Source organism: Coregonus clupeaformis, unplaced genomic scaffold (assembly GCF_020615455.1).
Source record: "Coregonus clupeaformis isolate EN_2021a unplaced genomic scaffold, ASM2061545v1 scaf2698, whole genome shotgun sequence".
Classification (NCBI taxonomy): Eukaryota; Metazoa; Chordata; class Actinopteri; order Salmoniformes; family Salmonidae; genus Coregonus; species Coregonus clupeaformis.
Window position 1 is genome coordinate 5583 of NW_025536152.1, and position 61223 is coordinate 66805.

At 44.9% G+C, this 61223-nt stretch overlaps 3 protein-coding genes, 1 long non-coding RNA gene and 1 pseudogene across 7 annotated transcripts; 3 read left to right on the forward strand and 2 right to left on the reverse strand.

Annotated features, from left to right (window-relative positions):
- Positions 1-4421: 4421 nt before the first annotated feature.
- On the forward strand, positions 4422-7821 carry LOC123489040. 2 transcript variants are annotated; one of them, XR_006660388.1, is made up of 5 exons: positions 4422-4596; positions 4997-5034; positions 5182-5235; positions 5464-5565; positions 5702-7821. It is a non-coding gene; the product is annotated as an uncharacterized LOC123489040 (long non-coding RNA). The 2 variants fall into 2 exon arrangements; XR_006660387.1 differs by having other exon boundaries at positions 4422-5034.
- A 947-nt stretch (positions 7822-8768) lies between these two features.
- Positions 8769-12092, forward strand: LOC121558994 (tubulin alpha-1A chain-like). Its single transcript, XM_041872292.2, has 4 exons — positions 8769-9019; positions 9337-9559; positions 9667-9815; positions 10852-12092. The coding sequence occupies exons 1-4, from the start codon at positions 9017-9019 to the stop codon at positions 11830-11832; spliced, it is 1356 nt and encodes a 451-aa protein (XP_041728226.2). The 5' UTR covers positions 8769-9016; the 3' UTR covers positions 11833-12092.
- Positions 12093-16117: 4025 nt separating this feature from the next.
- On the forward strand, positions 16118-19690 carry LOC123489039 (annotated as a pseudogene).
- A 1820-nt stretch (positions 19691-21510) lies between these two features.
- LOC121558992 (receptor-type tyrosine-protein phosphatase-like N) lies at positions 21511-49871 on the reverse strand. Of its 3 annotated transcripts, none has more exons than XM_041872290.2 (23): positions 49634-49871; positions 42796-42846; positions 39344-39454; positions 38844-38949; positions 38005-38194; positions 37385-37736; positions 36897-37043; positions 36463-36497; positions 34280-34536; positions 33471-33557; positions 31983-32062; positions 31671-31735; positions 28735-28944; positions 27908-28219; positions 27321-27468; positions 26833-26906; positions 26091-26168; positions 25650-25769; positions 25401-25567; positions 23839-23892; positions 22717-22781; positions 22524-22597; positions 21511-22344 (listed from the first exon to the last, which is right to left on the reverse strand). In XM_041872290.2, the coding sequence occupies exons 1-23, from the start codon at positions 49707-49709 to the stop codon at positions 22273-22275; spliced, it is 2931 nt and encodes a 976-aa protein (XP_041728224.1). In that variant the 5' UTR covers positions 49710-49871; the 3' UTR covers positions 21511-22272. The 3 variants fall into 3 exon arrangements, with proteins under 3 accessions (XP_041728224.1, XP_041728223.1, XP_041728225.1); XM_041872289.2 differs by having other exon boundaries at positions 37385-37739; positions 49634-49870; XM_041872291.2 differs by lacking the exon at positions 33471-33557 and having other exon boundaries at positions 37385-37739; positions 49634-49870.
- Positions 49872-51284: 1413 nt separating this feature from the next.
- On the reverse strand, positions 51285-59867 carry LOC121558980 (aspartyl aminopeptidase). The gene is given in 17 exon segments (XM_041872267.2): positions 51285-51553; positions 52142-52309; positions 53970-54071; positions 54330-54369; positions 55015-55175; positions 56278-56361; positions 57022-57099; positions 57190-57297; positions 57463-57547; positions 57829-57953; positions 58127-58191; positions 58194-58251; positions 58521-58534; positions 58537-58633; positions 58787-58875; positions 59298-59388; positions 59758-59867. Coding segments are annotated over 17 exon segments (1422 nt in total). The 5' UTR covers positions 59764-59867; the 3' UTR covers positions 51285-51502.
- Between the last annotated feature and the right edge of the window lie 1356 nt (positions 59868-61223).

Below are 61223 nucleotides of genomic sequence, written 5' to 3' on the forward strand. Positions count from 1 at the left end.
TCTTCCTTTTTTTTTTTTTTTTTTTTTTGTGTTTTATCTTATTTATGTACTTAATGTCTATTTTTTCTTTCATGTCTGTCTCTCCATGTTTTGCTGTATCGTTGTCTTCAAATTGTTGTTCCATATTCATACCAAATAACTTTCAAGTGCAATTATTTACTAAATGCTGGTACTGAAAATTCAATAAACAAAGTATATAAAAAAAAAATATATTATACCGTCAAAATTGCAAATACATTCATCAAAAGAACACGACTGCCTGCAAAAAGATTAACACAACTATACTTACCTCTTGAGCGCAAGCAGACAAAACAAAACATTAGTCGGTCTTTTAAAAATCCCATGTTCTTTGCAGTCACTAAATCCCGATGATCAAAACTGGATGTACAAAGGTGCAGAATTATGGGTAATTACTCTCCTTTTATCATTAGAAACACAATCCACAATAGAAATAAGGAAAGCTGAATACAATGGAGGAACACAATTGATATGAACGTATAGGCCTCAATCCACAGCAAAGCAAAGCTCTATATTGGAAGGTCACATGTTGGAGATGATGATTTAGGAGTAAGCCAAAGTTACTGAGAAGTAACCCAACTTAATTCTCTGCATCTCTGAATGTCCGCAATATTAAATTAGACAGTCCCTGTTTCCTAGATCTTTCCCTATATTGTACATGGTATGACACTGATGGGGTGATTTTAGAATTTTGTGCAGTACTATTTACAGATTGCTGAAAAGTGATTTATTCTCGGGAGAAAAGTGATTTATTCTCGGGATGGAACATTAGTAAAATACCGGAAAATATTCCATCCCAGTCTGGTGGTTAAAAGGTGTTTAGCTGAAACCTTTTATATAATGTTTATGAAGGTCTTCCCTAGTGTAGTTCCTACTTTTGACAATTGCCATGGTAACACATCAGCATTTTCTTATCTCATCTGGTCTCTCGTCTCTTATTGCCTCACGAGAAGGCGGTTTCCTGGGACTCATGGGAGGTAAGCACTTCCTATATTTACTTCCTGTGTTTTTCCTCCAGCCCTCCTGATTGCGCTCCATTTCATCTGTTTGGGAAAAGTATTTTATTTTCTTGATAATATGCTTTGGATTACCATAAATATCCAGTTTTTGATCTGATTGACACGATGAGGTGAAAGTCTGTTCAAAAGTTTGCCACACTCCGATTTCCATGGTATATGGAGCTGGTATGGGGTATACTTTTGATCATGTTTGTCTTCTGTGCCTTGTAAACCAATGGGCATAAAAAGTTGTATGTCACCGAAATAAAATGATCAAATTATATTTTGCTGCAAATGGCATCAACTAGAACTGATCGTCCTCCCTGTTAGGGAGTCCACTGCATCACAAGTATGGAACTATTGTGCATGAGTCAGTGGGCAGAGTACAGGTTAGAGTCAAATTAAAAAAGGCCTTACGGGTGGTAGGTTGGAGGTGGATGGAGGGCGTTACGCAAGGGCTGCGACCTGCAGGTGGCCAGTTGCAACTTTTGTTTTGCAACCTTACCCAACATTCTTAAATAATCACATAATAAACTGACTGAACAAAAGCTTTAAATAATGTGACAAAACAATTGTGGTGCTTTCCTCCCTAGTGGAGTAGTAGACATAGGCACTGGGATATAAAGCCAGAAGGTCACAGGTTCTAATCTGGCCAATACCCTTTCCTCAAAAAAGACAGCCATTTTGGCAACTTCTTATAACAACCATAACGTTGTGTTTTACAGGATTGTTCCACGTTTGTTTTTAAAATCGCCAACATTAGTAGAAACACTACCACCATATTACAATGTAATTGTATGAGAGTGGAGCGGGAATGTTCCTTCATATGTTTTTATAGGTGTTCTGAATAACAGCGTCAAATTAGCAGAACCCTCAGGGGTTCTATTTAATCTGGATCGCTGAGCGTTACAGATTGCCGCTATAGAAATGTAAAATGTCATTTCCTACTGAGCCGACATCTGCAGCGTTTACCGTGAATGCAGTCTCTGTTTACGCTGGAACGTTGCCTTTAAATTTCAAATCATGCTGTAACGTTGAATTTCCACGATACGGATTGAATAGAGGCCTCAGCACCACTTCTATTGCTTCCACACTTTATTGCTGCAGTACGTTCTGAGAATGTTACTGGGATATTGTGTCATTCCATTCCATGGTTACCATATAAGAACATTAGGAGAATGCTTTGTGGGAGATCTACAGATGTTGTGCGCAACCTTGGAAATCATTTATGGGTGGATTGGCCAAGAAAAACACTGGAGAACAGAATGCCTTTGACCATTTATTATACTGAAGGTTGGTTGGATGGTACAATAATGTACAATGCATGGTTTTGATCTGAAACCACACAAAGGAATACACGGTAAATAACGAAATCAAAGGGATTGTATATCAAAACGAATCAAATCAAAACAATTAGCACCAACATGTCAAACTGTAAAGCTCATGTCAAACAAATATATAACAAAGCTATGTCCTGAAATTAGAAAACACTGTTTAATTCAAAGGAAAAGGGGGGTAAAACATACTCATGAAGTCATCCAGAATAACACTTTGTATGATTTAATATAAAAACAAATATGGATAGGAGTGGGAATAAAGGTGCTTGTGCATTGATCACACCAAAGACAGCATTAATGATAAGTAATATAGCCTATTTCACACCATAGCTTGCTGAATTTGCAAGATAACATCTTAAATTTTTTTCGAGGCAAGCCGAAGTTCAAAGGCGAAGTCTACACCCCTTCGTCGGTCATTGGTCAAGAGTAGGGATTCTTCAATTTAGAAAACATCATTCATGAGATGGAAGGTCATGAGAGGGTCGGAAAGTTCATGGCTTGAGTGATCAAAGGGGGAGAGCAAGCAAAGCTGGTCTCTGGAGAAAGTACCAGACGGGCAGCACGGTGTCAAGGTGTCTCGCTCGTTTGTGTGGCTTCTCTAGTTCATGGACTTCACTACTACCACCAAGATGACACACCCACTTGGGTGAAGCTATGGCAGTCACGTGGCGCCAGAAAGCACACCACATTTCAATGATAATACAAGAGTAGCCTCGTAACTTTGTCCTCCTTACGATCCTCATCACTGCACACCTCAGCCGTCTTGCTTTCGCGCTTCTCTCAATCCTCAACATCCGGACACACGGCTGGCATTCAAATCAAAACAATTACCAGCTAGCCAGCTGACATTAGCTAGCTTGCCAAGCAAACAAATTACTTGCCAGCTTCAGTCTTGAAACTCTGTGGTGGATTCTAATGATATTAATTAGCTATATTAATTGTTAAAACAAAAAAGTTTGCAGGGAAAAATGCCATAAATGTATTAATTATACAAATATTTACAACATGTACAGTAGCCCTCTGCCTAGGCGACCTCACTGCACCATGGAAACCACGGAATGTGAAGCTAACTGAAGCTGGCTAGCTTTAGAAAACCCTGAGTAGGTCTAGCTTGGGATATAAAGATTAGATGAAAATAGCTATTTCTCTACAAAGGAAAGTCTCTGAAAAGAGTCTCGAACACCAAACTTGTCTTAGACTGCCTCTGCCCAGGTTGATACACTGATTGGGATCAGGTGTGACTGCAGTGAGGGTGAAAGTCCCGCCTTTGGGGTCAAGGGAAGTTAGGTCTGATTGGCTACTTAGGTGGATCAATCTAGGAGGAGTGACCTGGGGGCGCGTTCACAAGGACGCAACGTTTTGGGACGTTAAGATAGAAATATGCTATGTAGAACAAACATGCCTCTCCGACATGTAGAATAAAGGAATCACGTCTGCTCCATTCGTTGCATTTCTATCTACAACGTTCAAATACAGAACGTGGCCCTGGGCATTTGGGATAATTGTTTAGAATTTGTACTTTTACTCAATGTTCTAGGATATTTCCTTTCAAGCATTTTCTTTGAAACATTTTAGTAGCAATAGGAATGTTCTTAGTTTGCTGGGTACCATAATGGCGAGCTGGTCTCAGTCAGTCAGCACTCACGATCTCGCTCTCTCTCTCTCATATCCTCTTCTCTTGGTCTGTTATCCCTTATCCTACAATTCCTACTTTTGACCCTCGACTCCTTTTTATGTCCTGTGGCTTTAATGTCATTGAACCGTCGGTCCCATTCCAAATCCTGTGTTGCCCCACCCATGTGCACCGTCGCCATACTGCCTCGCCCCCTTCCCTCCTCAGCCTGAACCCCAGCAGCCCCCTGCAGCGGAGGAGCCCCGGCAGAACGACGACAAGGAGCCCCCAGGAGGCCAAGGCCGGCGGGGAGGAAGACGAGCCTGCAGCCAACCAGGGTGGCTGGGGCGACGATGGGACTGCGCCCGCCCGAGCTGGGATACTGAATGGACACCGCAGGCTTCTCAGGCAGGCTGGGACCAGGATGTGACCCAGACTGGGCAGTCTGAGGGGTGGCTGGGGCGATAACGGGGCCCAGGTAGGGGAAGAGGCTGCAGATGCTGCCACTGATGGACAGGCAGGCTGGGGTGATGCGGGTGCCCAGGCTGGGTGGGCAGAGGAGCAGGCTGCAGACGGGCAGGCGGGCTGGGCTGACTCTGGGCAGACTGGCTGGGCTGACTCAGAGCAGAGCGTGAGTGGGCTGGGAACTAGGAAGTACCGTAGGGGAGTGCTGTAGATGTGCTATAGGTAGCACTGGTAGATGGACAGGAGGTTCAGTACAGTAGTGATGGGAGACCAAGGCTTCAGAAACACGATGGACAGCGGTGTGTTGATCGTTGACTGGGACAAACAAACACCCTGTGAGCACCTTCGACACCGAGGAGTACCCCATCTCACAGGACGTTGATCAAGTTTCAGTCTCCCATCTTTAGGATCCGTAGATAGATGGTATGGCTGTTGTGGATGTCTGGTAGCACATGGCGACAGATTGCACCCATGGAGAGAGTCTGTGTGTCTATCTGTGTATTCTTGTGAAGTCTTCATACCTGTATGTGTATGCTGATCTCACCTCCCCTTTCTCTCCCTTCCAGACTGACACCGCAGTGGCGGCCGCTGCAGGGCTGCACCCGTAAGTACTGCAGTAAATGGGCAACGAATATGCAGTACAAACATTGGGTCCCCTGGCATATCACGCCCTCTTACAGGTGTGATGTAGACTTGATTGACCACTTAATACATCAGATTAAGCCTTTCCTCTGCTTATTTCTGAATCCAGACTGCGGTGACCAATGGGTCTTCTGAGGAGTTACCGGCTGGAGTCATCTACAAGGTGAGCCCTTTGCTTGTCTTGTTTCTAGAGGACCATTGAGACAGGTACTGAAAAGGGGTTGTTTGCACACCTAGTTCCAGGTCCATTGAGGAAGAAGAAACTCCAGCACACTAGTATTTTTTTTGTTGAATATTCCGCCAACAATGGATCTTGGTTGTTGCGGTCAGTAGATCTTAAAATCAGGTAGCGATATCGCTGTGTGTGTGATGTCTATTGTTTTTTCCCCAGGTCAAAGCCATGCATGACTACGCTGCCACCGATGGAGACGAGCTGGAGATGAAAGCAGGAGATGTTGTGCTGGTCCTGGCCTGGGAGAATCCTGATGAGCAGGTCAGTAGCCAGACGCATGCTACCCCATTGAGAACTATAATACGTTTTTTACACACAGAACTCTCATGATTACAGGGTTACATCCTCTGAAAACCATGCTGTTTGTGTGTGTGTGTGTGTGTGTGTGTGTGCGCAGGATGATGGCTGGCTCATGGGCGTGAAGGAATCTCATTGGCTGGAGAACAAAGACCTCTTGGCAAAAGGCGTCTTCCCTGAGAACTTTACCCAGAAGTTGTGAGGCGGACGTCCAATCCTCTTTCTCCTCTTCCGTCCATTGGACCACAGGCCTCACAAGACTGGTCTGAAGGTCCCCCCGGTACCAGTTGGAAATCTGCCAGGATAGAAACAATATGAAACCCACATCTCAATCCTTGACCCATGTATCAAATGTGCAGATCAGCACGATTTGTTGTTTTTGATTTGTTACATTTGACTACGTAATGTATGTGTTTTTGCTATGCTAATGTGGTCAGTCATGTATTTATGCTATGCTAATGTGGCTAGTAGAAACAAAAGTATGCTAGTTTCGATGAAAAGGTAATGGACTCTTAGGTGCATTGTATGAATGTCAGACTGCTTGAACAAGTTTTAAGAGTTGCATGATAATTTTACTGTACGGTCATTGACTTTGTAACAACATCTCACACCCCTAGACAGAGACTGGGACTGCTCTGGTATCAGCTCTCAGTCCTTCAGTTCTGGCTGTGATGAGACTAAACATTTACTGGTACTGGACCAGAACCTTGGGGCACACCACACCAGATGAATCAATGTGACCTGGGTCATGTTTGGTAGGGTACTCTACAGCAAAACAAAAATCAGTGTTGTTATTGGACAGTTCAGGTAGTATACCTCCACATTCACCCTACTGGCTCTGTTGTCGTTAACTCTTAAGTCTATGCTTTGTCTGTATCAAACTTTAAGTCACTATTATTCTATTTTGCCCAATGAAATGCAAAAAGACTGGGTAGCTGTTCTGAAACCATGTGACCTTATATCTGTGACCCGTTTAATGTCCCATTGGCCCCTGAGAAGGGGGCTCCCTAGGCTGTTGCTCTGCTAAGATGAATGTTTTTCTCTCCCTGGCTTTAATTATTTTATTGTCCCTCTCTCCACCTTTATGTATTGTACCGTCCCTCTCTCCACCTTTATGTATTGTACCGTCCCCCTCTCCACCTTTATGTATTGTACCGTCCCGCTCTCCACCTTTATGTATTGTACCGTCCCTCTCTCCACCTTTATGTATTGTACCGTCCCCCTCTCCACCTTTATGTATTGTACCGTCCCCCTCTCCGCCTTTATGTATTGTACCGTCCCCCTCTCCACCTTTATGTATTGTACCGTCCCTCTCTCCTAAGCAGTAGTTGAGGGGAAACAAAGGAAACCCAGCCTTTGCTCTCTCCCTTAGACAGAAATCCCTCAGAGATTGGGTCAGAGGTCAGGACACACATCAGAAACAGGCTCCCTAGATCTGTATATGTTTCTATCAGTCTCTACTGTGAAAGAGATTCCTGGGACATGTCATTGGGAATGGTGTGCAGAAGCCCTGCAGGGTTGCAACCATATACATGGAATCCATAGAAAGGGCTTTGAAGTTGAAACCTCTAGCCCTGGCAATTTGACTGGTAAACTCATATGTGCAATGGCTGCCAGTCCACCCATTATGCCATCATTGACTTGAATGAGGAAGCCTGTCATATGGATTGTATTTCTATGGTTGCGACAGCCTTTGTGAAACACTGGATAACTAAAGCATGAGCATAGTATGCTCTCAACTCTGTGGTATTGGTTTCATTAGAACTCAGGTTATGGCCCTGAGAGGAGTGAAGCCTGTAGATGACGGCTCAAATCATAAAATCTAACTATCTGTACTAGAATGTGTTGATAACGGCTAGAGGCAAGGGGTAATTAACAAACCGCATGTTCAGAAGAGTTTTAGAACTGTGGTCAATGTTCTGATCAAAATTATGGCAACTATTTATGGGTGTCATACAATTTTAATGTAACAATCCATACAAGTATCCAAAGAGCCCTGAAACAAATCATCTCAATGTCCACGATGTGTCCTGCTGAAAATCAAAGTTAAACTCAGTCAAATGAAGCCTATGGATGTACTGTGTTCAACTCCTAGATGTAGCTGAAAACCAACACCTGTGTGAACACACTGCGACTGTATGTTAATGTCTCTCAGTGGAAAGTGATCAAGCCTGTCACCGACAAGTCTTCTCTACAACATTAAACATGGATTCAACACCAGACACTGTGGCCTTCATTGTTTCTCCTGCTTTACACATGGGGGTTTGAACACACCTGAATGCAGGCCTGTTTGGTGATAGCTCAAACAACCTGTTCACACTACTGATCACACATCAGAAGACCAATCAGACAGCCGCCCCTCACTCGGGGACTACACCCACATAGGTCTGTGCTCCCTTATTCTAACACCAGGTGGCAGTGTGACTTGCCAGGCCTTTACGGCAAAGCATTGTAATGGCGGCCAATAGCAGGACTTGCTTAGTCACATTCCTCTCATGACATCATTGATGCTTCTGTGGTGAATATACAGTATATTCTGTTAGCAGGTGCATGCAATGGAGTTGCTTCCAGGACTCAGACTGGCTCCCTTTCAAAGCCATGCCTCAAACAATCACTGGATTCAGTGACATAAGCAATGTTTTTTTTAAACTCCCAAATAAGTATAGGAGCATCCCCATGCATTCATTAATTTATAATAAGAAATGGATAAACAAGTCAAATGTTTTAAAACTTGATCACTTTGTAAATAAACTAATTATCAATTCTTCCTTTTGTCAATGAAGGAGTTTGAGTTAAAAGGTCACCTTGGTGTAGCCGTTACCTATGGTGCTGTTGTTACCATAGGATACAGTCAACAAAGCATGAAACACAACAGAACCCTGCCAGGCCACAGGGAGGGAGGGAGGGAGGGAGGGAGGCAGCTCCTTTGAATAACAAATGCCTCCAAACAGCAGGGGCTATGGGGGAGGGGATCAACCTTCTTAAAGTGACTAATTCCTCAATTCCTTCTTTAACGGACTGCCGCTAACGTAGCATGTGTATTTCTCAAACATTTGGTTGTTCTTTAATGTTTAGGGATGAAACTACAGTCCCCTTAGGAACCTTTTGTCCTACGTAAGGTGGGGCTGGTCGGTCGGTCGGTCAGTTACACGTTATCATCCTGGGTAGATGGGGAGGAGTTACTGATGTGCGGCAGGGTTTGTATGCAGTGTGTCCTCTCGAGCTGAATGATTGGCTTTCCTCTTCCCAGCCCAGAACGCAGATCGACCAAACACATTTAACCCCTTTGTTACCAACAACAAAGCTGGTTACCAAGGTGTTCGTTAGTCCTATAAATACAGACGAACCGCCACCAAGACACACAAGCGAGATTTCTGACGCAGATCCTTAACGTCGGCCTGAAGAAACTGCAATAATGGTAAGTCTGAATGTTATGCCTCCTGCTCCTTCATGCAGAGATCCTGTCTTTTGTTTCTCCATTAGGCCTCACGTCTTAAACCAGATCTGCTTCTTCTTTCATTGCCTTGATAGATCAAATATATGGATAGAAATAGAATTGCATTGGCAATCTTGACACTGATAATGTTACTGAGCAAATTCAGAGGTATTTAGCTGTAACATTAGAAATAATGTTATTTAATTGTTTGACCTAAATCCTCCCCCCAAAAAAACGTAACCTGAAGTTGTGAATATTTTATTATGGCTAATGGTTTCAATTCTGTCCTTTCTCTGCAGCGTGAATGCATCTCTGTCCACGTCGGCCAGGCAGGTGTCCAGATGGGCAATGCATGCTGGGAACTGTACTGCCTGGAACATGGGATCCAGCCTGATGGACAGATGCCCAGTGATAAGACTATTGGTGGGGGAGATGACTCCTTCAACACCTTCTTCAGTGAGACTGGGGCTGGCAAACATGTTCCTCGTGCAGTCTTTGTGGACCTGGAGCCAACCGTCATCGGTAATGAATCTATCCTCAATCACAAAATGTAAAACATGCCTAGTCATTTTTTTGTGTCCAGTATCTGTAGTTTGATTCTAACTTGCTTCTATCCTGTCATTCCACAGATGAAGTACGCACAGGTACCTACCGCCAGCTGTTCCACCCTGAGCAGCTGATCACAGGCAAGGAGGATGCTGCCAACAACTATGCCCGTGGTCACTACACCATTGGCAAGGAGATCATCGACCTTGTACTTGACAGGACGCGCAAACTGGTAAGACCCAACCTAGTCATCTTTCTAGGTGGATGTACCTTCCATCTTCGATACAAATATACACGGTTTGTGACACATTCCTTCCTGTTTCTTTCAGGTAAGACAGAACTGGTAAGACTCATACCATTTTAAAGCAAGGGCTTGTGTTGACACCAAATGTAGAAATGCTAATAAATACTAGTGGTGTGGACCAATATCAATACTTCTATATGATATAGATATGAGCAAGGCATATGGTGATATGGGTTTATCCATGCTGTAAACCTAGATTATTATGGGAAAAAAGCACACGACTGTTGCTGCAGACAAAACCCTCTCACAGGCTCCATTTAGCATACTTAGACGCACTCCAGCTATTTTAGAACTTTCTGTGTTGTAAAACAACATCCCACGTATAAATACGGCAATGTACACACACTTAAGGGAAAAACGTTTTTTAGAGCAACAATATTTTTTTTTTAAACAAGTGCAAACTTCATGGAGCAGGTCATTCAAGGACTTGGTCTGATGGTGCCCTCTGATGTCCTCCCCCCTTGCTAGCGGGAACAATAGAGAACAAACGAGGAAAGGCCCACCCCTCCAGCATAGAAATAGCGCACATAAAAACAGATCTACCGCTTCTTAGACTTGCTGTCAATGCAAATGACAGATCTATAACTCATATTTCTATGTGAATTTGGTCTGGTCGCCCAAAAAGTGACATATTGCAGCTTTAAGTCAATCACGTAATAAGTGGAGAGGAGACTTCAACGGGCTGCTGATGGGCCCTCAACGGGCTGCCCATTGTATTCAAAACAGGTTGTGTAGGTTGGTTAGGCCTCCTGGACATTCACACCTGGCCCAATAGGCAACCAGAAAGCAGTTGTCTGAACTTCACAGAACCGTGGAAATGAATTCCACACAGTTGCAATGTTATTCATTCAAACTAATATGATATTGGTTCAAAAAAGTGCAACTGATGTCGATATTGATTTCCCATGTCAACGCCCATCACTAATAAATACATTTCATAATTTTCTTCCTTTGTTTCTTCCAGGCTGACCAGTGCACTGGTCTCCAGGGCTTCCTGATCTTCCACAGCTTTGGAGGCGGCACCGGCTCTGGTTTCACCTCCCTGCTGATGGAACGTCTCTCTGTCGATTATGGGAAGAAGTCCAAGCTTGAATTTGCTGTTTACCCAGCTCCCCAGGTGTCCACTGCTGTGGTGGAGCCTTACAACTCCATCCTGACCACCCACACCACCCTGGAGCACTCCGACTGTGCCTTCATGGTGGACAATGAGGCCATCTATGACATCTGCCGCAGGAACCTAGACATTGAGCGCCCCACCCACACCAACCTCAACAGGCTGATTGGTCAGATCGTCTCCTCCATCACCGCCTCCCTGCGTTTCGATGGAGCCCTCAATGTGGATCTGACAGAGTTCCAGACCAACTTGGTGCCCTACCCCCGTATCCACTTCCCTCTGGCCACCTACGCTCCAGTCATCTCTGCTGAGAAAGCCTATCACGAGATGCTATCAGTGGCTGAGATCACCAACGCCTGCTTTGAGCCAGCCAATCAGATGGTGAAATGTGACCCACGTCACGGCAAGTACATGGCCTGCTGTTTGCTGTATCGTGGTGACGTTGTGCCCAAAGATGTCAACTCTGCCATCGCCACCATCAAGACCAAGCGCACCATCCAGTTTGTGGACTGGTGTCCCACTGGCTTCAAGGTTGGTATCAACTACCAGCCACCCACAGTGGTCCCTGGAGGAGATCTGGCCAAGGTCCAGAGAGCTGTGTGCATGCTGAGCAACACCACTGCCATCGCTGAGGCCTGGGCCAGGCTTGACCACAAGTTTGACCTGATGTACGCCAAGAGGGCCTTTGTGCACTGGTATGTGGGAGAGGGCATGGAAGAGGGAGAGTTCTCAGAGGCCAGAGAAGACATGGCAGCCCTGGAGAAGGATTATGAAGAGGTGGGCACTGACAGTGTAGGGGACGAGGGGGAGGAGGAGGGAGAAGAATATTAAAAAGTAGTCAACTGGTAAAGACCAACATCTGTGAAGAACAACAGGGAATGAAGAGGAGGATGCAGGGGAGGAAGAGTAGAATGTTAAGATCTATAGTCTCAGCTTTACAACATGAATGTTGAAACCACACAGGTCTATGATTTTTTAGCCAGACACAGTTTGGATCAAATCGAGAATAGTAACAATTTTAACCATCTATTTCTTTGGGCATGAATACTTTCTGTGAAAAAATAAAGCATTCATTGTCAATGCCCAAAATATTTCTCTGTGCCATGCTTGCTCAAAACCAATTATTCTGTAATGTCCATGTATAAACCCTCTCCCTAGTCTCATTCCACAGCTGTTGCTATGGCAAGAGGTTCTGCCTTGAGGCAAGTCAGTCATACTCTATCACACGATCAGCAATTTGAGGAGATAGTGCACCATCAACCGCCACACACTGGTGTTAACTAAATGGTGTCCTCTGTCTTTCCTGAACTTCTGCTAAACTTCCCGATCCTGTCCTGCTCCAGCTGTGGGAGAGTGTTTGGTTAAGGCTGTTTGGTACTGTGTAAACACCACTTTTGGTGATAGGTAGTCAGCTCACACTGAAGCCATCTAACTCCCAGGTCTCTTTTCTCATGAAACAAACCACCAAGCTCAGCTGACACCCAGCTGTAAAACACTGACTCCGGAGAAAAACTATTGGTAACTAAGGAAACCAAAACGAGAACTACAGTATCTGAAAATCCTTAAGATACTCATTGATGAAAAAGTCAGCAGTGGCTACCTGTGGTTATACATTGACCAACTACTTACTTACATCCAGTGTATTTAACAGATAACAAAACCTCAGTGGTAGAACCAGAATCATTTTCACCACACTAAAAAGGAAAACAAATACTGCTGCAGTAATGAATGCCTTGGAGCTGTGAATTTGACGGCATGAATTGTAAAATTACAAAATATTGAGGGCAAGAATAAACAATACAGTTGATATATAATATGCTATTTTAATAGACAAGCATTTCTATACATATAACATATGGTTAGCCCATCCTTTGAAAGTAAAGACTGCTTCCCTTGCAAACAATGAAGAAGACTGACCACACACACACACACACACACACACACACACACACACACACACACACTAAGAACAAAAGCACTAGGTTTCAAAGAGAACAACTTGTGTGAAGCCTGCTGTTGACGTTCTGTTCCAGACAATATGACTATAGACAGAGCTCTCAAATGACACCTGTTTTACGGAAGACAGACGCTGAGGTTTTCCCTAGGCTCCGCTCACCTGTGGTCATTTGCATTGTAAATGAATCTCTACTACTATGCTGACAATAATTATCTCCTGTAACAATAGCCTATTCAGATCACCCTGGGGAGATGGGGCGGTATCCATTTTATTTCATCAGGGCAATGGGACAACATGACCTTTACAAAATGGATCCTCTTTAGTTGGAAAGAGTTTGAGCAGTAAATGTGTACAGTGTCCTCTAAGTTAAATGAAACAGGAACAAGAAATATCTTGAGAAACAGGCTTTGTTCAGGGTGCAAAATACATGTAATACATTTGGAAAACGTTTTTTTCCCCTTCATATAACTGAACAGGCTACATTTTACTTGTGAAATTGAACTAATATATGAGGGGGGTAAGGCTTATAAATGTAATAAATATGGGTCGTATTTCACAAGTATTGGACGGGTCTTGGATATTGTTTACCAATCTAACAGCCGGCATCATTCCTAGACTCAGGCTAGCAATTAATATTATTTTTGTCTTTGTCCCCGTTTCATTTAAGAATCCAAGATGGTATCAGCTTATCAGAGTTCTCCAGTTACTACAACATGCACTGTTGCCTAGCAATCCGGCACGGTTAAAAAGCTGCTCCATGAGCAACACAACATAAAAGATTCCCGAGTAGGCAACTGCTTCAAGTCCCTTTCCTGTCCCACTGGCTTCAAGGTTGGTATCAACTACCAGCCAGCCACAGTGGTCCCTGGAGGAGATCTGGCCAAGGTCCAGAGAGCTGTGTGCATGCTGAGCAACGCCACCGCCATCACTGAGGCCTGGGCCAGGCTTGACCTGATGTATACCAAGAGGGCCTTTGTGCACTGACAGTATTGGGGATGAGGAAGAGGAATATTAAAGAGTTGAGACATGGACTGTATATGTGTGCCATTCAGAGGGTGAATGGACAAGACAACATATTTAAGTGCCTTTGAACGGGGTATGGTAGTAGGTGCCAGGTGAACCAGATTGAGTATGTCAAGAATTGCAACGGTGCTGTGTTTTTCACGCTCAACAGTTCCCTGTGTGTAATAAGAATGGTCCACCACCCAAAGGACATCCAGCCAACTTGACACAACTGTGGGAGGCATTGAAGTCAACATGTGCCAGCATCCCTGTGGAACACTTGACACCTTGTAGAGTCCATGCCCCAACTAATTGAGGCTGTTCTGAGGGCGAAAAGGGGTGCAACTCAATATTAGGAAGGTGTTCCTAATGTTTTGTACAATCAGTGTATGTGAATGAGTTTAAATGTACACTATATATGAACAAAGGTGTGTGGACACCCTTCAAATTAGTGGAGTCGGCTATTTCAGCCACCCGTTGGCACGTGTATAAAATCGAGCACACAGCCATGCAATCACCATAGACAAACATTGGCATTACTGAAGAGTTCAGTGACTTTCAACGTGGCACCGCCATAGGATGCCACCTTTCCAACAAGTCAGTTCTTCAAATGTCTGCCCTGCTAGAGCTGCCCCGGTTCGTTGGGGAGCTTCATGAAATGGGTTTCCATGGCCGAGCAGCCGCAGACAAGCCTAAGATCCACAATGCACAATGCCAAGCGTCGGCTGGAGTGGTGTAAAGCTCACCGCCATTGGACTTTGGAGCAGTGGAAACACGTTCTCTGGAGTTATGAATCACGCTTCACCATCTGGTAGTCCGACGGACAAATCTGGGTTTGGCGGATGCCAGGGAGAACACTACCTGCCAGAATGCATAGTGCCAACTGTAAAGTTTGGTGGAGGAGGAATAATGGTCTGGGGCTGTTTTTCATGGTCAGGCCCCTTAGTTTCAGTGAAGGGAAATTGTAACGCTACAGCATACATTTACATTCTAGACGATTATGTGCTTCCAACTTTGTGGCAACAGTTTCAGGAAGTCCCTTTTCTGTTTCATCATGACAATGCCCCGAGCACAAAGCGAGGTCCATACAGAAATGGTTTGTCGAGATCGGTGTGGAAGAACTTGACTGGCCTGCACAGAGCCCTGACCTCAACCCCATCGAACACCTTTGGGATGAATTGGAACGCCGACTGTGAGCCAGGCCTAATCGTCCAACATCAGTTCCCGACCTCACTAATGCTCGTGGCTGAATGGAACCAAGTACCCGCAGAAATGTTCCAACATCTAGTGGAAAGCCTTCCCAGAAGAGTGGAGGCTGTTATAGCAGCAAAGGGGAGACCAACTCCATATTAATGGCCATGATTTTGGAATGAGATGTTCGACGAGCAGGTGTCCACATACTTTTGGTAATGTAGTGTAATTAGGCTCGTCTTCCAGATGTTTAGTTGGGGTCAACAACAAATAGCTAATTCCACAGCAGTTCAGTCTTTGTAAAGCTGACCTCAAATTGTATACAATAATACAATTGTGTTCTCTACAAAACATATTGTACTAGGTTAATAGGGTACTTAAAATAAAGGTTAAATAAAAAAGGTTAACAGGGGTACTTAAAAGGTGCAATCGCCAATATCTACTATCATTTCAATGAATGATATAGGTCTACACATTGATTCTTAAGAAAGTGTTACCAATATAACTTATAAATGTCCCTTGAGCATGAATAAAAAAAGACATTTAGGATTGTGAAATTAAATATTTCTTACTTTTAAAAGGTTACTTTCGGTTTAGGCTACTTTTTCTCAGTAGCAGGTATTATGTGCAAAGTTACAAGCCCCTCCCCTGTGCTTGCAGTAGTTTATTTCCCTTCCAGTAGAGCCGACATCCATTCCCTGTTCTCTTCATTAAATATATTAGTGATTATGAAAGATATTAGTCATCCCAATATGTAACATCTGCTTGTCAACCTTTCTTTGCATGAGGAGCATTTCTTTGGAGTAAAGAGTGTTCTTTTTGTGTGGACTGTGTCTTGAAAGCAGAACTACAGCTCTGACTCAGTCCCTGAGATAGATTAGCAGGTTGCAGAGGGGCCGCCCCTTTTTTTGTGCTAACAGACGCTCCCGCCCAGAGAAAAAAAAAAAGACAGCTTCCTGCACCCCCTCCCCAGACAGTATAAAACCCTGCCTTGGCCCCCTCCCCCATTACAGCCTTCATTCTCCGAATCCTCAACGTCGGCCGAAGGAAAGAAATCTGTCAAAATGGTGAGTACTGAGTACTGCAGTTGATTCTTTAAAAAAAAGAAAAAAAAGTGATTAGATAAACAGTGAGAGAAGTTAAAATGTCCTTGGATTGAACATTTGTACATTTTTCTGTCAAATATATACCAGTATGTCTATTTATAGTTTGTTAGAGTTTGATCATCATACACTATCATTGGCTAATGTTAAGAGGTTTTATTTGATTTGTATCTTATAGATAGCATTAACAGCCACGCTGCCGTTGTTGGATAGGATCTGGGTTTGGGTGCAGTGGAGGAAACGGACTCAGCACTGTGACGAAGGGGATTGAGAGCATGTGGGGCTGACGCCAGAGAACTGGTACAGTTTCCTCCACCAGCGGGAGGAAAGCACATTACAGTCAGAAGCACTTGCCTCAATTCAATGTATAAATGAGATTTTCAAGAACAATTATTCAGTTTGTTTGGGTGGAGGGGGTATTTAGAAAATGGTTTACTTGACAATTTGTTCTGGCTAAATGCTATTTTTTTGTACTTTCACTCTTTAGTAATAACGGCAGAGGGGATATTTGTATCTGGGCAGCGCAGTTATGAGAAAGAAAAGTCAGTTTGTGTATCTGTTCTAGAAGACACAGATATCCTGTCTGTGCGTTAAACAAAGCAGCGCGCTTTGGCACTGAGGGCAGGGTGGGGGTTGGGAGTGGCCTGCCGGGCTATGGATTTTTCCTCTAGCACTGGGAGTTTATAACTGCACTGCTGCGGTGCCGGTTTCATTGGAGAACGACTGCCCCCTTTCATTGAAGACAGTTAGTTCAAGACCGACCGCGGTACTGCAGGCATTGTTAGCAGAAAACAGGACCCCCCCCCCATTATAATGAATGGAACAAATTGCAATCATCGTGGTCAAACTTCCTGTAAATAAAAACATTTTGGGAAATGACAATCACGGTACCAATAATTGGGGTTCACAGAGCTCTGTATCTGTGGAGGTGGGGCTGCAGTAATAACCCGCATATGACTCAGCATTCAGCTGCCCAAAGCTCCACCCCCTACGGAGAAGCAACCCCACCCTTTAAAACAGCTGTAGTTGGGGTAATATAAGACGTAGAGATGGGACAGGTGTTACAAACAGTAAAATGACTACTTTCACTATTGATTTATAATAATTTGTATCCTAATGATAGGACTACTGATTTGCAGTTGGTAAGGATGGTGCTTGTTGCCAAGTAGCAATGACATTGAATCCCTGGCCTATGATCGATTCAGATATCTAAACTGGGACAATGAGAGTATCGTTGGAAACTGTGGGCTCGGCATGTGACCAGTCTGCAGCCGGAAATCTAAAACGGAAACCAATGTAAATGTAAATGAAACAACAAGAAATAGAAGGCCCTACCTTCATCTTGAATAGGATTCACAGATGTCAGGACTGATTTAATTGCATGGATCATTTTCAGATTTTCTTCCACAGCCAGTTCCATGAATAACACTCGCTCTTATTCATCCAACGGAGCTCTTCAGAGTTCATGGAGGTGTCAGCGGTTTCTTAGCCAAACAGTTTGGCCTGTACCTAGAGCCATTCACAAAATGTAGTCTCATTTGTCTTTTGCTTTTGATTGAATAACACTAACAGATAGGATATCCATGAACATTCATCAGTTGAGGGATGACGTTTTCATGACCTTGAACTTCATGAAAGCCATAAGTTGACATCTCTGTTTCTCTGCAGCGTGAGTGTATTTCTATGCACGTCGGCCAGGCCGGAGCCCAGATGGGCAATGCATGCTGGGAATTGTACTGCCTAGAGCATGGGATCCAGCCTGATGGACAGATGCCCAGTGATAAGACTATTGGTGGGGGAGATGACTCCTTCAACACCTTCTTCAGTGAGACTGGGGCTGGCAAACATGTTCCTCGTGCAGTCTTTGTGGACCTGGAGCCAACCGTCATCGGTAATGAATCTATCCTCAATCACAAAATGTAAAACATGCCTAGTCATTTTTTGTGTCCAGTATCTGTAGTTTTATTCTAACTTGCTTCTATCCTGTCATTCCACAGATGAAGTACGCACAGGTACCTACCGCCAGCTTTTCCACCCTGAGCAGCTGATCACAGGCAAGGAGGATGCTGCCAACAACTATGCCCGTGGTCACTACACCATTGGCAAGGAGATCATCGACCTGGTACTCGATAGGACGCGCAAACTGGTAAGATCCATTTAAAAGCTAGGCCTTGTGTTAACCTTTGTACTGAAACCAAAAGGTATACATTTAAATGAACGGTACATTTCTTAATGTTCTTCCCTTGGTTTCTTCCAGGCTGACCAGTGCACTGGTCTCCAGGGATTCCTGATCTTCCACAGCTTTGGAGGCGGCACCGGCTCTGGTTTCACCTCCCTGCTGATGGAACGTCTCTCTGTAGACTATGGGAAGAAGTCCAAGCTTGAATTTGCTGTTTACCCTGCTCCCCAAGTTTCTACTGCTGTGGTGGAGCCTTACAACTCCATCCTGACCACCCACACCACCCTGGAGCACTCCGACTGTGCCTTCATGGTGGACAATGAGGCCATCTATGACATCTGCCGCAGGAACCTAGACATTGAGCGCCCCACCTACACCAACCTCAACAGGCTGATTGGTCAGATCGTCTCCTCCATCACCGCCTCCTGCGTTTCGATGGAGCCCTCAATGTGGATCTGACAGAGTTCCAGACCAACTTGGTGCCCTACCCCCGTATCCACTTCCCTCTGGCCACCTATGCTCCAGTCATCTCCGCTGAGAAGGCCTATCATGAGCAGCTGTCTGTTGCTGACATCACCAACGCCTGCTTTGAGCCAGCCAATCAGATGGTGAAATGTGACCCACGTCACGGCAAGTACATGGCCTGCTGTTTGCTGTACCGTGGTGATGTTGTGCCCAAAGACGTCAACTCTGCCATCGCCACAATCAAGACCAAGCGCACCATCCAGTTTGTGGACTGGTGTCCCACTGGCTTCAAGGTTGGTATCAACTATCAGCCACCCACAGTGGTCCCTGGAGGAGATCTGGCCAAGGTCCAGAGAGCTGTGTGCATGCTGAGCAACACCACTGCCATCGCTGAGGCCTGGGCCAGGCTTGACCACAAGTTTGACCTGATGTACGCCAAGAGGGCCTTTGTGCACTGGTATGTGGGAGAGGGCATGGAAGAGGGAGAGTTCTCAGAGGCCAGAGAAGACATGGCAGCCCTGGAGAAGGATTATGAAGAAGTGGGTACTGACAGTGTAGGGGACGAGGAGGAAGAAGGAGAGGAGTACTAAAGGATGTAACTTCCGATCTGCTGATGTTCCATTCATATAGTCTACCAGTCCCAGATAGTGCAAGTAGTAAGAAAACAACAAAAATGGTTAAATGGACTAATATTGGAAATCATTCCATAGAGTAAGCACATTCCACCGCGCTACAAGAAGAACCTTCCTGCCTCACATCAGCCATTTTGAATAAAATATGAAAATAAAATAATTAGTGTATTGTGTTTATTGGATGAAACCTATTGGTATGTCAACATGAAGTAGCAGATATATCTGACGCCTTGATCACACCAACAGTGTAATTTTGCAAAGTAGTATGCAGCATCATCTAGATATGTGTGCAACAAAAGTTCAACATTCACCTTCTGCTACCATTTCTGTCAAGCCGTCTACGCATACAGTTTGACTCATACATTCGATAAATCCAACGTATGCACCACACAGAACACACTGAACTGCCCCTGCAACGCAATGCTGCAAGGCAAACGTAGCATTCCATTGGGAATTAATGTACTTCTGGTGTACCAAAATGCAATGATCCTGTTGGTGTGATCGAGGCGTGAGGTGATGTGCCAAGCTGAGAAAAGGATTCAGCATACAACTGTAGGACATTTTCAAGTGAGCATTTTCAAAGGTACGTGGTAGGCTAAGCTATACGGAGCTGCAAAACGTACAAGTCAGACATTTAGAAAGGTTTACTGAGACATTTAGAAAGGTTTACTGAACCAGATTTGATCAAACAATAACCCTCTCGCTCTCCACAATCTCCAGATGTTTTCTGACCATACAGCTTTATGCTATTGCATGCCATAGTACACAGACTGTACATCAGAATGTACTCCAGTTATAATACTGTATGCTTGAAATAAATGGAATTCACTTTCATTAGTAAACAATCTCCACTTTGAAAAACAACCCAATCCTTTTACTGAGTTATTCACTGTTTTACTAGCAATAAGGATATTAAACAGCCTTTCCCTTCTATGGTTGATTGTAGTGATGGTTATCCTACATCCTGTTGTGAAATCCCACTTTGTTTGACCCTCGAAGTCAAAATATTGCTGTGTACCAAACTGAGTATGAGAGTACATAAATTATAGGCCTATATCAGAGAAAACAATAACTGTTTTCGCGGGCTCAGCCCTGTGACTATCTACCTTATGACATCAACTCTTCACATTTTCTAATGGCGCTTTCATGACAACTGTTGCCGCGTTCAAAACAACTGGGAACTATGAAAAAAACGAGCTACGACTTGGGAAAAATCGATTTGAACGGACATCCAACTCGGAATTCTAACTCTAGGAAGATGCCTTGAGTGTCCGAGTTGGAATTCCGAGTTGGATGACCACTCAAAACGGTTTTCCCAGCCGGAGCTAGTTTCCCCACTCTTGCTATCAGATTATAGTCGAACGTAAACTAGACGGGCCAATAAAACAGTGAGTTGCAGTGAGAATGACTACCATGAAATGCGTCAGCAGAAAAATAATCTTAAAAATTCACAATTTCGCTAATTCTTTCTGTATGAAGGGATGCTATGCATGAAGTTAGCTAGCTCTTCTAGCTAACTGCATAGGTGTGGCCTCTCTGGCGGGCGATATGCCTTCATGGCTGGCCAAAACATTTGTTATTTTCTGTTGTTTAAAAGGACTTCGTGGTTGAAAGCAAATGTATATTACTGTAACGTTATTAATGTTCATAACACTTCGATTGGATGACTGTCAGCATATCGGGACAAAACCTCACCTCACACGAGATCTCTTTGGCAGGTGCCACCCCTCGTGATAGGAGACGTCAGTCTGTTTGCGTGGCAAATACGCCACGACACGTGCGTGTTTATAACCAATTTGACCCCTTGAACGATTGTGATTGGTAGGATTTGTATGCCCAAAGGACAAAAAATACATTTACATTACATTACATTTTAGTCATTTAGCAGACGCTCTTATCCAGAGCGACTTACAGTTAGATACCTGCACAATCAATAAATAAACATTGAAAAAAAATATCAGAGAAACAGCACTCAGCCTATTAAGCATTTGCAACACACACACGTTTATTAGTTACCACATAAAGTTACAAAATAGTCATTTTAATATTTTAACATTTTTTGTTTATTTTTTTTTCTGCTTGACTTGAGGTAAACAACAATAATTGAACAAATAATTTACAACATTCTATATGGCACAGAAAGAGAAGAGGGAAGTAAAGGTTAGTCATCTTTCCCAGAGGGTTAGTAAAACAAGAGAACATGGAATGTGAATGAGCAGGACTTGAGATTTGGGTAAATCGTAAACAAATACACTGAGGAGCAGGGAGAATCAGAGAGACAGCTGGCAACCCTTACTCACATCCATCCTCAATCACCAACCACAGCCGAAACCTTTGTGATGACACTCTGAAAAGGACATAGTTCTTTGATGTAAAACGTTAAAATATTATGATTTTATCTACCTTTGAGAGAGAAAACAATAAGCCATCTCAGCTCACCCCAATAACCTGGAACCCGTTCACAGGGGGACTCTGTCAGAGGACACGTATAGAAGATGACAGAAAAAAAACACCCACTTCGTCGTCACCAACACCACAGAGAATAGCAAGGAATCGAAGGCATCATTCAAACGGGAGAGAACGCACAAAGAACAGCTTGGTCATTCTACACCATATTGTAAAGAAAAGGTGAGGTAAGACACAGTTGATGATTGAAGATACAATTCCATGGCGCAAGGTGAAGGATCATCGAGTGAGGGGTCTGTGGTACAGGCAGGTAGGCAGGTCTGGATCGAGTTGGTTTCACTGGGGCAGGGCTTTCAGGATGGCATTCACCTCCTCCGCCACAGCGGTCAGGGCAAACTCAAACTGGTCCTGTAGAGAAAATGATCATTATGTGATTTAAATTGAACAGTGGAAAATATAGGTTATAGTCCAACCTTCAATTGGGCATGTTGCATTATGGTCTGATGACGCAATGCATGTCATGTTTGGGAATGTATCCACCATAGATTATATACTGTAGATATACAAGGTTGTGTTTATGACAGTACCTTGGTGCGCACCATCCCTGGTCTCTGGTCACGGACGTGCTCCAGGGTAGCAGCAATGTCAATCTCCTTCACTCCTGAAATAAATAAAAAACTGGCAACTTCAATTTCAAGCCAAAAATGCATGCAAAAAACACTCATACACCACAATCAGACTTACAGTTACATACAGAAATGGACAGTCTAATATGCTCACCTTTGGCCATGCGGTTCAGAACCATGTCAATCAGGATGTAGGTGCCAGTCCGGCCTGTACCATCACTGTATAGGAGAACATTAACATCTTAACATTAATAATAGACCAAACAACTGACTGAACAATTAACATTTTATGTACCATATCAACTTACAACTGTCGTTTGCAGAGGAGGCTGGTGGGATGAGCTATAGGAGTACGGCTCATTGTAATGGCTGGAATGGCATCAATGGAACGGAGTCAAACACGTTGATCCATGTGTTTGGTACCATTCCATTGATTCCATTCCAGCCATTACAATGAGCCAGTCCTCCTATAGCTCCTCCCACCAGCCCCCTCTGGTTGTTTGTTTCCTGCTGTGTTGTGTGTATGTAATGTGTAAGCTGTGAAAATAATTATCTTGTAGGACAATAAACGTAAATCTAGTCTAATCTATACAGCATGCATTATTTAGTCATAACACCACCAGAGATAATGATTAAGTTCAAGTGAGAAGAATAAAACGGCCCAAAATCTGTCTTCTCCAGCAGGTGGCGTTTTTTCTTTATCCTTTTCTCGCTCACCAAGCAAGGAGTTTTTGTATGGCGGTCAATGAGTGTCGAATTTTCATCAACCAAAAATGTAATGGCTTATTTGCTACGTGAGGTTTATTTGATCAAATATACGTTTTGTAAGGCTTAGGTTGTTACGCGTGTACTGATATAAGTAGGACACGTGACATCCCGGCAACTTTGAGAAAAAACACTTTATATCGGAGTTCTGCCTGCGCAGACACTCTTATCCAGAGCGATTTCCAGCAATGAGTGCATACTTTTTAGTTTTTGTCTCCTGTGGGAATCGAACCCACAACCCTGGTGTTGCAAGCGCCACACACTACCAACTGAGCCACACGGGACAGAAGGGTCCCACCTGATCTTGCCTTCTCCGGACTGCCTTCCATTTTTTGAATACATTTATTTTAATTGTTAGAGCGGCCAATGGAGCATCTTGGTCAGTATAGTGGAACATCAGTGGTACATTTCCACTGTCTCTGACAACACCTTGAGCCAAGCAGCATCTGAAAGAGAATGGCGAGGTTCTGCTACCATGTGGAGAAAAGTGGTATTGCAAACGTTGGTTTACCTGCAGTGTACAATGATCGGACAAGATCTGCCTCTGTAGCACTTATTAACCTTCCTGTGGAGATGCAGAGAGAGAGGGAGATCAAATATAAGTGAATACTGAATGAAGTGAACACTGATCGAGAACATAGATATTGATCATGCTTGACAAATGGCAAGTCATACAAACGTCAGACAACCTAAAATGAGGACACTACACAAATCCTAACTCGATTGTCGTCTCCTAATTAATAAAAAAAAAAAAAAAAATCTGTTTACATTGCAGACGTTGCATTGCATCAACCAATGGTTGCGTGCCACGTCATCAACTGTGCAGTCGGGCATCAGAATGCAATATCATACTATGTGGTTCCCCGATAAAAAATAAAATAAAACCACCTATCTAGGCATTGGGAGATCTGGCAGCAATATAGTCACACTGGAACGCAGCCTAAAGGCTCTAAAAGAGCAGTCAGTGTGTATTCAACATGGAGGAAAAACAGCCCTATTCGAAGCGCCACTTGTTTTATATATCTCATCACGGGAGGAGTTTAACAATCATTATAGGATGAAAATTACTTCTAGAGATCGAGAAAGAGGAGCGTTCGCAGCACAGTGATGAGGAGGAGAGTCAAAAGGATGAGAGAGAAAGATAAGAGACAGAGAGAGAGTGTAAAAAAGGGTAGAGAGAGGAGTCAGAGAAAGGGAGAGAGGAGATGGGGGAGCTAAGGGGGTTAGGCGATGGACCTCCTGCTGCAGCCACACCTGTCCATGATCATTTTTGTGACTATGCAACTGGACCCAGACTACTAGCTGCAAATCACAAAGATGACACGGACAGATATGTAAAATATCATGAGCCCGCTGACCTCCATCGCAAGACAGACGTGTGAGAGCAAAGAGGAGGGACAGAGGGAGTGTCCAAGGGAGAGATGGGACGAGGGAAGAGAGGGATTGAAAAGGGAAAGTGAAAGGCAAATTAAGTAAACACAACACAGACAGAAAGAGAGAGAGACAGAGAGAGAGAAAGAGAGAGAGACAGAGAGAGAGAGAGACAGAGAGACAGAGACAGCGACAGAGAGAGACAGAGACAGACAGAGACAGAGAAGGATGGAATTGAATTGAAAAGGGAAAGACTGGATGGAAATGAGATAAGAGAGGGAGAAGGTAAAAGGAAAGAGAGAAGGGTGGATGAGTGAAATTAGATACGTTTTGGTCATCCCATCATCTAGTAGGGATTAGATGAGAAAGATAGATTGAGGATTATAAGGAGTTGTGGACAGAGAAAGATGTGAGACTGACACTGTTGACGAGTGACACAGGAATTAGAGACCAAACAAGATAGGAGCATGGGCTGGGGAAACCATAGGATGTATCATATAATAAAATCAATTCCAAACCTCAAAATGTCAAACACTCTGTTGTCCTGTAAATCTGGGTTGTGTTCATTATGACATGCAATATTTTAAAAATGTTTTTCAAATGGAAAACAACAAAAATTAGCATTAGTCACTCCCTGTTTCAGTCCCCCCCCCCATTTCGTGCCTAATAAACACGACCCTGCGTTCAATGTCCATGCGTTACCTGCGGAAGTCCAGCAGGGTACGTGTGGAGGTTGGGATGCCCTGGGCAGGCCAGCTGAGGAAGTGGAACTGGGTGAGTGTGCGGGTCTCCTGGGTATGAACGTTCTTCAGGTAGAAACTACGAACCAGGAAGTCATTGCACCAGATGTGCTCCGACACCAGGTTCACCTGATGGACACACAGACCATTGTTACAGATCAGGACAGACACACCGAGTCAGAAACACAAAGGCTCACACGTCTGTACTCACCTCATAGATGTGGTAGAGGGAGGATCCCTCGTCAGGCCAGTAGCGATCACACTGTTTCTCTCCGTCCTCAACCAGGGCAGTCATCATCACTATCACCGTGCAGCCATTCTCCCAAACCATCTATAGAGGAACACCATTACACACACACACACACACTAGAACATGTAAACATAGAGCTTGGAGACCAATAACATTACCATGTACTCCATAGTGTATTATTCTTTCATCATTACATTGGCATGTGTTTGAGTGATTATTGTACACATTATATGGTTAAACTTAGGGTACATTCTTAGAACATTTGCATAACGCGGCAGCAACAAACTGCCATTTCCCTAAAGGGCAGCAACAAACTGGCATTTCCCTAAAGGGACAATAGAGTTTTGCATTTGAATTTTATTCATATTACACACATATGAATACTCATCCAGAGTGACTGACCTGCCAGAAGTCAGAGATGGTGTGAGACAGGGGTCCTTGCGTGGCGATGTACGTTGGCATCCGGGGGTCATGCTCGATCTAGGGGTCACAGAGGGTGAAAGGTCATCACGGGTCGCCTCTTGACGTCCACAATAGAGGACACTATGGACACTGGTGGTCACCGTGGCGACGGCTCCATTCACTGACAAGTGGCATTTACGGGGTGGGTGACTGGATCTGCGTCCCAAACGGCACCCTATTCCCTATATAGTGCACTACTTTTGGCCAGGGCTCATAGGGCTCTGGTCAAAAGTAGTGCACTAGGTAGGGGACAGGGTGCCATTTGGGAAGCATCATGGGAGAGATTCCACAACTAGTGTCCCAGTTTGATCAATGGAGGGTTGGTGTCGGAGACGGCTATAGGGCCATAGGTGGGACCAGGGCCCGTATTCACAAAGAGTCTCAGAGTAGGAGTGCTGATATAAGAACAGTTTTGCCTTTTAGATCCTAGATCAGCACTTCTACCCTGAGGCCCTTTTTTAATATAGGGCAGACCAGAGTGATATACAGAGAAGGCTTTGGGTGGGGAGGGATCTATCCCTATGAGCACAAGACGTTGAAAATATGTATTTTTGGTTGCAAAGACATTAAAAATATGTCTTTCAACCAATTTTGCTCACTGGGATGATCTGGGTTGGATAACTAAACAGGTACCATGGCGACAGCGGGCATGGTGACAGCGGGAATCAGGATGACTTCTTACTATGGTGCTGGCGTTGATGTAGTCGGTCCTGGAGGGGTTGTTCTCCGCCTTCATCTTCACCCTGGAGTGATCATCTGCAGAGACACAAAACACAAGTGGTTTAACCTAGGATCATGGAGGCCAGGCTGCCTGGGTGTTCTAGCTGGTAGTGCCGCCTGCCACCCTCAGCACACATGTATACCACAGTCTGTGTGTGTTTAATCTGACCCGCTGTCATCTTGACTGGATCTCCTCCTAACTTCCCTGTCCGTCCTTCACTTTCCTAGCCTGGTCTCAGATCTGTTGACGTGATATGTTTGGCGAGAGAGTGACAAGGAGCATGGCAGCACAAACAGATCTTGGACCAGGCTATCACCTTCTGTTCAACAAAAATACCCCCGAAAAAAAAATACAAAGAAAAAAATAAATCAAGGAGGAGGAGAGGTGGAAGAAAGGAGGGAAGAAGAAAGAGAAGGATGAGGAGGAGAAGAAGGAGGAGAAGAACTTACAGGGCACAGAGTCAGGGCAGCGGTTCTTCTTCAGGTTGGTGTCACTCTGGGCCACAGACATGGTGCTGGGTTCAGCCTGGTAGGAACACAGGGCCTCCCACTCCTTCAGCAGACGGTCCTTGTTCTTCAGGTGGTCCTCCATGTAGGCCTGTGGGTTAGGAGGACTCTCAGTACCAGGGTGACTCTTACTTATAATAACATTACTATCACATTACACTATACTTTTCCTCTGTCAATGACTTCAACTGGACGATTCTGTCTTTTAGAGTCTGACGGTTAATGTGTATTTAATTGTCAGTACCAGACCTGGGTTCAAATAGTATTCGTATTATTTAAGATATTTTGAGGGTTTGATTGAGCCTGCCTGCAGTGCCAGATGGGTAAGATTTGTACTTTTGGGACTAGTCCATTGGTTCCATTGCGCAAAGCAGCTAGACATGTTCAATCAAGTGCAGCAAAGGTATTTGATGGAAAACAAATACTATTTGAACCCAGGTTTTGTCAGAACAGCGGTAGAGAGATCTGAGGCAGGGTAGGAATAAATGAATTAATGAATGAATGGAGTAAATGTTCAGAGTGACAGTGACCAGGATCATGTGACCGGTAGAGATGTCCATGTTGGTCTGCGCTGGCTCCTCGCACCAGGAAGAGGTGCTGCTGTGGGAGCTGGGGCTGGGCTGGGGCGCATCGCTGGGCTGGGGCGCGTCGCTGAACTGGGACGACACACTGCTCACCCTGGATGTGTCCGTACCTCCTCCTCCTCCACCACCTGCACCTCCTCCACCACCTCCTCCTCCTACACCTGCGCCTCCGGTAGCACCCCCACTGCCCCCCGCTGCTCCTGCCCCCTCCTGACGCCCAAAGGCTCCCCTGGATCCCATGTGCTGACGACACAGGTCCTAACAGAAGGTGAAGGTGATGATGACAGTCAATGTGCTTTCTATGGACACAATGTATTATTCAATCAGGGATCAATATCCCATGAATACATTCATACTGGTACAGTCCTCAGACGTTGGGGTCTGCAGCATGCACAGACCTCTTTCAATACATCTGAAGTGATGTCTCAGACTAGTGAATGCGTGTGCAGGTTGAAAACTAAAGAGTGAATGTGTTCATGTTGAACTGTTTGTGAGGTGTCTATTTAGGGAGTATTACACTGTTTTGACAGTGGTGAAGAGAGGGAGACTGATCAGATAACTGAAAGATATAGTGTGATAGATCTAAGGCTGGACAAACCCATGTAAGATAAGATAAGAAATACTTTATTGATCCCAGAGGGGAAAATGGTTTGTCATATCTCATCGAGCAATGTGCTTTCTGTCTATAGTCTACAGTACTACCACTTGACTTGATCCTGCATGACTGTGAGGTGTCCGTAGACTTACCCCTGTGTGTGTGTGTGTGTACATACCTGGTACTCCTGGTGTGTAACGCTGCCTCCCTCCGGCCCCAGGCCCAGCTTCTCAGACGCCAGGCGGTTGCTGTGGCGACGCAGGCAGACGATGGTCATTGTCGCCACCAGGATTCCGCCAACACAGGCCACGCCCACCATGGTCATGAACACCCAACGGGAGCCATCTCGGACCCGGGTGGCCTGAGGTAAGCCCCGCCCATCAGCTCTCTGTCGAGAGGGGAGGTGACAGAGACCGAAAGAGAGAGAGAGACAGGGAAAACAAAATTGTTGGTTGAATATCTCACTGATGAGACAATAAAATAGCTTTTGAAAGAGTGTTTATCAGTTAGTGGAAGGATGAGACTCTGGTTCTTTAGTGCCTCACTAATTCTGCAACAGAATAATTGATCAAAGAATATTGTTGTTGAGGAAGTGGACGAGAGAAAACCAGGGTGGTGTTCATTAGGGAGATTGTTTTTTAAAACAGAGTGAAACGTCCAATGAGAACAGAGATATTTGATTTACGTTGCGAAATGTTTTTCTACATTGTACCGCAACACAAGTACTGTAGCAGCCTGACCACCCAATACATTTTTTTGTCTTTCATCTCTCCTCCTCCTCCCTGGTTGCCACGGTTGCCTCTTGCCCTCCCGACCTCTTTTTCCTCTTCAGAGGCCCCAGGAATGTGCTGAAGTATTTTGGGGGTTGGGGGTGGAGCTATAGTCTGAGACATTGGGGTGGGGGGTGGAGCTATAGTCTGAGACATTAGGGTGGGGGGTGGAGCTATAGTCTGAGACATTGGATTGGGGGGTGGAGCTATAGTCTAATAGTCTAAAGAGGCCTGAAAGGAAGAGATGGGAGAGGAAAGGGGGAAGGGGGAAGGTGAAGAAAAGAGAAAGGTGAAGAACAGAATGACCCGTTTCTGGAGACGAGTATTACGATTTCTCTCTGGACATGAGGTGGATTTACCAAACTGACATCAGGGGATGCAGGGTGAGGGGTAGGTGTAGGAGGGGAGAGACAGAGGAAGGGATGGGTGGTGTAGGAGGGGAGAGAGGGAGGAAGAGGGATGGGTGTAGGAGGGGAGAAACAGAGGAAGAGAGGGATGGGTGTAGGAGGGAGGGGAGAGGGGGGAGGGGGGAGGGGTAATATCAGGGATAATGTGACTTGGAAGTGGTGAAGACATGAGGTAAGAGGGAGAGTTGAGTAAAAGAAGGCCTGAACTATCCACATTGCTCTGTCTATCTACTGCTCTGTCTATCTACTGCTCTGTCTATCTACTGCTCTGTCTATCTACTGCTCTGTCTATCTACTGCACTCATCACACCACTCTTCTATGGAATCACACTCTTGGCCTCCCATCTGAGCTGCAACCTCTTGGTCTCTCTGTTGCCTCCTATCTGAGCTGCAGCCTCCTGGTCTCTCTGTTGCCTCCTATCTGAGCTGCAGCCTCCTGGTCTCTCTGTTGCCTCCTATCTGAGCTGCAGCCTCTTGGTCTCTCTGTTGCCTCCTATCTGAGCTGCAGCCTCTTGGTCTCTCTGTTGCCTCCTATCTGAGCTGCAAACTCCAGATCATTCCATTACTGCAGACATTGACTTCTGTCACTGTGGCAAGTGTCTTAACTCTCACTGTTTGTTGTTGCCAAAAGTGATATGCAACTTCATTCATCACTTGTATTGTGAGTGATGCAAACAGCAAACAGTTAGCAAACATAAAGGCCTAACTTTTTTCTTCTTCTCACTAAATAAAAATGGAATTGACAACTTAGATTCAAAGGGTTTTAAACTTAGATTCCACACATTGGTACATTTGTATGTGTCTTATTATGCCCAGTTTCAGACTTCCAAGTGAAATCTAATGGACATTATTGTAGTATTCTTATAATTCAATAGAGGAGAGGTTACAAATGTGAAATTATACAAAATGCAAACAAGATACAGTTGCAATGTGGACCAACACTAATTACTCTAACCCCAATATAGGTCCCCTTAAAATTTTAATGTATTAATATTGATAGACGTGTCCTCAAACAGCTTGAATTCTATAAATGTGTTATTTGCAGTACGTTCTTGAATATGTTCTTAAAATCTTCATTATGATTAAATACCAAATCATAATCTTTGACAACGAATCATACGACAATCCCACAAACACCACGCTGGCTGAGCATCTCATAGAAGTGATTAGTCTATGCAGACAGCATCTGATGAAAAAGTCTATCAATAAAATGTCGTTAGGCTAACCTAAAAGATAACATTAATGCGTAATCAATTTACAAATGGCAACTAAATAGTAGACATATTTGAACTGGAAATAAATAGGACTATTAGAGAATCAAATTAGGCCTATAAGAAATACAATTCGAGACTAGGTCCCATAATAAGGAATAACTCTAGACAAATCGAAATGTTGGTAGCCATTCAAAAGTATGAATAGCCTATTATTAGGCTAAATATCAGTGACACTCACCCAACATCCACCGTCCGTGAAAGAAAGACGACTTGACTGTGATAACGCACAAGAGAAATGATGATCTGTCTCTTGTTTCCATAATGCGTTTATAAAGTGGAGGATAGCGCATCATTTGATTGAATTTTGGCGGCAGCGTTACCTCCTAGCTCAGGCCCAGGGACGATATGAGACGACCAAGAGAGGAGTGGTGCGCGTGACCAATGTGAATTAAAGAGACAGGCGTGTCTTTCGGGAGCGCGCGCGGTTCGTCCGACCGCAAAATACGTCGTCATATCAAAGGATTTTAGCCATGAAGGCATTCCAGGCAGGGAGAAAAAGTTTGGTTGTGAAAGTACACAGAAGGACGCACAGAATATTGATGATGAATGCCAATAGATTTTAACGCAAAGAGATCTCTCTCTCTCTCTCTCTCTCTCTCTCTCTCTCTCTCTCTCTCTCTCTCTCTCTCTCTTTCACACACACGCAGCACAACATGTTCTTACCTCACCAACACCTGTCTGCAGGATCTTCAGATCAGTTTCAGACTCCAGAAAGGTCTTCTCTGCAACTGAGTAAATTACAAACCAAAAGAAAATAGTTGCCATCTTGCGAAAAAGTAATATTCTTGCTATTATATATTAAACAGAGTGGCTCAAAAATCCCCTTTACACCCCTCTCTCACTTTCTGTCCCAAGTTGTGTGTGTGCGTGTGTGTGTGTGCGTGTGTGTGTAGATATTGGCTTGGTGGTTTACACAGAGCAGGGGGACATTGGGTCAATCTGACCCCGTCTGACCCCAGAAACAGGTCCACATACCGGCTTTCTCTGCCACGTCTTCAGCACTCAGGTTCTGGCTGTTGGGCCGGACACGGAAGGTCAGGGCAGGCCCCACCACACTGTAGAGAGACAGACAGGAACATTCCATCAAACTATTGATTGATATAACTGGGGCCGGGAGAGGGAGAGAGAGAGGGGTGGTGGTATGGAGGTAGGAGCAGGAGGACTGGGGGGTGGGGGAAGCCTGAAGGTGTATCCCTAAATTTCGGGTGTGAATAAGCCCCAACAACGACTACACCTACCACCTTGCTCTGTCCTCACTCTGACCACCACTGCAATGCATTGTGGGAAAAGGTCGCACAGAGGGACACTCAGGCCTTTTCTCAATTGGATTTCCTCAACTCCTGCGTCCTCTCACCTCCGTTCTGCCTCACCTCCTTTTGAAAAAGGTCAAAGGTAATCGAGGAGAGGCGGCGAGGAGAGGGAAAGTGGACGAAAATGCGCTTGTATGAAATGAGACTCTCCTTCTCCACTCAGGCTACTGACGTTTACAGGGTGGATCCCCAAATAAATGTGTAAAGTGATAAAAACAAACTAAGTTAGTTGTGCAATACATTTGATAAAACGATAAGTAGCATATTGTTTTTAAACGTGTGCATGGTTTTCTCCTCCACCAAAACAAAAGCTGATTCAGAAGGGTTGTGGCAGATTTCTCAGGCAGGATCCAAATGATTATCCTCGATGAAAGGTGGCTATCGAGGAGGGGAGGACACTCTTCCGTTCGCCTACTAACTAATTTACATTTCCTTGACCACTCGACCACTTATCAGTTTCCGGGTCACGCAGGAGAGAGGACGGAGGAGAGAGGACGGAGGAGAGAGGACGGAGGAGAGAGGGTGTAGGACGGACTTTTTCCCAAATGAGAAAAGGCCAGAGGGAGCTCCACCTCCCCGCCACACCCGATTTTGAGGTCAGGGGTCAAGCAGTAGAGGAATGGAGCACGTTGACGTTGATCATAGAAGTATACATTCTATTTCTATGACGTGGAGCAGGGGGCAGGGTCTCTAAAGGTCAGGAGGTCGATCTGCTGGGATGTTGTGAATCTGGGGGTGCATCCCAATAATATTTCCTTTTTCCTGAAGTGTGCACTCATTCAATACTTCACAGAAATCTAAAAGCATTGGATTGGTGAAGGTATGTGCTAGTGGGAATTTCCACAATATTTATTAAACCAGTAATTTCCTTTCAAATGAATGAAGGGAAATGAACGAGTACACACTTTGGGAGGAAGGAGATATCATTGGGACCTGAGCTGAGATACCCCTACTATACTGATATCTCCTGATCCTCTCATTTTACATGAATACGTTTATTTGATAATCAGGGACAATGCACATTTATCAACATTTCTGTAAATGTGTCAGATTTAACCAGCCGACTAATTATAATCTGCTAATTATCAATTAGCAGCCAGCTAATTGTCATCTCTCCTCATTGGACCAGTGGGCCTCTATGCCTATAGCCTACCTGATGTTGATGAAAGAGCCAGTGGAGAGGTGGATCCTCTCAGCCAGGAGCCCCAGCAGACGCACCCCATCGTACAGACTGAGGGGGCTGTGGAGATATACACACGCATTCATACACGCGGACACACTCATACACACAGATACACTCATACACTCATACACAGAGATACACACAGATACACTCATACACACGGATACACACAGATACACTCATACACACGGATACACACAGATACACTCATACACAGAGATACACACAGATACACTCCTACACACGGATACACACAGATACACTCATACACATGGATACACACAAATACACTCATACACACGGATACACACAGATACACTCATACACACGGATACACACAGATACACTCATACACTCATACACAGAGATACACACAGATACACTCATACACACGGATACACACAGATACACTCATACACACGGATACACACAGATACACTCATACACACAGATACACTCATACACACAGATACACTCATACACACAGATACACTCATACACACAGATACACTCATACACACAGATACACTCATACACACAGATACACTCATACACACAGATACACACACAGAAGCTCACACGCACACATTCACACACAGAGAACTAAGAGAAAGCAAAAGCACACACACACACACGCACGCTTACATACACACGCCATGTACACTCAAAGATTCTGAGACAGACAGATATACGCTCTGAGACAGATACGTAGACAGATATACGCTCATACACCAACATTCCTGTGTTTATGAACATTAAGGTTAGGAGATGAATGCAACCTTAGGTTAGTGACGATGTAGCCGTATTCCTCCTTCACTTGTGTGGCCCCTCCTGGTGGCTCTTTATTCCCCTGCTTCTCTGTTTCCACCGGGGCCCCTGGCTCCTTCACACTGCCTCCCTCTGTGGTCAGAGGGGCCCCCACGGTGGGAGGGTTATCCTGGGAGACTTGGGGCCCAGGGGGCTTGGCAGGAAGGGAGGTGGGGGCCCCCAGCATGGAAGCTTTGTCCACCTTGTGTGTCATGGCCCCCTCAGTGATCTGAAGAGGAGGAACCAGACACCTTAACATTCTCCATCCATTATTGTAGGATTTGAGAAATACATGCTTCATTTGAATATTACTCCAGGATATGTAAAATAGACCACTGATTTCCTCAGCTTGTGGATGTTCTGCCACCTACTGTTTGTTAAATGCAATAACAACCAGAAAACCTACAGTGAGGGAAAAAAGTATTTGATCCCCTACTGATTTTGTACGTTTGCCCACTGACAAAGACATGATCAGTCTATCATTTTAATGGTAGGTTTATTTGAACAGTGAGAGACAGAATAACAACAAAAAAATCCAGAAAAAACGCATGTAAAAAATGTTATAAATTGATTTGCATTTTAATGAGGGAAATAAGTATTTGACCCCTCTGCAAAACATGACTTAGTACTTGGTGGCAAAACCCGTTTGGCAATCACAGAGGTCAGACATTTCTTGTAGTTGGCCACCAGGTTTGCACACATCTCAGGAGGGATTTTGTCCCACTCCTCTTTGCAGATCTTCTCCAAGTCATTAAGGTTTCGAGGCTGACATTTGGCAACTCAAACCTTCAGCTCCCTCCACAGATTTTCTAAGGGATTAAGGTCTGGAGACTGGCTAGGCCACTCCAGGACCTTAATGTGCTTCTTCTTGAGCCACTCCTTTGTTGCCTTGGCCGTGTGTTTTGGGTCATTGTCAATCTGGAATACCCATCCACGACCCATTTTCAATGCCCTGGCTGAGGGAAGGAGGTTCTCGCCCAAGATTTGACGGTACATGGCCCCGATCATCGTCCCTTTGATGCGGTGAAGTTGTCCTGTCTGTTAGCAGAAAAACACTCCCAAAGCATAATGTTTCCACCTCCATGTTTGACGGTGGGGATGGTGTTCTTGGGGTCATAGGCAGCATTCCTCCTCCTCCAAACACGGCGAGTTGATGCCAAAGAGCTCAATTTTGGTCTCATCTGACCACAACACTTTCACCCAGTTCTCCTCTGAATCATTCAGATGTTCATTGGCAAACTTCAGACGGGCCTGTATATGTGCTTTCTTGAGCAGGGGGACCTTGCGGGCGCTGCAGGATTTCAGTCCTTCACGGCGTAGTATGTTACCAATTGTTTTCTTGGTGACTATGGTCCCAGCTGCCTTGAGATCATTGACAAGATCCTCCCGTGTAGTTCTGGGTTGATTCCTCACCGTTCTCATGATCATTGCAACTCCACAAGGTGAGATCTTGCATGGAGCCCCAGGCCGAGGGAGATTGACAGGTCTTTTGTGTTTCTTCCATTTGCGAATAATCGCACCAACTGTTGTCACCTTCTCACCAAGCTGCTTGGCGATGGTCTTGTAGCCCATTCCAGCCTTGTGTAGGTCTACAATCTTGTCCCTGACATCCTTGGAGAGCTCTTTGGTCTTGGCCATGGTGGAGAGTTTGGAATCTGATTGATTGATTGCTTCTGTGGACAGGTGTCTTTTATACAGGTAACAAGCTGAGATTAGGAGCACTCCCTTTAAGAGTGTGCTCCTAATCTCAGCTCGTTACCTGTATAAAAGACACCTGGGAGCCAAAAATCTTTCTGATTGAGAGGGGGTCAAATACTTATTCCCTCATTAAAATGCAAATCAATTTATAACATTTTTGTCATGCGTTTTTCTGGATTATTTTGTTGTTATTCTGTCTCTCACTGTTCAAATAAACCTACCATTAAAATTATAGACAGATCATTTCTTTGTCAGTGGGCAAACGTACAAAATCAGCAGGGGATCAAATACTTTTTTCCCTCACTGTACTTATTGCCATTCAACATTTACTGTAAATGCTATTTACATTGTATAAAAAGCTAAAAAAAAACATTTCAAATGGTTAAATACACAACACATATAAACCAAGAGCAATACTTGAATTTCTAGAATACTAGACTGTTTTATCTCAACTTACCTTCTTACGTGTGGCAGCACTGTTCCGGTATTTATCTGAAAAGCAAGACTCTCATTACCGGACACACAGATAATAATTGTTTCAGTATCTGTAATTGTCACAGTATAATCCCACCACAAAATGTCACTTTTTTCAGTATCAATATTGGGCCATGCCATTTTGTATAAAGATACTGCAGTTATTCCCGCAGTGTGTTGTGGTTCACAACCTGAAGTCCTTTATTATATCACGGTATCTCATTTAATGAATGACACTAGTGACATATACAGTAGTCTTGTCTTTTGAGACCACAACTTGGAAGGGTCTTTCTGTGTGATGAAAAGACTGTGGTTTCAGACAACATTTCAGTAAGGTGTTTGCTGGAAAGGGCTAGCCCAGTGAATTAGGTCTGGTGCTTTGACAGGGTTTGGCTGCATGCCTCCGCTCGGACAAACCTGCTGTGTCGGTGACTACGTCAGCAGCACTCTCCATCTGCAGTTGTTTCAGTGCTGCAGGCAGGTTGGCCAGCTGTGGAGGGGTTAAGTCCTTCATATCGATGCCATAGTGGTCCAGGAGCAGAGCCAGTTTCTGCAGGGACTCATCTGAACAGACAGACAGGGTTAGAGGCTAGAGGTCAACAGGCAGGTAATGAAACAAGTCCAGACAGGCAAGGCATGAGTCAGCCAGTGTCTCAGCCACAGTGAGCAAGAACACTCCAGACAGATCTCCCATAGACACACACACACACGCACACGCACACGCACACACACACACACAACACGCACACACACAACACGCACGCACGCACACACACACACACACGCACACGCACACGCACACGCACACACACACACACACACACACACACACACACACACACACACACACACAACCCCCAAAACCCCCACCCCCACCACACACACACTGACTGCCACACACTCACCATCCAACCCAGCCAGCGATCCATAGTCCTTCTGAGTTTTCCTCTGCGTCTGTTCCTGCTGCTGATGCTTGTGGACCTCCACGTCCTGCTGGGAAACGTAGTCCTCTGCGTAGTCCAGAGGGAAGTCCAGGTCCTCGTACAAGGGAGAGGTAGAGAGCGGTGCTGCTGCCCCACGGTGGCGGGAGGCCGGCTGGGCGGGGGAGGAGAGGTACAGGGAGACCAGGTCCTGGAGCACCTGGCGGTCTCGGTCCTGGGGGCGTGACCCTTTACCCCCGGAGCCAGAAGAGGGGCGGGGGAAACCGCCCCCATCCAGAGAGTTAAGAGAGCGCTCCTCGTCGTCCTGGTAACCATACTGCTGCTTATTAAACCCATAAACAGACACAGAGATGCCCTCAGGGAAAAGGAAATGATACAATCTACTGTAGAGATGTGAAGTGTATTTACATCATACTACTCATAGTTGTATGGTATCTATCTACTGTATATACATTCTTACACACATATACTGTATGTGGTAATAGCAGTTCTGTGTGTGTGTGTGTATGTGTGTGTGTGTGTGTGTGTGTGTGTGTGTGTGTGTGTGTGTGTGTGTGTGTGTGTGTGTGTCCGTCCATTCCCACCTGGCGGTAGGTGTAAGGCTCCAGAGTTTGCATGTGGAGGGACTGGGAGGCCTGGGGGGTATCCACGATCATGTAGTCCAGGTAGCGCTGCATCAGATCTGGGTTGGGATCGTTCCCTTGAGCCTTGGTCCTGGAGCTGGGAGGATACTGCATCTTGGAAAGAGGGGCATTCTGCACAGGTTCTGAGGACCTGAGAGATACAGTATGAATGGAGAATATCAGAATAAGGCCAACCCTTAGCACTTGTAGACCCTCATAGGGAACATAGCTCCCTCACTCACAAGAACTCAACTTCCAAGTCATCCTGCACCTGTCTGAGGATGGCTTCCCTCTAGTGCAGGAGTATGTGACTCCAGGGCCACTTTCTCTAACAACATTTTAGACTGACTTAGACTACTTGTGGTCTATGTCAGACTCTCAGTAACAGTGACTTACTGTCTGGTTTGGTCACTCATCAATGGAACCACAATGGAAATAAATATCTGAATGAATTGTGCTATCCCGGTCACGTTGAAAAATATAGATGTACTGTGTATATATGTTTTTAACTGACAGATAAAACCAACCAATCAATCAACTACCAGGGGAAGAGAGGGAAGCAGAGGCTGTGGCCCATCCCTCATAGACTGGCATTTAAACATCCCTTCTCTAAACTCAAAGATCTGGTTCTGGGGTATTCTAAAAGTCTCTTCCTAATCTCATAACCTTTCCTGGCTGCTATTACAATACAATTTCCCCATTGAGTCACAGACCTTCCTGTGAAAATCTGCAGAAAATAAAATGAATAGATGTAATTATAGATCTGGTTTTAATTATAGTCAACAGAGCAGGAGACTCACTGAGATGAGGGGTTGTCATGACGTCCAGACAGGGGGCGGGTCAGTAAAACACGGCTCAGCTCCTTGCCAATGACGTACTGGGTGATGTCATCCTGCCAGGACAATCCTATACAACCATAGGCCGATACAGACGTCAATCACAGTAGTCAAAGATGTAATCTGGTAACTTGAGGAGTGTGACCTTATAGAGACCTCAACCCTCAGCCCTTAACTATGTTGCCGTGGTAGCAGATGAGACCTGAGTTTCTGTTCATTATCTTAACCACTAAGGTAACAGTTCACTTTTACAACCACACTCTGAACCTAACAACCTTTGTGGGAATGGGTTAGTGAGTATGAATGGAGTATGGATATGGCTACGTGTGTGGCTACGTGTGTGGCTACGTGTATGGCTACGTGTGTGGCTACGTGTGTGGCTACGTGTGTGGCTACGTGTGTGGCTACGTGTGTGGCTACGTGTGTGGCTACGTGTGTGGCTACGTGTGTGTGTCTTTAATCACCTTGCATCATCAGTTCCTTGAGCACTTCCTGTAGTCTGTGCAGCACAGGCACTGACACCTCATACAGAACCCTCTCCTGCTGGGGCAGCAGACACTGGCCAAATAGCCCATCTACAGAGAACATAGAACACATCAGAACACAACAGAACCCTCTCCTGATGGGGCAGCAGACTGGCAAAATAGCCCATCTACAGAGAACAGAGAACACATCAGAACACAACAGAACCCTCTCCTGATGGGGCAGCAGACTGGCCAAATAGCCCATCTACAGAGAACAGAGAACACATCAGAACCCTCTCCTGCTGGGGCAGCAGACTGGCCAAATAGCCCATCTACAGAGAACAGAGAACACATCAGAACCCTCTCCTGCTGGGGCAGCAGACTGGCCAAATAGCCCATCTACAGAGAACAGAGAACACATCAGAACACACACAAAGGCATGCAGGCACACCTACACACGTATGCACAACTATGGTGATGTTTGTGTGAGTGGGTCTCGATGAGTCATCGCCCAGCTCTATTCTATATCTATATATATATATATATATATCTCTCTCTCTCAACATACACATGGGGGAGACATTGCCGTCAGCCGGGTGATGTCACTGTTGCCATGGAAATGGTTGGAAAGAGACGTGATTGGTTAAGAGCAGGTTGACTGCGAGAGGCCTTGTGTTTACACACTGACGCTCAGAGTGTGCCTCATCGTGCATGAAGGCACACGCTCACACACACTCGCACTCACACACACACGCTCACACACACTCGCACTCACACACACTCGCACTCACACACACTCGCACTCACACACATGCAGTTCTGTACACATAAATCAGGAAACACATGAAAACCGTTGAGTTCATTGAGTATGAATAATGTAGTATTTCCTATGAGACAGTAGAACACCTGCCCATCACAACAGCTGAACAAGTTAACATCATTATGTGCATGAAGTCCCAAATGGCACCCTATTCCCTATATAGTGCACTACTTTTGACCAGGGTCCATAGAAAAGGGTGCCATTTAGGATGCACCCTGGAACTGGGGAGCAAATACCATTTAAAAACACTGGCTGTGACTGGTTACAGATTAAACAACAAAGTCCAAGAGACAAGAGGGATGAATGAAAGAGGGATGAATAAAGGAGGAATGAATACAGGAGGGATGAATACAGGAGGGATGAATACAGGAGGGATGAATACAGGAGGGATGACATAAGGAGGGATGAATACAGGAGGTATGAATACAGGAGGGATGAATACAGGAGGGATGACATAAGGAGGAGGAGGGAAGGAAAGAGATACAGGGTTCAATGTGGGCTATAGGTTTTACTCTTAGTGGACTGTTTGTTTGAATACAGGGTGTCAAACTCTAGTCCTCCAACACAGAGAGGAAGAGGCCAAACGAGAGGTTTTACTCCATCCAAATCTTTCCACGAAAATACATTTTTGCATGGAGGTCAATGAGAGAATGTGGAATTTGCTCAACCCATTTTTTTATTGCTAATTTGCTAAGTGAGGCTTATTCTAAAATGTATTCAGTCATTTTTTTCCCTCATCAATCTACACATAATACCCCATAATCACAAAGCAAAAACAGGTTTTTAGAAATGTTTGCACATTTATTAGAAATAAAAAACGTAAATATTACATTTACATAAGCATTCACACCCTTTATTCAGTACTTTGCTGAAGCACCTTTGGCAGCGATTACTGCCTCGAGTCTTCTTGGGTATGACGCTACAAGCTTGGCACACCTGTATCTGGGTAGTTTCTCCCATTCTTCTCTGCAGATCCTCTCAAGCTCTGTCAGATTGGATGGGGAGCGTCGCTGCACAGCTATTTTCAGGTCTCTCCAGAGATGTTAGATCGGGTTCAAGTCCGGGCTCAGGCTGGGCTACTCAAGGACATTCAGAGACTTGTCCCGAAGCCACTCCTGCGTTGTCTTGGCTCTGTGCTTAGGGTCGTTGTCCTGTTGGAAGGTGAACCTTCACCCCAGTCTGAAGTCTGGAGCAGGTTTTCATCAAGGATCTCTCTGTACTTTGCTCTGTTCATCTTTCCCTCGATCCTGACTAGTCTCCCAGTCCCTGCCACTGAAAAACATCCCCACAGCATGATGCTGCCACCACCATGCGTCACCGTAGGGATGGTGCCAGGTTTCCTCCAGACATGATGCTTGGCATTCAGGCCAAAGAGTTCAATCTTGGTTTCATCAGACCAGAGAATCTTGTTTCTCATGGTCAGAGTCCTTTAGGTGCCTTTTGGCAAACTCCAAGTGGGCTGTCATGTGCCTTTTACTGAGGAGTGGCTTCCGTCTGGCCACTCTACCATAAAGGCCTGATTGGTGGAGTGCTGCAGAGATGGTTGTCCTTCTGGAAGGTTCTCCCATCTCCACAGAGGAACTCTGGAGTTCTTTCAGTGACCATCAGGTTCTTGGTCACCTCCCTGACCAAGGCCCTTCTCTCCCGATTGCTCAGTTTGGCAGGAAGAGTCTTGGTGGTTCCAAACTTCTTCCATTTAAGAATGGTGGAGGCCACTGTGTTCTTGGGGACCTTCAATGCTGCAGACATTTTCTGGTACCCTTCCCCAGATCTGTGTCTCGAGACAATCCTGTCTCAGAGCTCAACTGTGGGACCTTATATAAACAGGTGTGCCTTTCCAAATCATGTCCAATCAATTCAATTTACCACAGGTGGACTCCAATCAAGTTGTAGAAACATCTCAAGGATGATCAATGGAAACAGGATGCACCTGAGCTCAATTTCGAGTCTCATAGCAAAGGGTCTGAATACTTATGTAAATAAGGTATTTCTGTTTTCTATTTTTAATACATTTGCAAAAATGTCTAAAAAACTATTTCACTTTGTCATTATGGGGTATTGTGTGTAGATTGATTAGAATAAGGCTGTAGCGTAACAAAATGTGGAAAAAGTCAAGGGGTCTGAATACTTTCCGAATGCACTGTAAGTGGATGCACGTGGAATTTTGGCAACTTTATATGGAGTTGTGCCTGTTGTTCACAAGCATATCTGTCATTGGCTAGAATAGGGCCACCTGATCTCACCTCCTCCTGCCTGCCTTCCATATTTGAGGACATGTATTTCCATTGTAAGAGCGGTCACTCAACCATCTTGTCAATATAATAGAAAATCTTTGTCAAGCGTCAAAGTCTCTTCCTGTTTCCATTTCAACTTGGCACTTATTGATCAATTACTGTTACTGATTGGCTGGAGGCTACACACCTGATTTCCCAGGTCTAGACCACAGACTGATTGGACATTTGTGTAGCCTCCAGCCAATCAGTAACAGTTTAAATGGAAACAGGAAGAGACTACTAATGAACTGTCAACAACTCCTGGAGTGTGTGTCTGGTGACAGTGAGATGATTGTATAGTGAGACGTTGTGAAGAAGATGGGTTAGATAGAGAGATGGTGTTATCATGTCATACTGACCATCTGAGCAGTGCTGGTCTCTGGGGCAGAGCTTCTTCTCAAACAGACAGCCTGAGAAGCACACGGAGAGGGGGAGGAGAAAGAGAGAGAGAGAGAGAGAGAGGGGAGGGAGGAATAGAGAGAGAGAGAGAGAGAGAGAGAGAGAGAGAGAGAGAGAGATGAAGAGTGTGTGTGAGAGAGAGACATTTTCTATTATTTCAGATTTTCTGGCAATTGACAATATGTAGTTATGAATGTCATGACAATAATGTACCCTTGAATTAAATTGGGGGGATGGATAAGAGGAAGAGACAGAGAGAGAGAGAGAGAGAGAGAGAGCAGGGGGTTGTGTTGGATGCCAGACCGTGTGTGTGTGCATGTGGATGTGTTTAACTATACTTGTGGGGACCAGAAGTCCCCACAACAATAGTAAACCAAGAAAATGTTTACCAACTGGGGACAATTTGTTGGTTCCCACAAGGCCAAATGCTATATCTAGGGGGTTTAGGGTTAAGGTTAGAATTAGTGTTAGGGTTAGAATTAGGTTTAGGGTTAGGAGCTAGGGTTAGGGTTAGGAGCTAGGAGCTAGGAGCTAGGGTTAAGGTTAGGTTTTTGGGTTATGGTTAGGGTTAGGGTTAGGTTTAGGGGTTAGGGAAAATAGGATTTTGAATGGGACTGAATTGTTTTCCCCCACAAGGTTAGCTGTGTAAGACTATGTGTGTGTGTGTGTGTGTGTGTGTGTGTGTGTGTGTGTGTGTGTGTGTGTGTGTGTGTGTGTGTGTGTGTGTGTGTGTGTGTGTGTGTGCATTTGAAGGAGGTTATAGGTGACTTTTACAGAGCTCCAATCTGCTTGGGGAGGAAACACGGCCAGATGTGACACAACACGGCTGTACACACTGTGTGTGAGTGTGAGTGTGTGTGTGCGTGTGTATTCATGATTGTGTGTGTACTGTATTACAAAAACAGAAACTGGAGACAGACTGGCCTAGAGGGCTGTCTCTCTGTGGGAAAAACAACATCAATATGATTCCCCAGACACAAAGACAAGATCACAGAGCATGTCTCTCCGTATACCAGAAATAAAACTCTGCAAAAACAGAAACTGCATTTATTTTCAGCAAACTTAACTTAAATATTTGTATGAACATAACAAGATTCAACAACTGAGACATAAACTGAACAAGTTCCACAGACATGTGACTAACAGAAATTGAATAATGTGTCCCTGAACAAAGGAGGGTCAAAATCAAAAGTAACAGTCAGTATCTGGTGTGGCCACCAGCTGCATTAAGTACTGCAGTGCATCTCCTCCTCATGGACTGCACCAGATTTGCCAGTTCTTGCTGTGAGATGTTACCCCATTCTTCCACCAAGGCACCTGCAAGTTCCTGGACATTTCTGGGGGAATGGCCCTAGCCCTCACCCTCCCGATCCAACAGGTCCCAGACGTGCTCAATGGGATTGAGATCCGGGCTCTTCGCTGGCCATGGCAGAACACTGACATTCCTGTCTTGCAGGAAATCACGCACAGAACGAGCAGTATGGCTGGTGTCATGTCAGGATGAGCCTGCAGGAGGGGTACCACATGAGGGAGGAGGGTGTCTTCCCTGTAACGCACAGCGTTGAGATTGCCTGCAATGACAACAAGCTCAGTCCGATGATGCTGTGACACACCGCCTCAGACCATGACGGACCCTCCACCTCCAAATCGATCCCGCTCCAGAGTACAGGCTTCGGTGTAACGCTCATTCCTTCGACGATGAACGCGAATCCGACCATCACCCCTGGTGAGACAAAACCGCGACTCGTCAGGGAAGAGCACTTTTTGCCAGTCCTGTCTGGTCCAGCGACGGTGGGTTTGTGCCCATAGGTGACGTTGTTGCCGGTGATGTCTGGTGAAGACCTGCCTTACAACAGGCCTACAAGCCCTCTGTCCAGCCTCTCTCAGCCTATTGCGAACAGTCTGAGCACTGATGGAGGGATTGTGCATTCCTGGTGTAACTCTGGCAGTTCTTGTTGCCATCCTGTACCTGTCCCGCAGGTGTGATGTTCGGATGTACCGATCCTGTGCAGGTGTTGTTACACGTGGTCTGCCACTGCGAGGACAATAAGCTGTCCGTCCTGTCTCCCTGTAGCGCTGTCTTAGGCGTCTCACAGTACGGACATTGCAATTTATTGCCCTGGCCACATCTGCAGTCCTCATGCCTCCTTGCAGCATGCCTAAGGCACGTTCACGCAGATGAGCAGGGACCCTGGGCATCTTTCTTTTGGTGTTTTTCAGAGTCAGTAGAAAGGCCTCTTTAGTGTCCTAAGTTTTCATAACTGTGACCTTAATTGCCTACCGTCTGTAAGCTGTTAGTGTTTTAACGACCGTCCCACAGGTGCATGTTCATTAATTGTTTATGGTTCATTGAACAAGCATGGGAAACAGTGTTTAAACCCTTTACAATGAAGTTCTGTGAAGTTATTTGGATTTGTATGAATTATCTTTGAAAGACAGGGTCCTGAAAAAGGGATATTTCTTTTTTTGCTGAGTTTGGTATTAGTTGTCTTTCAAATACTTAAGCTGCATTTGATTGAGCTTGCCTGGCGCTGAGCAACGGAACCAATGGAATAGTTCCAGTGGTGCAAGCCCCACCCATCTGACACTTCAGGCAGGCTCAATCAAAGGCTCAAAGTATTTGAAAGAAGTCAGATACTATTTGAATCCACGTCTGGATATATCTGCCATATGATTACTAATACACACTCCATCCCTCCCTCTCTCCACTGGCCCCTCTCTCCACTGGCCCCTCTCTCCACTGGCCCCTCTCTTCACCGGCCCCTCTCTTCACTGGCCCCTCTATTCACTGGCCCCTCTCTTCCTCTGTCCATCCTCCTCTCATCCCCTGACATCTCCGTCTGTCTGCAGCAGTTGCAGGGGAGATTCCTGCCATGCTAGAATCCATCACAGACTGGACAAACCACTAGTGCACTGCCCCCGAGCCCCAAGGACATGTCAATCAATCAACCGCACACAAAATACAGACTATTGATCCCACTAGGGCTACGCCATAGTAAATCACTTGTTTTAGCAATGAGTGTTGCTGTATCCTGCATCTAAGAGAATATACTTTGGCCCTGTATTCTAGACCTATTCTTGACTGTTGTACAGTACTGTATTGTGTCACGTATTTTGCAACGACTCTCCATATCCTGTCTGTTGGTGCGACCTTGTGATGTCATCTATGGGAATGTCCATTGTGTTCTACCTCAAGAAACTCAAGATGTGAAATAAGAGCAATAAAGTGAAGTGAACTGGGTTGTTCACATAGCAACAGTCATTTGATCAAACTGCGTGGCGTAATTCTCTGGACAGGTTTATTTTATTTCAGTGTTGTATACATGCATGAGTCAGAGCCCCATAAAGAAAAAGATTTCCAAACGACAAGGACACAATTATCACCTTGGATGTTTCCACCCCACACACACTATTATAAATTGAATCCCAGAGTTAAACTCAGTCACATGACTGGGTGTTTCCTGTTCTTTCTCCATGGTGCTCTGAGTCTCTCTCTCTCTCTCTCTCTCTCTCTCTCTCTCTCTCTCTCTCTCTCTCTCTCTCTCTCTCTCTCTCTCTCTCTCTCTCTCTCTCTCTCTCTCTCTCTCTCTCTCTCTCTCTCTCTCTCTCTCTCTCTCTCTCTCTCTCTCTCTCTCTCTCTCTCTCTCTCTCTCTCTCTCTCTCTCTCTCTCTCTCTCTCTCTCTCTCTCTCTCTCTCTCTCTCTCTCTCTCTCTCTCTCTCTCTCTCTCTCTCTCTCTCTCTCTCTCTCTCTCTCTCTCTCTCTCTCTCTCTCTCTCTCTCTCTCTCTCTCTCTCTCATAATTAATTGACATTTTTGTAGGGGTTGATACTTTTTCTGTTAGTGCAAATCAAGTCGAAATTACAAACGTTAGAAGCCTTTTAAAACCTTGAATACACTACAATTTGCAGGATAAATCACTGCGACAACAGAGTAATCAAATTAAGATAGCAGATCTGTACCACTGGGAGTCAGGGCCTGGACAGAGGAAGTGGGGGAGCACTCTACGACACAAGGAGCTATTTTTAACATGTTACTGCAACTGCAATCATATCCTTTCCATCTGAAATGGCAATAAAATAATGGGCTATAAGTACAGGGATAGAGTGAGGACAGACACAGCATGTTGAGTTGAATAATGGTGAGTCTGTTGTGTGGCTTTGAGTCCATTTGAATTCTCGTTTATAGCTTCAGATAACAGAGTCTGCATCTCAAATGGTACCCTATTCCCTATGGGCCCTGGTCGAAAGTAGTGCACTATCTTTTAAAGGGTAATCTACAGTTCCTACATCCATTTTTGGACTTATAAATGAATGATATGTACCCATTGATTCTTGAAGACTATAACATTATAAATGCCTCATGAGAATGTTGTACCCCATCGGAATCCAAAATGATACACTTGATTTACTCCAATGTAAATGTAAACAAACACTGTATAGCCTCAAAACATGGTTACAACTACAATTTTCTATCATTGATGGGCAGAATTTGAGAGTGGCTACATTTCTCCAGCCACCCCATCCCTCAGCTTTTTACCGAAACAGTGGTTGGGAGACCTCTGTTATTGTTTCAACTGCGGATGGCCCCTTTAAGCTTCAGATAACATACTTGTTTTTGTCCTCTGAGGTGTATATAGACAGATGGCCATGACAGGTGATGCTATGGGCTGAAATCACACACCATTTCCCTGTGTCTCACCTCTCACTGTCTGACAACCTGAGAAATATAACACCCCACCAGATCTAACAAGTATCATTATGTGATTCATAACCATCAGTACCACCGGATTTAATGACTATCACTTTATGATTCATAAACATCAGTACCACCAGATTTAAAGACTATCATTATATGATTCATAAGCATCAGTACCACCAGATTTAATGACTATAATTTTATGATTCATATCAATCAGTACCACCGGATTTAAAGACTATCATTTTATGATTCATAACCATCAGTACCACCGGATTTAAAGACTATCATTATATGATTCATATCCATCAGAATAGGTGAGCTATACTTGATACATACACGTATATATGGCTCTTCTGCTCTGTTAGTGTTGTGCCAGTAAATTGGTCTGGCCATCCAACAAAATGTCCAAATACATTATAATGTATGCAGTTCTCACTCATTCCTGCTTATTCACATGGGGTGAAGCCGTATGAATTAAGGATCCTTCAGTTTCTGACGACAGGTATTTGACGTGGGATAGCTCGTCGTGGTGAGTCACCCATATAAAGGGGGCACTGAATACCAATGCACTAGAACACACAGTAGTACGCTACTATTAGTTTATTAGTTACCTGCACAATATTAGGCCTAGGCCTACTGTTTCACTTCTACTAACTCCACAAACCGGCATGTCAAAAGAAGGCAGTCATAGCCAGTTAGATAAGATATAATTCTCCTCCGATTGACAAAAACGGTAAAAGTAAGCAATAACTGCATCACAAGATAACCAACTGCGTAGAACAGCTGGAAATCAAAGGTGGCAAAGCAATATATTTTTCTTTAGTGTGACGAACTAACGGTAGTCAGGTCGATGTCTCACCAGAACTGTGTTAACGTCAGTGGACAGGCAGTGTGTGTGCCTGCCTGTCTGCCTCCACAGCCATCGACACAGAAAGCAAGCGCACTGTTCTGAACCATCAGCGCTGTCTGTGTGGGCCGTCTGTCCACCGCTCTAAAACGATTGGCTAAAACCAACGCACATGCCATTGACGTAGAGTTTGTATGCACTGTCCATGGTGCTGAAATAAGCGCGCAGGCGCGATTGATGTCAAGTTTGAGGTCGTAGGATTGCTTGCAGCCTGCATTGATAAACTGCCAGCAGTAGGCTGTCTACATTAGAACATGATACAACTTTAGTAATTGAACTACTAACCAGCCGGAGGGCGGGGCCATGTGTGGGAAGCAAGTGGGTGGCTGTAATCGCAGTATTACAGAATGGGCCTTGGTAAACCTATAATGACAGTGGTAGCCTAGGTTGTTGTCATTACATTTCATTGTGTTGACATTGTATCAATAGCCAAGTGCATGTTAATTAAACTTAGCGCAGTGCATTTTACACAAATCAAAATGACATCGTCATCCACAAAAAGCAAAAACAACACCAGACGCGTAGGTGACACAAAAACCAAACCCTAATCTTCTGACTTTTGAATACTGTGAAGAAGCGCTCTCAAACAGTTGTGTTTTATTTAGCGCGCCGAGCCTAGGCGTGGGGCACAGCGGGCTATTACTGGTACTTCCTCCACTATTATAGCGGGGGAAGAGCTATGATGAATCATGCCTATCTGACGCTGTTTTCGCAAACCCATCATTCAATCCAAGCAGAAGTCTATAGCCCCAAGTCGCCAATCAAACCAGGTGACGCAATTTCATATTCAGCCTACATAAATAGCCTCCAATAGCCTGAACAAACATAACAGACATCCAGAAATTACGTTTAATCACGTCTGAATCTCTCAATTTCTTAACATTTGTAATGTATAAGTAAATTCACGTTATAAATGTTTATAACACTATACTAGTTTTGCCTGCTACAATGCACAGAAATGCAAAACATTATGGTGAATACTAAAATAATTTAGTAAATGTGGCTATATTCTTAGTTGCTATTCTGGCAAACACAGTTTGAAGTAAGCAGTAGAATATGGCTAATGATCCCCGTCGATATATTGCATTGATTTACGCACTACGCTATTGCCTTGGCTGAGATTTCTAAACGTCTGTGCATGTAGACCTGTTACCTGCCTCTGTGAGTGACTCAGTTCATTTTTCTCCCTTACCGTATCTGCTTGACATCCCCATCTGATAGCACACCGTCATCACACATAGCACGCTCCACAGTTGCTGAGATCCCATGACAGAGCTGTTCAGCGGTGCCGTTTTAAACCCTCATGATCCCTGTCAACTATCGGAGGGTCTTTCTAATGCCGCACATCCACTCCGACTCCAAAGGAAGGACGTGGATTTTCGGCAGCAGAAGTGCACCAACTGTGCGTGCGACAGCAAGTGTTGAGGAGAGAAATGTGTAAAACCCGGGATGCGCGCGGCTTCGGATCAGGAGCGGAAGGGTTTAGTCTTTCTGCATGGCTGGTTTACCTTTGGGAGACTCACCATTGCGTCATAGGTCACTGGGAGAAATTAACAAAGTAATTCTTACCATGTATTCCTCAGTTCCCCTGTAATTATACTGAACAAAAATATATAAACTCAACATGTAAAGTGTTGGTCCCATATTTCATGAGCTGAAATAAAAGATCCCAGAAATGTTCCATAAGCACCAAAAGCTTATTTAGCTCAAATTTTGTGCACAAATTTGTTTACATCCCTGTAATTGAGCATTTCTCCTTTGCCAAGATAATCCATCCACCTGACAGGTGTGGCATATCAAGAAGCTGATTAAACAGCATGATCATTACACAGGTGCACTTTGTGCTGGGGACAATAAAAGGCAACTCTAAAATGTGCCGTTCTTTTCACACAACACAATGCCATAGATGTCTCAAGTTGAGGGAATGTACAATTGGCATGCTGACTGAAGGAATGTCCAACAGAGCTGTTGCCAGATAATTTAATGTTAATTTCTCTACCATAAGCCACCTCCAACGCCATTTTAGAGAATTTGGCAGTACTTCCAACCGACCTCACAACCGCAGACCTCATGTAACCACGCCAGCCCAGGACTTCCACATTCAGCTTCTTCACCTGCGGGATCGTCTGAGACCAGCCACCCAGACAGCTGATGAAACTGAGGAGTATTTCGGTCAGTAATAAACCCCTTTTGTGGGGAAAAACTCATTCTGATTAGCTGGGCCTGGCTCCCAAGTGGGTGGGCCTAGTCATGTGAAATCCATAGATTAGTGCCTAATTAATATTTAAATTAATATTGATATTTTAATTAACTGATTTCCTTATATGAACTGTAACTCAGTACAAATCGTTGAAATTGTTGTTTGTTGCGTTTATATTTTTGTTCAGTATATTTGACAACATTGCATGTTTCACCACTAGGTACTATGGAGTGTGGTTCAAACACTATTTGAATTTGAGATCCAGTGCAACATAAGAGGCAGTGGTTAGAGAAGCAGACCTTAACCAGAGGGTTGCCGGCTCGAATCCCAACTCAAGACGGGAAAAGTGTGGAAAATCATAATCTGCCGTTGTGCCCTTCAGCAAGGCACTTAACCCCATATAATTGGTCCAGGGGCGCTGCACTGCAGCTGACCCATTGCGTCCAGCCTTTCAGGCTATATGTGTGTGTGTGTGTGTGTGTGTGTGTGTCTGGGGGGGTTGGGTTGTGAGCATAAAGACAAATGTATGCTCTATGTAAATTAATGGACATTAAAGTACATCTTAACTTATCCTATGACCTCTACCAATTAGTCAGTTCCGTATTAGAATTAGTCAGCAAAAACAAGGGAAGGAGAAGGGAAGTGTAGATTAAAGATTTATTATTTTATAAACCATTTCAGTTCATCAGAAACATCATTTGAAGGAACTTTCCTTGCCTCTGAATGTGTGCAATAGGTTCTGCTGTAGCACTGTGTGCCATGTGAGTATACAAAGAATACAGGGTATAGAGAGAACCAGAGGAGGACATCTGTCTCTCCTTCTGTCTGTCCGTCTGTCCACGTTGTGTCCTTGTGCCCAGGCTAGTCCACAGTCACCATGTCTCTCACAGTGGGGAAGAGCTCAAAGAAGCCCTGGTAAAAACAGACGCAAGACATCAGAGAAAGAAGCCCTGGTATAAACAGACAAAGAAGCCCAGGTAAAAACAGACGGAAGACATCAGACAAAGAAGCCCTGGTAAGAACAGACGGAAGACATCAGACAAAGAAGCCCTGGTAAGAACAGACGGAAGACATCAGACAAAGAAGCCCTGGTAAGAACAGACGGAAGACATATCAGATCATCATCATACACCAACATAGTGTGAGACACAGACCATGGTTCACTACATCTGTGGTCAGATTACAACCCCAACACAATGAGACCCATAGAATGTACTGACTGTCTGATACCACTTTCACACTATCGTGCTGTGCTGGCTCAGATATTTCCCTTCCACATTGTCCAGCAACTACAGTAGAGGCGTACTGAGGCCAGGCAGAACAGCTTGGCTCAGTTTGGCTCATAGTGAAACAGCAGTGTGAAAAGGGTATCAGTGTGATGGAGTGGGTCAGGTTTGGGGTCATTCCAAAACATTCAAGATAATTGGAATTTGACTGTACTTCCTGAATTGAAATGGAATTGACCCCAACCCTGGAGTGGGTTAGTACCGGTTCCAGTACCTTGAATAGGGTGGTAGACTGGAGCACTCCTGTGGTGCAGCACATCTCCCTGATGGAGTGCATGGCCAGCTGGGGGGCACCGATGTCCAGCACGGGGATCCCCAGGCGGGAAGACAGGATGGGGCCGATGGTGGTCCCACAGGGGCTGTCGTTACGCACCATCACATCCTGGGGCCACAGAGACAGGGTCAGGAGGGTAGGGAATTAACACATGCTTACTAGGTACAGTTGAAGCATCTGTGGAAAAAAATACCCTTTCAAATGTATTGTTGCATTCAGATTTATTGGTGTCCTTCGGAAACATTAGCGTGTGCCATGGATGACCATTAATCGCACCGGTATAAATTAGAGGTCAGCTGTGTGGGGAAACTCAAGGTGTCAGAACTGGAACTGTTGTTCCCGCATCTCTGCTTCACACCAGTCCATTCCCTCTGAGTCCATAGTGGGGGTGAATGAGTGCGTACTTCAGGGAGAGAAATGGACCAGAGCCGTCGTTCTGTAGTTTCTTCAGGCACTGAGTGTCTAAAGCCTCTGAGGTGAATAATGTGTCCTTGTGGGAGCTGAATACTCCTTTATCATCTACTCTTAAAGAGGCACAAGCTCTCTTTTCCATCTCCCTGGTATCTCCCATAAGCTTGGTTTAATCTCCACTACACTAAGGCTTGGTTTAATCACCACTACACTAAGGCTTGGTTTAATCACCACTACACTAAGGCTTGGTTTAATCACCACTACACTAAGGATTGGTTTAATCACCACTACACTAAGGCTTGGTTTAATCACCACTACACTTTCTAAGGCTTGGTTTAAATCACCACTACACTAAGGCTTGGTTTAATCACCACTACATTAAGGCTTGGTTTAATCACCACTACACTAAGGCTTGGTTTAAATCAGCACTACACTTTCTAAGGCTTGGTTTAAATCAGCACTACACTTTCTAAGGCTTGGTTTAAATCAGCACTACACTTTCTAAGGCTTGGTTTAAATCACCACTACACTTTCTAAGGCTTGGTTTAAATCAGCACTACACTTTCTAAGGCTTGGTTTAAATCACCACTACACTTTCTAAGGCTTGGTTTAAATCAGCACTACACTTTCTAAGGCTTGGTTTAAATCAGCACTACACTTTCTAAGGCTTGGTTTAAATCAGCACTACACTTTCTAAGGCTTGGTTTAAATCACCACTACACCACTGCACTTTCTAAGGCTTGGTTTAAATCACCACTACACCACTACACTTTCTAAGGCTTGGTTTAAATCAGCACTACACCACTACACTTTCTAAGGCTTGGTTTAAATCAGCACTACACCACTACACTTTCTAAGGCTTGGTTTAAATCAGCACTACACCACTACACTTTCTAAGGCTTGGTTTAAATCACCACTACCACTACACTTTCTAAGGCTTGGTTTAAATCACCACTACACCACTACACTTTCTAAGGCTTGGTTTAAATCAGCACTACACCACTACACTTTCTAAGGCTTGGTTTAAATCAGCACTACACCACTACACTTTCTAAGGTTTGGTTTAAATCAGCACTACACCACTACACTTTCTAAGGCTTGGTTTAAATCAGCACTACACCACTGCACTTTCTAAGGCTTGGTTTAAATCAGCACTACACCACTACACTTTCTAAGGCTTGGTTTAAATCAGCACTACACCACTACACTTTCTAAGCAGTCTTCACCTCAGCACTGCGTTGCTAGGAGATGTGCTCATTGCAGAGTGGATTTAAGACGGACAAAGAAACAAGATCACAAACCCACGTAGTCCACCAAACACACAGAGAAACAAATCACACACACACTCGCCAATTACCTGAAGAGGCACGCCAACACGACTGCCGATTTCTCTCAAGATGGAGGCTGTCACAGCTGTCGTGGCGTAGCGCTGGTTACTGTTGAATTTAATTACAGGACCCTAGAGAGAGAGAGAGAGAGAGAGAGAGTGGGAGGACATTCAGACAATCACCCTATGACTTCAGATATTTGCATAGAAAACATACATAAATAATTTATAGCATGTCTGCCACAAACATTACACAGGACCATCATGACCATTTGACCAAAATCTAAATCTGATTGTAGACATGTTTTGTAGAAGATTCCAACAATATCTCCACCAGTTCTAATGGGTGTTTTCAGTGTGTTGCTGAGGGAGTTGATTAGAGCTCTGTACCTTGTGGAAGGCTGGTCTGTGGTTTTCATCATGCTTCTCTCTAGGTTGAAAATGAAAGTCGATTAAAACCATAAACACAGCAAACATCTTTCAAACTGTCTTCTGGTCCCAGCCGGCACAAAAACAGTACAACAGCAGTCAATGATATATCTAATATGATATAAATATGATAAATGAATGACACTATTATTCCCCAGGCATACTGTACACTGACTGGTAGTTGGGATGTTGTTCTAGAACCTGACTGGTAGTTGGGATGTTGTTCTAGAACCTGACTGGTAGTTGGGATGTTGTTCTAGAACCTGACTGGTAGTTGGGATGTTGTTCTAGAACCTGACTGGTAGTTGGGATGTTGTTCTAGAACCTGACTGGTAGTTGGGGTGTTGTTCTAGAACCTGACTGGTAGTTGGGATGTTGTTCTAGAACCTGACTGGTAGTTGGGATGTTGTTCTAGAACCTGACTGGTAGTTGGGATGTTGTTCTAGAACCTGACTGGTTGAGACAGTGTGAATGTTAGTATGGCATTTCTATGGGGAGTAACAGCACATTGACTGGTAGTTGGGGTGTTACTAGAGACAGTGTGAATGTTAGTATGGCATTTCTATGAGGAGTAACAGCACATTGACTGGTAGTTGGAGTGTTACTATGGAGACGGAGGATTGACAGGTTACTGTATGGTACTGACTGGTAGTTTGGGTGCAGGGCGTGGGCCATGTCGGCGCTGATCATGAAGGAGCGTGGCACCGCCTGCTGGAAGGCTGTGAGGTTGGTGGGGGAGGAGGACAGACGACTCAGGATCAGCTCTGTCAGGTTGGACGCCGCCCCCTGGGCGCTCTCTGACCCCACCTACAGGCCACAGGGGGAAGTGTTAAGTGTTAGCCCACAGGACCGGTTAGATCAGGGCTCTCCAAACCTGTTCCTGGAGTATAAACCTACAGGACGGTATCTCTCCAGGAACAGGGTTGGAGTATAAACCTACAGGATGGTACCTCTCCAGGAACAGGGTTGGAGTATAAACCTACAGGATGGTACCTCTCCAGGAACAGGGTTGGAGTATAAACCTACAGGATGGTATCTCTCCAGGAACAGGGTTGGAGTATAAACCTACAGGATGGTATCTCTCCAGGAACAGGGTTGGAGTATAAACCTACAGGATGGTATCTCTCCAGGAACAGGGTTCGAGTATAAACCTACAGGACGGTATCTCTCCAGGAACAGGGTTGGAGTATAAACCTACAGGATGGTACCTCTCCAGGAACAGGGTTGGAGTATAAACCTACAGGATGGTACCTCTCCAGGAACAGGGTTGGAGTATAAACCTACAGGATGGTATCTCTCCAGGAACAGGGTTGGAGTATAAACCTACAGGACGGTATCTCTCCAGGAACAGGGTTGGAGTATAAACCTACAGGATGGTACCTCTCCAGGAACAGGGTTGGAGTATAAACCTACAGGATGGTATCTCTCCAGGAACAGGGTTGGAGTATAAACCTACAGGATGGTATCTCTCCAGGAACAGGGTTGGAGTATAAACCTACTGGATGGTATCTCTCCAGGAACAGGGTTGGAGTATAAACCTACAGGACGGTATCTCTCCAGGAACAGGGTTGGAGTATAAACCTACAGTACGGTATCTCTCCGGGAACAGGGTTGGAGAGCCCTGGGTTAGATATACAGAGGGTCATGGCCCATATTGACAAAACATCTCAGAGTAGGAGTGCTGATCTAGGATCAGTTGTACCTTTTAAATGATAATGAATCAGAGGGAGGACCTGATCCTAGATCAGCACTCTTTATCTGAGATGCTTTGTGAATATGTGGCCAGGAGTTTTTCCTGACCACCAGAAAACTCTGGGTCCTAGTTCCAGTTCATAACTATAGGCCAGTGATAAGGAGGCCCTAGCTCTACACAGAAGGACTTTAGCCAACACAGGACTGGGGGACCGACCTCTTCATTGTCAAACAGAGTCACCATCCTGATGTTGGGGTCTTTGGCCAAAGAGTCTCCAGGGCTGCAGGAGTCCATCAGAGCCTAGTGGACAGAGGAGAAGAGGGTAAAGGTTAGGAGAATGAATGGTAAGGTTAAAGAGGAAGTAGAGGTTAGGTGAATGAAGGTTAAGGTTAAAGAGGAAGTTGAGGTTAGGAGAATGAAGGTTAAGGTTAAAGAGGAAGTAGAGGTTAGGAGTATGAAGGTTAAGGTTAAAGAGGAAGTACCGGTTAGGAGAATGAAGGTTAAGGTTAAAGAGAAAGTACAAGTTAGGAGAATGAAGGTTAAAGAGGAAGTACAGGTTAGGAGAATGAAGATTAAGGTTAACGAGGAAGTAGAGGTTAGGAGAATGAATTGTAAGGTTAACGAGGAAGTGATGGTTAGGAGAATGAATGGTAAGGTTAAAGAGGAAGTAGAGGTTAGGAGAATGAAGGTTAAGGTTAAAGCGGAAGTAGAGGTTAGGAGAATGAAGGTTAAGGTTAAAGAGAAAGTAGAGGTTAGGAGAATGAAGGTTAAGGTTAAAGAGGAAGGTCACATTATGGTGGTAGTCATGTTCTGATTCCTCTCGCCCCTCTCACACTGGAGGAAAAGATGTGAGGTTCCTACTCTCAGATCTTTATGTACTTTGAGAAGGAGACCTGTTGTTGAGGTGGCTGGTGTTAGTGTCTGGAGGTGGAGTATTGAGTGGGAGGAGAGGAGACGCACCTGCAGGGCACAGTAGCAGCTGTGGAGGTTGTCCAGACGGGGGGAGTAGATGAACTCTTCAAACACACCTCCAATTGCCTATGCAGCAGACATACACACGTGTAAGTAATCTGTAAAATATGTCATTAACAACAGAGGGGGTGGAGGTGTTGAGGAGAGGAGACTCACCCCTGGCTGAGTGTCAGCCAGACACAGCTCAAAGTCCAGCAGGGCCTCAGGCTGAACGCCCAGCTCTGAACACAGCACCTTGACCAGGGCCGGGTGGTGTTTCTCTGCCTGGAGGAGTGAGAGAGAGGGGAGAGATGGAGAAACGTCCTGAAGGCCTACTGAAGTTGAGTAAGGCAAGAGATTGTGTTTGTGAATTACTGTGTGTGTAGTACACTGGACTCTGTATCTAGTACTGTAGAGTGTACAGTGAGAGATATGGATAGAGAGTCTTACAACAGTGGTGGCATTGCAGGCATCCCCAGTGGAACAGCAGCCAGTCTCCAACTCCTCCTGCACAGCAGTGGCTAGGATGGGCACTCTGTCTCACACACACACACAGTTACTAAACACTCATTGTTCTGTCAAATTCATGTTTGTTCTCCTGGTCCCCTTGAGGGGTGTATCTCAATAGTCTCAAGTGGCCTCCGCTCCTGGTCACCTCCCCTTCAACTGCACTGATGTGAAAGATCAGAACAGGTGAAAGCGAATTCCTGCCATACTGCCTTCACCTGTCCTATGTCGTCAGATCAGTGCAGATGTAGGAGAGGCGGCAAGGAGAGGAAGCCGGTTAAGACTTTTGAGATGCAATCCGGGACTCACAGGTGGTTCTCCTTGTTGGGGCCGAAGGAGTCGTTGATGTCTCTCTGGAGGTGGATGGCCAGGTGGGGGATCCTCATGATCGGCCGGGGCACGTGCACCAGACGATGGACCAGCTTATCTCCAGTCTGCACCACAATAACACAACAACTCCCCCGTAAGGTCCTCTCACAAACACACTTCCATTCTCCAGGCACACTTCAACACTTAGTTCATGCAAGTTCATAAACCTAAGAATGGGCCAACCTTAATGTTTCACTTGTGAATGAAGAGTTAGATGGGTAGGGTTACATTGCCATACCTTGACCATAACACGACCGGCGATGGTCAGATCACGGTCGAACCAGGTGTTCCAGATTCCTCCCCGTAGCACTCCACCCCGACCTGCAGACAGCCCTGTTTGGTCTTCTTGGACCGTGGCTTAATCTGAACAACCACACAGAGAGAGAAGGGTGTCAAGTTAGCGACCAAATCCATGTATGACCTACTATCCCCAGTGGTTGGCGGTGTTAGCCCTGGGTGCGTGTTCAGTAGGGTACACCGTAGCAAATCGTTTTGCAACAGAAAATTAAAATATTTGTTCTTAAAAATGGACAAGTTCAGACATTACCTCACTGTTTCAAAACGTTTTGTCCCTAATGAACATGACCCAGTTCTTTGCCCAGTGCATCCCCAGTGTAGAGTTCCATCCTTACCCTCAGGCAGGGCTGTCTGTGTGTGCTCCAATCATAGTGAAGCCATTGCCTGGCTGGAAATGTCCGCCCACAGCAAATGCGATGATGGAGGAGTAGTTACGGGTCACAAAGTACTGTTGAGAGAAGAGGAGAGGAGTAGTTAGTTCTCAATCAAGCACAGTTTGAAAGAAAAATATTATTTGAACCTAGGTCTGATCCCTATACGATGAAGCCCTATAAAGCTGTGTAGATCAGGGTGGGACTGGAACCTCTGTGTACTGACTGACCTTACTGGCAGGATTGATGTTCCACTGCTCAGTCTCCCTCAGCTCAGTAAAGCCAGCCCCCAGCAGACGAGACTTACACTCCTCAACCACTGCTCACAAATAGGAGAGAGTGAAAAGAAAAGAGCAGGACATTGACTTCAAGCCACCTCGTTCCTTTTATGAGTTACAACCTGGGAAACCAGGGGACATATCAATTCATTGACTGATAACAGGGTGGCTTTGAGAGATCTCAGGAGTGATCTAGGCCAAGGTTAGTGTGAATGGACTGTACATGGATCAGAGTGCAAAGGTAGGCTGCACAACAAAACGGACATCAGTACAGGTTCAGAAAGAGGCCCTCCGCCTGCAAGATATCTATCTTATCTCAAGATCAAGGGCCATGGAAGGTGATCAGTCAGTCTCCCAATGCTCCATGCGCTTGATCACAAATGTATTTAGTATTGACACAGGATTTACAGTATTTCTCTTTGTCCCTATCTTGTGTCACGACGTGATATGACTTGTTTCTGACCGTGGTATGGAGACACTCCTTTGTTCGCGAACTGGAGGAACTCCTTGGCAGCAGTCTGCACAGCTTCCTTTGAGCCTTTCATGATCAGTGACTAGGGAAAGTAGAAGGATAACGTTACATGCCATGAACGACACCGCGTTGCACTCAAAGGCGAAACAGAAAGAGAGATTACTGAGCAGCAAGCAAAATACAATTCAGCAAGAGTCAGCGTTATAACATTGGAATAGCTGTATGATTAGTCCAAAAACAGAAGCCACGTTTAGCTGACTGGTGAATAGACAGTAAACTAATCGTTGCTAGCTAGCCAGCCGACACAGACATTGTCAAGCAAAACCGAATAGATAGCTAACCTTATGCAGTAGACACGGCAAATGCAGCCTCCAAAAGTCAAACCAGACTGCTCTGCGCTAGCTGCAATTACTAATATGCCAACAGCAAAATCATAATTTATGGCGCTTACCTGCATAAATGTTTAACAGGACTTTTAAACTCTGGACCCGGTGTAAAGCACACGAACACCTCTGACAGATTTAGTAAAAACCACCGATGTAGAATCTAACAATGGGTATTTTGAAGGGAGGGGAACGTGGTATTGCCCTCTGCTGGCCAGGAGGTAAAACAACATTGTTGCCTTGTATGTTTCGTGGCCAGAGATTGTTGAGGAAACAACCTGAAATGCTCTGAAATAGGCTAACCAGTCTTGGTAAACCTATTCAACTTCTTTAACAAGATCACATATATTAGGATAAAACAATTTTATAAACGTATTCTTGACCAATCCTTCGTTACCCAGCATCAATCTCCCCAGTTCAAGCTGCAGTGCAGATTGATCAGTTCCATCAGTATACTAGCTGCCCACCCAGCTACCCAGCATCCTTGGTCAAGTGCTGGCTCAGCTGCCTGCTGCATCTTCTTGATGAAAGGCCATCACTGCTAACAGGTCAACATCCACTGTCAACCTCCAGGGAAAGCTTTCCCAACCCTCCTTATTTGATTGTGCAATAACAGGTCTACTACAACAACCAGCCAGCAAGCAGATTCGGTAAACTAGAAAATTGACATTTGAATGGCTGAACCACCCTTAACATAACAGTCTGGTATGATAAAAACTTCAATAGAAGTCACCCAGGCTTCCTCCCCAGCCCTCTCCCTCTCCAGTCCTCAGAGATGGAGCCGAGTAATGGTGGGTGCACAGATAAGGCTAAAGTAACGGAGCACAGGTTAGAAAAGATCATCCATTTTATTATGAGATACTGGAAGGTGTCATAACATGCACATTTTTCTGCTCCTTATTGGTTTTGTTGAATGTCACCAAAAGCAACGAGCTATTAGGATGCACAGTCCATAAAATGTGCATCAACAGGCTTATACAGCATCGTTCAGCTTCAGACGGTTACATCCTGGAGGGACTCAAGACCAATGGCCACCACTAAAGTATGTGGCTGAAATCGGCCAAAAGGAGCACATCAACTCGCCACGCACCCGATTGGACTGAGGTACCACATTCACCATGGTGTGATTGGGAAGATTTCCACCTTTTAATGGGTGATTGTAGGCTAATCGGGATGCGCCACAAGTCTAGGTTAGCTTTCACACCGACCGAATTTGGTCTGTTATGAAGTTCTGAGAGGTGAGAACAAATGGGGGGGGGGGCTCCATAACCTTAGATGGCTCCATAACCTTAGAAACGATACCCTGTGGCTTCTCATGAGAGGAAGGGTGCATTATTTTCAGAAGTGAGACTGTACAGTCGTGGTCAAAAGTTTTGAGAATGACACAAGTATTGGTCTTCACAAAGTTCGCTGCTTCAGTGTTATGAAATATTTTTGTCAGATGTTACTATGGTATACTGAAGTATAATTACAAGCATTCCATAAGAGTCAAATGCTTTTATTGACAATTACATTAAGTTTATGCAAAGTCAAT

Bases quoted from the DNA above. Each gene is read 5' to 3' on its own strand.
- LOC121558994 (XM_041872292.2), top strand. The intron at 9,560-9,666 runs GTAATGAATCTA...GTCATTCCACAG, and splicing joins CCTGGAGCCAACCGTCATCG to ATGAAGTACGCACAGGTACC. The intron at 9,816-10,851 runs GTAAGACCCAAC...TGTTTCTTCCAG, and splicing joins TTGACAGGACGCGCAAACTG to GCTGACCAGTGCACTGGTCT.
- LOC121558992 (XM_041872289.2), bottom strand. From the start codon at position 49,709: ATGGGATCTCAGCAACTGTGGAGCGTGCTATGTGTGATGACGGTGTGC. The intron at 42,847-49,633 runs GTAAGGGAGAAA...TGTGCTTCTCAG, and splicing joins GGGGATGTCAAGCAGATACG to GCTGTCTGTTTGAGAAGAAG. The intron at 28,945-31,670 runs GTAAGAACATGT...CCCTCTCGACAG, and splicing joins TGCAGACAGGTGTTGGTGAG to AGAGCTGATGGGCGGGGCTT.